The 72,089-nt window shown below is 33.9% G+C and overlaps 2 protein-coding genes and 3 pseudogenes across 2 annotated transcripts; 3 read left to right on the forward strand and 2 right to left on the reverse strand.

Moving 5' to 3' along the window:
- Window positions 1–1,370: 1,370 nt before the first annotated feature.
- LOC116422120 (olfactory receptor 51L1-like) lies at window positions 1,371–2,327 on the reverse strand. The gene has a single exon (XM_031957275.1). The coding sequence runs from the start codon at window positions 2,325–2,327 to the stop codon at window positions 1,371–1,373; it is 957 nt and encodes a 318-aa protein (XP_031813135.1).
- Window positions 2,328–18,004: 15,677 nt separating this feature from the next.
- On the forward strand, window positions 18,005–18,947 carry LOC116422121 (annotated as a pseudogene).
- A 17,907-nt stretch (window positions 18,948–36,854) lies between these two features.
- On the forward strand, window positions 36,855–37,843 carry LOC100918990 (annotated as a pseudogene).
- A 15,732-nt stretch (window positions 37,844–53,575) lies between these two features.
- Window positions 53,576–54,538, forward strand: LOC116422614 (putative olfactory receptor 52P1). Its single transcript, XM_031961480.1, has one exon. The coding sequence runs from the start codon at window positions 53,576–53,578 to the stop codon at window positions 54,536–54,538; it is 963 nt and encodes a 320-aa protein (XP_031817340.1).
- Window positions 54,539–69,697: 15,159 nt separating this feature from the next.
- On the reverse strand, window positions 69,698–69,798 carry LOC111720279 (annotated as a pseudogene).
- Between the last annotated feature and the right edge of the window lie 2,291 nt (window positions 69,799–72,089).

Below are 72,089 nucleotides of genomic sequence, written 5' to 3' on the forward strand. Positions count from 1 at the left end.
AGCTCACATTTTTCCTGTGATTCAACAACCTCTTCAAGTCAAGAAAGTAGAAAATACACTCCTTTTGATACAGAAATCCTCAAAGACTTTAATAAAAGGCTTGCACTCTTTATGGGGCTACATCAGCTTATGGTAAGATGTTATTACAGAATTTGACTTTTGAAATCTTAACCCCTAATGACTGGAAATCTATAGCAAGGACATGCCTAGAACCTGGACAAAACTACTTGTGGCTTTTTGAGAATAGTGAGCTCTGTAGGATACAAGCCCCACAAAATAGTCAAAGTGAAGTTCATGCTGCAATCACCTGTGACTTACTAACAGGTGTAGGTTCCTATGCAGATGTCACAGTACAGATTAATTATTCCATAGCAGCATATGAGCAAACTGCTGCTAATACTATCAAAGCATGGACTTCTCTCCACAATAAAGACAACAAGAGTGAGGCCTTCACAAAAATAACACAAGGGCCAAATGAACCCTTTGCTGACTTTGGGGGACATTTGCAGACAGCTGTCACAAGAACTAATAGTGAAAATGCAGTAACAGACATTTTGATAAGGCAACTTGCTAAAGAAAATACTATTGAGGTTTGCAGAAGAATTATACTAGGGTTGCACAAGGATATTCCTTTAGAGGAGTTCATAAGACACTGTGCCACAGTGGGCACAAATGCCTTTTATAGCCAGGTTATGATGCAGACTTCCCAAGATCCCAACGTGGGAAGACAGGGTCCCTTCTGGCAAGGGACTTCCAGAGAGACTCGTCAATGCTTTCAGTTTATAAGTAGTTTACCATCTCAGAGAAGGGAGAGGAGAGAAAAGAATTTGAAACTCAAAAATGTTTTTAAGTGTTAATTATTTTAACAAGTAATTGGGGAAAATAAAATATATATATATATATATATATATATATATATATATATATTTAAAAAGTCAGTCTCAAAAGAGGAAAACTTAAATTTGTTTGAATAATTAGAAGAATCTTGGGATAAAAGACTATATATTAATTGTCAAATTCACGGACTGTGAGCCAGTGTCTGAACTAGATTTAACTGTGATTAGGAAATCATAACCTTTTAAATATTAAAAAAAAATATATATATATATATAAATGAAATGAAATTGATAATAATAACTTGTAATTCTCTAATTCAACATGAGGACAAATGGGTTCTTTTCTATTTAAATTGGACACCACAGTTCTCTCATAAATAATAGAGAATTTCTCCTAGAGTTGCTATTCTCTCTTCTCAACTGAAGTTCACTTGGCTGGAAGAAGGGTTATTATGTTCCTATAATCTTTCAGCACTAATTCTCAGGCTACCACAGGGAAAATATATTTTGCAGATTACTTTTTAATAATACCTATCATAGATTAGAGCAGATTCTCTTAGGGGCAAATAGACGTATGACCCCTCTACGGATTTGCTTAGTCTTTACACTGTAGATGATGGGATTGAGCACAGGAGGCACCAGAAGGTAGATATGAGCCATAAGGATATGGACAAGGGGGGAAGCATGCTTTGCAAAACGGTGGACTATGGACAGGCCAATCATTGGTACATAGAGAATGAGGACAGCACAGATATGAGAGGCACATGTGTTGAGGGCTTTGAGCCTTTCCTCTCGGGATGCAATGCTCAGTACAGAACGGAGAATAAAGACATAGGACACCAAGATACCCAGGGAATCAAATCCCCATAGCACAGTAATTAAAACCAACCCATAGATAACATTAAATTTTGTATCAGCACAAGCCAAGCGAATCATGTCCTGATGTAGGCAGTAGGAGTGAGAGAGGACATGGGAGCGGCAAAAGGGGAAGTATGGAAGTCGGGCTAAAAGTGGAATCATGCAGAATGCACTCCTAAGGAAAGCTGCTATTCCAATCTTGGCAATGCGCTGTGGAGTGAGGATGGTGGAATATCTCAGGGGGTGACAGATTGCTACATAGCGGTCAAATGCCATTGCCAGAAGCACTGCTGATTCTGTGAAGGAGAAAGTATGGATGAAGAACATCTGTATCACACAAGTGTTGAATTCAATCTCCCTGGATATGGACCACAGCACTCGAAAGAGAGATACAAGAGTGGGAAGGGACATGCCCATATCAGTTAGAGACAACATTGCCAAGAAATAGTACATGGGTTCATGGAGGCTTGGGTCAGTTCTGACTATATGAAGGATGGTACAGTTGCCCACTATACCAACCAAATAGAGGATGCAGAAAGGGATGGAGATCCAGTGATGTACCACCTCATAGCCAGGAATTCCAGTGAGGTAGAAGGTGGTAAATGGGTAATTACTAGCATTGAAGCTCACCATGATGCTTTTGCACAAAGCCACAATCCCATCTCACAGCAAATTAATCCTGCAAGAAAATGAAAGACCAGGTATGTCAAGTGCTTCATTAGATATTTATAGATGACAATATTGACACTCAGCTCCCATTTTCTTGCTTTGTCTTTCTCCATCATCCCTTATTGGTCTGGAGATGTCTGCTTCATTCACTAAAATGATCCATATTGTATAGACCCAATCATCAATCATCTGCTGTATGATCTCATAAATATCATCAGAAGTTAAGCAAATAGTAGATCTGAGTACAATAATCTGTTTTGAAAGTATGTTTAATATCTCTTTGATCTTAAGAATCCACTTAATCATTCCATGCCTTTTTTATCCAGTTCATATAAAAACTATAAATGAGGGGTTATTCCTATGTTATTTAAAAAAACTGAGGGAGGTGCTAGCATATATTTTGGAAATTATGTATTCTGGACTTGGAGGATCTCTGAACCTCTTTTCATAAAAGGATGTTCTTAATTTAGTTTATGAATAATATTCTTACAGCCTACTCTTTCATTTTGTCTATGATCTTATACATGGTGTCTTATGATGAGATTAAGACTCTGTGCTGAACTATAGTTCAATGTTTTCTATGTTGTCCTGGGGATTAAATGAAAATCATTTGTTCTGAATCTCCAGTGATTTTCCTCAAGTTAGAAATCCTTTTCCTTATAGGTGTCAATCTACCAGGTCCACTTCAGGAAACAAGTCCATTCTAACATATTCAGCACCATTATCATTTTTATAAGCTCCTACTTCCCCATTTTTCCTGGCTTGCACTAGTTGGCCCCTTCTTTTTTATTATAGCTTTTTATTTACAAAATATATGAATGGGTAATTTTTCAGCATTGACAATAACAAAACCTCTTGTTCCAATGTTTCCCTCCTTCCCTCCCCCAACCCCTCCTCTGGCCCCTTCTTCTTGCTATGAATTATCTACTTACAATATGAAGTGATACCCAGAAGGAAGGCGTTACAGAGATAGGACCTACACTGTACATGAGTTTCAGTTTTCATATTCTTCCCTAAGTCCCCATTCTATTTTTAAAGTTTGAACTGTACTCAGCCTTTGACACTTCTCAAATTCCTAGAGACAAAGAAAGAAGCCCCTTCTGACAAATTCTTTTCACCTAAGTTTAGATAATTCAAAATTAAATTTTTGGGGAGTAATATTTTTAATTTTTTTCTTTTATTTCATTAAATACAAAATAAGGGAGAAAACAGAATAAAAAAGCAAGACAGAAAAGGAAAACAAAACAAGAGAAAAGAAAAGAAAACTGTCATGTGCCCAGCAAAATATCAGGGAGGATCCAAAATATATTATAATAAATTTTCATTTTAAGAAATTAAATGTAATAAAAATAAATTATATTCATGAATGTTCATCTTTTCTTAGCTTCCTTTTAGTTTGTTTTTTTTTTATTCTCTGCTGTTCACTTTTTTACTTTAATTTTTTTCCTCTTTTCATCCCCACCATTTCCCCCAAGCAGGCTACAATTAAGCATATTTACATTTATATGTACATATGTAGGTACACACACATTTATATATACATATACATTAAAAGTCACACATACATATATCTATATACACATATACATGTAGCTACATCTATACATATCTATACATACTCACACATACATGTAGATATGCATTTACCTATATGCAACTAAAACAGTATTAATATGCCTGATATATAATGTAGATTTCTCTATCGATTGAATCTTTAAATTTGACTTTAAAATCAATGATTACTAACCCTGCTTTTTTTTTCTAATAAATTATTTTTCTAATCCTTGTTGTAGTGTTTGGGCATATATTTTTTCTTATTCCTTATAAATTTTCTACTTTAATTCAGCTCCTTAACTTGCTTGCTATTACTTACCCTCCTCCTACCTATGGATCCCTCCCTTGTCTTCACCCAACCTTTGCTTTCCCCATTTTTACTTTATAGGTTTTAGAAGATGCTATACCCTTCATGGTATATATACTGTGTTATTTTTTTAACCCATTCCCTGCAGAAAGGGATGGAGATTCAGTGATGTACCACCCCATAGCCAGGAATTCCAGTGAGGTAGAATGTGGTAAATGGGTCATTGCTATCACTGAAGCCCACCACGATGCTTCTGCACAAAGCCTAGATTTTCAGAACTACAATTCTTGCTTCAGTCCTTTATGCCTCTGTGTCTATTCTTCTTTTGCATCTCATTTATATAGCATAATTACTATTTTTAGCTTTTCCTAGAAAGTTTGACTTTTTAGAGTCTTTTTAGAGATGGGATTGTGGCTTTGTGCAAAAACATCATGGTGAACTTCAATGCTAGTTGGAAAGTTGGAAAGAATTCTATAAATCATAGAGATAATTTTTAGAGTCAAAGTCTGTTCCAATCTTTCAGTGTCCTCTAAAGAAAAACCCTGGTCTTCCCTATTTCCATAAAAACTTACGGTGGGTTTTCTTATTGGTTGGTTCACTTTTTTTTTTTTTTAATGAGAAGTATTAGTATGGGCACCTCTAATCATGGGGTAATATTGCCTCTAGCTTCACTTAAACTCTCTCATCTGACTTGGAATCCCAAAACAACAACTCTATCCTCCTGCAGAGCCAGCAGCATCCCTGCCTCTCTGCTTTTGAACTAATGGTTCTCTCTGTAGTACATCTGGGACTGATGTTCCTGATCAGCAAAGGTTCCCTTAGTCTTCCAGCTCTCAGACCTGAAAACAGTTCAGGAGGTGAAAGTTTCTGTGGTTCTAACTGAAGCTCTAGTCAAAACCAGCCACCCCCTAGTGTTCCCATTTGCTGCCTTCGTGGAACTATACTGGAGATGTTTGCATTTCACATGGGGTTAATCCTCAAGTCTTCTTGTCTTGTACTAGCAGAACCTCTGCTCTGCCCCAAGTCTTCTTAGTTTTTCCCCAGTCTATGTTCACCCTGAGGTACAAATTTATCCTGTTTTGTAAGAAGTCTAGATAATTAGAAATGTATTGACCTACTTTGCCATATTCCCAGAATCCTCCTCTGATTAGAAATTTCAAAAATAATTTTTCCAAAGAAACTATTACCTTCATCACCTAATTTTCCAGATCCACTCTATTCCTCATATGTTTTGTATCAATTCCAATTCCCTTTAAACTCTGAATTTCCTTATTCCTTTGATTGAATCATAGAACTTAAAGTTGGAAAGAATTCTAGAAATCATTGAATCCAACATATACCAAACAGAATTCTCTCTACAACTTTCCCAGTAAGTATCATAGTATCCTAGTCATTGATGGAACACTTCCAGTGATTCAGAAAATAGAACATTGGAGCAGGAGTTAAGAACTCATGAGTTCAAATCTAGTGTCAAATGCATACCAGTAGTATGATCCTGAACAAGTCAATAAACCAATCTGCCTCAATTTCCTTATTTGTAAAATGGAGATAATAATAAAACTCATCTCCCCATGGGTATTATACTCTCTTGAGATATCTACTTCTCACAAGATAGCAGAAAATGCTTATGAAGTACTTTGTAAATCATAAACAGATATAAGAGCTATTATCATATTCATTGTAATAATAGTTACAATAATAATAATAAATAATATATCCTGAGGCATCATATTCCATTTATGATAACTTGAATTGTTAGGCACATTTTCCTTCTAATGAGTCTAATTCTGCTTCATTGCAATTTCCATTCATGATTCCTGTTTCTTCTTAATGCTAATCTTTATTACACATGGCAAAGCTTTCAGTAACTGAAGAGTTATCATGTCTCTCCCTAAATATTTTCTGCCCTATGTTAACCTCCCTAGTTCGTTTAATTAATCCTCCTATATAGTAAGTTTACAATCCACTAAGCATCCTATTTGACCTTTTCTAATATACTCTAATATGTATTTCATTCTTAAGCAAGGATGTGAAGATAATACTCAGATGTGCACTGGGCAAGGTAAAATACACAAATTTCCAGAATTACCTTATTCATTTTCTGCTCCACAGTTTTCTTTATATCTTCTAAGTGTATATGATACTCTTGACTCCTGTAAGACCTCGGTTTCAATTAAATTTAGACATTATTGCCTACTATATTTTATTACTAAAGTAATGATCATGATAAAGTATGATCATGATTTTTCTTTGTAAATGAATTACTATCTCCTACTTTTCCTATTCTCTGCTTATAATAGTTGATTTTTAACCTAATTATAAGCCCATATATCTCAACTAAATGTAATTTTATTAATTCTACCCTCTTGTTCTAACTTTTCAAGTTCAGTTTGAATTTCAACTCACTTGAACTATATATGCTATTTTCTCTTGGTTTTATGTCACCTGAAATTTCATATGCATGCAATTTATATCTTTATCCAAATCATTAATAAAAATGTTGAACAACAGATAATTTCTTGCCTTTTTTTCCCATTCTCCTCACTCTACTCTCACATAATTCTTTCCCCTACCTCCTGAGGTATCCTTTCCACTCATATACTCACTTGATCGCAGTAAGATGATTGTTTTGAGCCAAGTTAAGTATATCCTGAACTGTGGATTTGGTATATATATATATATATATATATATATATATTTTTTTTTTTCCTGGGAATCTCAAGAGAGTATAAAGTCATGATAGAATCCCAAAGTTGTAAGTAACCATAAATCAAGCATAACTTACCTTTCTTATCCCAGAGGGGAGAACTTTCTATAGCAATATTGAGAGAATAATGGGGAGCTCTTACTGAGAAAAACTCTTATTGAGTGTTTATAACAACACTCATCTCTATTTCTCTTTTCAGGTTCTTATTCTCAGTTAACCATACTTTGCAAGGGGGGCAATTATTATTAATCATGTACTGAGATTATAACATAAAAATGAAAGTCTCTTGTCTCTTATACATTATATTGGGGAAAACAAATTCATAAATATGTATATGCAATATAGATATAATATTCATAAAAGGTGATTTAGAAGAATGGCATGAACAGTGAGGGAATAAGGAAAGGAATTATATTGAAGACAGAACTTCAATAAAGTCTTGGGAATTCTAAGATTTGAAAGTAAAGAAGGAATGCACTTTATGTAAGATTTTTTCCATATAAAAGCAGGCACATGGGAATTAGAGTATCATTTATGAAAAGAAAGAAGGTTAATTGGAGATGACCACAAGTAATATGAAATGTGCAATGTTTAATAGGAATAAGAATATTAATAGGTGTCAGATTTTGATAATCTTTACATACTAAACAGAACAGTTTATATATTGTCTTAGAAGTAACTGAAAGTCATTGAAGTTTCTTTTTGGGTTTTTTTTTTGTTTGTTTGTTTTTTTGGAAAAAGGTTAGAACTACAATTTAAAGAAAATTATTCTGGCAGCTCTAAGGGAGATAAACTAGAGTGTGAAGAGATTTGAAGCATAGCATTCTGGAGGTAGGCACTCAAAGTCTAAGGGAAAGATGATAAGAACATAAACTAGGGTGGTGATTATGTGAATGGAGAAAAGAGATATCTTGTAAGAGATATCATAAATGCAGGAGAAAAAAGATCTAGCAACTGACATGTACCCTAGAACATTATAATAGAATATCACATTGAGCTAGGTGATACCTTAGAGATTATCAAGCACAATAAGTGACTTATGGAAGGTGACTGATGCATCCACAAATAACAGCTGAGTTTAACCAAGTTTTCTGATTCTAAATTCAGTTTCCTTTTCACTGTATAAAGGTTTCTGAAATCAATTTTAAATAAGCATGTACTATGTGCCCAAACCTGAGTACTGTGATGGGAGCAGAAAAAGCATCACATAGAGTGTGTGAAAGAGACAGGTATTAAAAATAGATTTTTCTTGACTGACTATATGGCTAGCTTTTTTTTTTCTCTCACTCAATTCTGCCTTTTAAATACATGATCCTATTAGATAACTGACAAAAAAATAAAATGGAATAATATTTATAAAGGACTTTGCAATTGCAATGGCCAATTTGAATGTTTCTTATTAAGGAGAATTTAGAAATCATAATTTGCATAAGTTACAGTGTAATTGTCACAGAATCCCATTTATGATAAGGAATTTGATCCAGATGTTGGCAGAGGTTAATGGAAACAAATTGGAAACAAAGAAATTCCATTTCAAATAACTGTTGATAGTATAAAATATTTGGGAATCTATCTGCCAAGGGAAAGTCAGAACTATGAGAAAACAACAAAACACTTTCCACACAAATTTTATAGACCAATCTCCTAATGAGTATTGATGCAAAAATCTTAAATAAAACCTTAACAAAAAGATTACAGAACATCATCTCCAGGATAATACACCATGCCCAAGTAGGATTTATACCAGGAATGCAGGGCTGGTTCAATATTAGGAAAATTATTAGCATAATTGACTATATCAATAACCAAATTAATAAAAACCATATGATCATCTCAATAGATGCAAAAAGCATTTGATAAAATCCAGCATCCATTCCTATTTAAAAAACACTAAGAGTGTAAGAATAAATGGACTTTTCTTTAAAATAGTCAGTAGCATCTATTTAAAACCATCAGTAAGCATTATATGTAATGGTGATAAACTGGTACCATTCCCAATAAAATTAGGAGTGAAACAAGATTACCCACTTTCACCATTACTATTCAATATTGTATTAGAAATGCTAGCTTTGTCAATAAGAGTTGAGAAAGAGATTACAGGAATTAGAGTAGGTAATGAGGAAACCAACTTATCACTCTTTGCTGATGATATGATAGTATACTTAGAGAACCCCAGAGATTCTATTAAAAAGCTATTAGAAATAATCCACACCTTTAGAAAAGTTGAAGGATACAAAATAAACCCACATAAATCATTAGCATTCTTATATATTACTAACAAAATCCAACAGTTAGAGTTAAAAGAGAAATTCCATTTAAAAGTAACTACAGATAGTATAAAATATTTAGGAATCTATCTGCCAAGGGAAAGTCAGGAACTATATGAGCAAAACTACAAAACACTTTCCACATGAATAAAGTCAGATCTAAACAATTGGAAAAATATCAAGTGCTCTTGGATAGGTTCAGCAAACATAATAAAGATGACAATAGCATCTAAAATAATCTATTTATTTAGGGCCATACCATTCAGATTCCCAAAAAACTATTTCAATGACCTAGAAAAAATAACAACAAAATTCAACTGGAAAAACAAAAGGTCAAGAATTTCAAGGGAACTAATGGAAAAAAAAAAAAAAAAACATCTAATGAAGGTGGCCCAGCTGTGCCAGATCTAAAACTATATTACAAAGCAGTGGTAATCAATTGGCTAAGAAATAGACTAGTTGATCAGTGGAATAGGGTAGGTTCCCAGGATAAAATAGTGAATAACTATAGCAATCTAGTGTTTGATAAACCCAAAGACCCCAGCTTTTGGGATAAGGAATCACTATTTGACAAAAACTGCTAGGAAAATTAGAAACTAGTATGGCAGAAACTAGGCATTGATTGACCCCCACAAAACATTATACCAAGATAAGGTTGAAATGGATTCATGATCTAGACATAAAGAATGACATTATAAACAAATTATAAAAATATAGGATAGTTTACCTCTCAGAACTGTGGAGGAGGAAGGAATTTGGGACCAAAGAAGAACTAGAGATCATTATTGATCACAAAATAGATAACTTTGATTATATTAAGTTAAAAAGCTTTTGTAAAACAAAACTAATGCAGACAACATTAGAAGGGAAGCAATAAACTGAGGAAACATTTTACATTCAAAGGTTCTGATAAAGGCCTCATTTCTAATACATACAGAGAATTGATTAAAACTTATAAGAATTCAAGCAGTTCTCCAATTGATAAATGGTCAAAGCACATGAACAATTTTCAATGGAGAAATTGAAACCATTTCTAGTTATATTAAAAGTTGCTCTAAATCAATATTGATCAGAGAAATGCAAAATAAAACAACTCTGAGGTACCACTACATATTTCTTAGATTGGCTAAGATGATAGGAAAAGATAATGACAAATATTGGAAGGGATATGGAAAAACTGGGACACTGATACATTGTTGGTGAAACTGAGAATGGATCCAACCATTCTGAGAGCAGTTTGAAACTATGGGCTCAAAATGTTATCAAGCTATGCATATCTCTTTGATCCAGCAGTGTTTCTGCTAGGCTTATATCCTAAAGACATCTTAAAGGAGGGAAAGAAACTCCCTGTGTGCAAAAATGTTTGTGGCAGCCTTTTTCATATTGGCTAGAAAGTGGAAATTGAATGGATACCCATCAATTGGAGAATGTCTGAATAAATTGTGGTATGTGAATGTTATAGAATATTATTGTTCTATAAGAAATGACCAGCAGGATGAATTCAGAGAGGCTTGGAGAGATTTACATGAACTGATGCTAAGTGAAATGAGCAGAACCAGGAGATCATTATATACTTCAACAACAATTCTATGTGAGGATCAATTCTGGTGGATGTAGCTCTCTTCAACAAGGAGAGAATCCAAATCAGTTCCAATTGATCAGTAATGAATAGCCAGAAACATTTTTGAACATGTGTGTCCCTTTCCTTCCTTTAAATCTCTTTGGATATAAACACAGTAGAAACACTGCTGGATCAAAGAGTATGCAGATTTTGATAGCCCTTTGCATAGTACCAAATTGCTCTCCAGAACAGTTGAATCCTTTCACACACCACCAATAATGTATTAGTATCCCAGTTTTCCTACATCCCTCCAACAAACATCATTATCTTTTCCTATCATCTTAATCAATCTCAGAGGTGTATAGGGATACCTCGAGTTGTGTTAATTTGTAATGCTCTGAACAATAGTGATTTAAAACATCTTTTCAAATAACTAGAAATTGTTTTAATTTCTTCATCTGAAAATTGTCATATCCTTTGACCATTTATCAATTGGAAAATTCATCTTGAATTCTTATAGATTTGAGTTCATTTTATATATTTTAGAAATGAGGCCTTTATCAAAACTTTTAAAGGTAAAAATATTTTGGCAGTTTATTGTTTCCTTTCTAATCTTGTCTGCATTAATTTTGTTTGAACAAAACTTTTAACTTAATATAATCAAAATTATCTATTTTGTGTTCAATCATGAACTATAGTTCTTCTTTGCTACAAATTCCTTCCATCCTCACAAATCTGAAAGGTAAGCAATCCTTTGTTATTCTAATTTCCATATAATATCACTTTTAATATCTAAATCATGAACCCATTTTGACCTTACCTTGGTTTATGATGTTAGGTATGGGTCAACGTCTAGTTTCTGCCATACTAGTTTCCAATTTTCCCAGCAGTTCCCAGAGCTCCCAGTGAGTTCTTATCCCAAAAACTGGGGTCTTTGTGATTTTGAAACACTAGATTGCTATAGTTATTGACTATTTTGTCCTGTAAACATAATCTATTCAACTGATTGACTACTCTGTTTCTTCACCAATGCCAAATATTTTGATTACCACTGCTTTATAATATAGTTTTGGGTCTGGCACAGCTAGGCTACCTTCACTGACATTTTGTTTTATTAATTCCTTGAAATTCTTGACCTTATGTTCTTCCAGATGAATTTTGTTATTTTTTCTGTATCTGTAAAACAATTTCTTGGGCGGTTGATTGGTGTGTCACTGAATAAGTAGATTATTTTAAGTAGTATTGTCATTTTTATTATATTTGCTTGGCCTATCCACAAGCACTTGATATTTTTCCAATTGCCATGTAAGCAGAGCTAGGAAAACAATTTGCACAATAATAGCAACTCTAAAGAAAAACAACTTTAAATTCTGAATCCAGGCCAACAATAATAAAAATATGAATCATAGGGACTGATCATGAAACACATAGCCTACCTCTTGCCCAAGAGGTGATAACTTAAAATGAAGATGTTCATTTTTCACAATGCTAACGTAAGTTTATTTTAATGATAATGGATATTTGGTATGGTGATATATTTTTTTCTTTTTTCTTAGTTTAATTTGAAGTGGGGTATGGAAGGCAGAAGTAATTAATATTTGCAAAAATAAATATACATATATTTTATAACCTTTTATTTTGTTTAAAGACTTGTTAAACTGAGCTAGATTAAGTAGAGTTGGATTTGAATGAGATCAGCAAAAGTGTTAACCTTTTACTGAAATTAAGAGGCCAGCAAATAGATTCACTTAAATACTCAGTCCCATATTTCTCACTCTGAACATGCAATTCTCATCTCTCAAGAGGATAGAGGCAATTAGTATGACAGGATATGGAAAAATTTTCAAGAATTTTCCCTTAAGGGTCTGAGATTCTCGATTGCTATAATCATCTGAAGGTCCACCTCACACAGTCCAGAGTCAAATTAACATCTGCAGTCAAATGTGCTCCCTATGCCTGAATTCTCCAGATCTTGGATGTCTTTCAGGGCCTCTAAACCTCTTGGCATTAAGTCCTGAATGAAGGTGAGTCCCTACTGATATTTGGCAGCCTAAGAGTAGATATTATTTGCCAATAGGGCAAGAGGAATGGTATGTCACCAAAGTGGTTTATTCTTTGTTTTCGACCTATATAAGGAAAACAAATGTGGCTTTGTAATGTTATATTAGGTCTAACCATCAAGTTTTTTCTTCCCTAGATATCTCCTTCATTGGCCTAGAAAACATGATTGAAATTCCACCATTAGAGATCAACTTAAGTTTTTTTTTTCCATTTGGTTGTTTTGTTTTGTTTTTGTTTTGTTTATTAATTCTTTCCATTTTCTCTTGGTTTTATATAGAATGATACCACATTCAGTTCTCCCTTTCAGTCAATTTTCAAGAGATTTTCCTTGCTAACAACAGAAAAAAGAAGGACCACAGGAGAAAATCATCTGAAAGGTAAGACTGAGAAGGTCCTGTGTGTTAGTATTTATGGAGAAAGGGCTAGAACACTAAAGGAAAATATGCATTCTTTCCAGAAATGATCTCATTTTGAACAAGAGATATCAGCTTTTTATGTTTTTAAATTTTTGAGATAATTTCTCATGTACTTCCTTGCACCAGTCTAATGTCAGAAGCTGTGCCTCAGAAGAAACCTCCTGTCACATAATACAAAGAATGTATATTAAACATATTTTCTTTGGTCACAGAAAATAGGAGCAACATATGAAAGTTAGGAAAAGAAAGTTTAAGTTTGATACAAAGGAGAAAATAGAATGGACTCAAAAGCTAGCAGGTTTTTGCCATTGGAGATAATCATCACCAAAACTTGAATGGCCCCACCTTAGCTATGTTATTAAAGGGATTATCTTTCAGGTATGGGTTGTTCTTAATGTCTCTGTTGTTCCTTGCAACACTGAAATTTTATTTCCGTGAAAATGAAAAAAAACCCTATAGTTTGTGAAGGATCATTTGTAAACCATTTATTAAACATTTTTATTCTGTGTTCTTTATCTCCACCTTTTTACATTTACTTTATAAATCCACTTTATACATTCTAAAAGGTTGGTATAATATTTTCTAGAAGAAAGCTAAAATAGGGTGAAGGAATATCTTCATTCTCCTTTCAGAGAATGTGTACCCTAGTACATTTAGTTTAATCCTAGTTAGGTTCTGAAGTGTGAAAGCAATTTGAATTTTAAATTTTGTACCCTGTGACCTATACCAAGGGCCATTTGGTCTATACCTAGCTTTCATTCTTTTTTTTTTTTTTAATTTTCAACATTCACTCTTGCAAAACTTTGTGTTCCAAAATTTGTTCTCCCTCCTTTCCTCCATCTTCTCCCAGGTGGCAAGTAACAGAATATATGTTAAGCATGTGAAATACATATTTCACAATTATCATAGTGCACAGGAAAAATTAGATCAGTAAGGAAAAAATGAGAAAACAAAATGCAAGCAAACAATAACAAAAAGGTGAAAATACTATGTTGTGATCCACAGCCCTCTCTCTGGGTGCAGATGGCTCTGTCCATCATAAGACCATTGGAACTGGTCTGAATTACCAGTTATTTAAAGGAGCCACATTCATCAGAATTGATCATCACATAGCCTTGTTGTTGCTGTACTCTTGCATAGCTTTCTAAGAGAAGAGACTAAATGAGTCTGGATACATGCCATGGGAAAATAAGCTGTTGCAAGATACTCACCACAACTATTAATTCAGTGAAATTTAATAGTCTCCCTCTTCTATATCCCTCTATTATTATGTTCTCTCCATCCAGTATCATGCCCATTTCCAGAACTGAAGGTCTTTTATTTATTGTCCTGCACAACATTCACATCAATTCTGAGGGTAATCATTGATTCCTGAATCCCATTCAGTGGATTTTCCCTCCAGAGGCATCAACAAAATCAAAACATTCATCTTAAGGAATGGAATTTGGGATATCAGTTCATGTATAGAGATGGCTAGATTCTGCGTGGGTATGTGTGTGTGCATGTTGAACATTATGACCTTACTAATAGTAAACATCATGTCAGTCAACAGTGTAGATTAGCTAAGGCTTGGGGTGTCTTGCTCTAAAGGTATACTTATATGCATAAATTAAACCCTTTCTGTTGCCTCCCTTTTTAAATGGTTGTTGCCACAGTGTTGGGTTGCAAGAAATAGCTAGATCAAGTGGAAGCCAATTGTTCTTAATTTTCTTATATAGTAGTCATGTATTGATTCAGACTTATGTGTCAGATGCCTTCTCTACAAGTGAGATAAAATATTCAAGTGGGCAGTACTAGTCTGGACCTCACTTGATTCCAATGCACTGTGTGGAGAAACCTAACCAAAATTGTGAACTGAAACTGATCTTCATAAGTGCCTCTGTGAATCATAATGAAAACTTAAGGGATAGAGAATTAAGCCAACAGAATATACCCACCATATAACAATTTCTTCCAGCTCAATTTGCATTCACTCAACTTCTCTCACCAAGCAATGGTGGGTTTGATACAAGATATTGGGTTCCTTTAAATATTCTAAAATTAATAGCAGAAAAATCAACTGCCACTAAGTTCAACTGGTTTCTAGAGGTCTAAGACTTATAAGGGATTGTTCTAAGAGAATCTCCCATGAAAGGAGAAAGCAAGGGATTCTATATTCTATTCTATTTTTTATTACTGATATTTTCAGGGATGCTTCTCCAGAATGTTTTTTTTTCAGGGAAAAGTATAGCAAATCATCTTAAATCTGAATTTTCACTCCTCATTTATCCCATTCTCAACCATTTCACTCTCTGGATGCTTAAGGCCTCCTTAAGACATCTCATATTCTGACAGGATGAAAGAACAGAGTTTTTGAAGTAAGAAGACTTCCTAGGAGTCTTCCTTTAGACTGTGATCAGCCTCCAAGAACTACTCTCAAGACCTAAGACTATCAAACAGCTGACATGGCTAATTTTCCAAGTATTTGTTCAGTGGCTGAATGATAATTTCTCAGGTATATAAAACAAGTAATTCTGCTTTCATTAGGAATTGTACTAAAATACTCCCTTCATACCTCCCTCATTTCTTCATCCCTTATCTGTAATTTTTCAGTTTAAGGAATATCTAATGTGGAAATTCCTTCTCCCAATATAGATCAATAGCATATCCATAATGTATGCAGTCATGGAATGTTTCCTGGAACACTGAGAGGTTAATAGATTTTTCCATACTTATAATGTTAGTAAACATCAGGGAAGGAAGTGAACTCTGTTTTTCTTATGCTAAGTTCAATTGCATATCCACTATACTATAATGCCCACACTAGCTCCTGGAGGGCCTCAGGATCAACCAGAATCAGGATAAATCAAAGTTCTTGATCTTTAGGGGAGAAGTGAAAGAAGCAAGCAAGCTGCCATGCAGCTTGCCAAAGATATATCCTGGATTCTGAGTCTGGAGTCTCTAGCCTCTCTCCTCCTCATCCTGCCACCAAGTGACTCTGACTTCTCTCCCCAGCCCTCCAATCCTTGCCTATGATCTCAACACAAACATTTAGCAAGCACCAATGGTGAGGAGAGCCATCACATCACCATCTCATCTAAATATGTATAGAGCCATTATCTCACATCTAATAGTTTATTAGTCTTAAGTGCTGGGTTGTCTGATTCAAGCATACCTTTTGGAGTTTCACCCTCTACACTATACCATATTACATCTTTTAACATGTCTTGTCAATTTAAAATAGCATTTATTCCTGGAAGGAAAGTCAGCAGTGGGAAGAGAAACTCACTTGCCAATTGTGCTTATTTCCTAAGGAAGAATTAACAGCAAATTACTTAAAGGGACTGCACGCACACATACCCCTTCTCCCTCTCCCTCCCTCCCCATCCTTCTCTCTCTCTCTCTCTCTCTTTCTGTCTCTCTCTCTCTCCTCTCTCTCTGTCTCTCACCTCTCTTCTCCTATTTCCATGTATTGCCAGAGTCAAGTAAAACAAAGCAGAAACAAGAAAGAAGATTGGATTTGATCCCTAGATTGGTTCTTGCTTTAGTCTTTTCAATAATTGTGAATTATGTGAAAGTCTGTGTTTAGAGAACTTACTTTCCAAATGGACTGGAAGATCCAGTAAACAATGCATAAGGAGAAAGATATGCAGTCAGTTGTCCAAATGTGAAAAGGATAAATGAGGAATAAGAGAAAGTGAGCTGGGAAGCAGAATATGTCATAGAAAACATAGACATATGTCTATGTCTATAGAATCTATATGCCATAGATTCTAGCAATCTAGAAGGGCTTGGTAGGCAATAATTGATCTGGGTAAGTTAAGTATGGAGAGGAGACAATTGTGAGAGGGGAACCAAAAGAACTTCTAATATAGTCATGTTCCTGATTGGGGTAGAGTTAACTTGAAATATATAGAAAGAGAGTTGTTAAGAATAAAAAAAACCGGCTTATTTTGATTATTATAATCTCAGGGATCAGCATGGTTATAAAGAAAACTAGGAAAAACTATAAACCCAAGAAATTTCAAGAGAAATTAATATGGAGGGTAGGACCTGGATTTAGGGGTACTTACTATAGGGTCTTTGACTTATTCATGTCCTGAATGAGAAAAACAGATCTTTTGTTTACAATGCTTTGTACTCTAGTAGTTGCTAAACCAATTAGATCAAAAGTATGTCACTTCTTATGAGTACAGAGAAATCCATATAAATGAGAGGCCTGAGCATAATTATGCTATTTAAGCATTACTATAGAAACAGATAAAAGCAATAGAAAAGGGTAAAGGGATAGAGGTAATTAGACTAATTTGATGAGGGAAATGAAGATGAACTATAAAATAAAGGAATTTGAGGATGAAGGTCTAGGACAATAGAATAAAGGACATGGTAGCATTGATAATATGGCAGATGAAATGATGGATAAAGATGAAAACTGGAGAATATAATAGTAGACCAAAGATATAAGGGATATTCTAGAAGTCATAGAACTAAGGCAGCCCACTAATTTCCATAATAATGGCAGCAGAATAATATTGGAGAATTTTGGAACTAAAACTTCAGTTATACAGGGAATGATAGGCACTAAAGAAAAGTTAGACAGGACCAACTAGATCAAAATGTCACTTCTTATGAGTACAGAGAAATTTATGTACATCTAATAAGACCTGCAATTCATATGTAAAATGAGAACCTCTTATTTTTAAGTCAACAGATCAGACAAAGAAAGAGAAAATTATAAAGCAATCCCTCTTAGAAGTTGTGGTTCTTCAGTTCAAGCTTGACATTAACCATGGTAATGACCAATGGCACAGTCTTTATGCCATCCATACTGATACTGATTGGATTCCTGGCTTGAGTCTGTGCAGTGCTGGATTGGGATTCCATTCTGTGGTATATATGTAATTGCCCTTATTGGGAATTATGTCCTTCTGGTGATCATTAAATCTGAGCATTCTCTCCACAAGCCCATGTACCTCTTTCTGGCTATGTTGGGAATCACTGACATAGCTCTTAGCACTTGCATCCTTCCCAAGATGTTGGGTGTCTTTTGGTTTCATATGCAGGAGATCCAATTTGATGTATGTCTACTACAGATGTGGTTAATTCACACATTCCAGTGCATAGAGTCTGGCATCCTCTTGGCCATGGCTATGGACCGCTATGTAGCCATCTGTGACCCCTGAGACATGCCACCATATTCACTTCTCAACTCCTCACTCAGATAGGAATTGGGGTCACTCTAAGAGCAGGTATCCTAATGGCCCCATGCCTTTTGCTCATCAAATGTCAGCTAAAATATTACCAAACCACTGTCATCTCTCATTCATACTGGAACATATGGCCATTGTGAAGCTAGCTGCTGGAGACATTCAAGTTAACAAGGCTTATGGTCTTTTGTGGCTTTTTCCATCCTGGGATTTGATGTCATTTTAATTCTTTGTCCTATATCCGGATCTTTATTGCAGTCTTCCATCTGCCCCAGAAGGAGGCTCGACTCAAGGCCTTCAATACTTGCATTGCCCACATTTTTGTCTTTTGGAGTTCTACATTCTTGCGTTCTTCTCCTTTTTACTCATAGGTTTGGGTTCCATATTCCTCCCTATGTCCACATCCTTCTCTCTAACCTCTATCTCCTAGTTCCACCTCTTCTTAACCCTATTGTTTATGGAGTAAAGACCAAGGAAATTAGGGATCAGGTAATGAAACTCATCACTTTCAAGAACCCAGCATAATTCTTTGCCTTTCAAATAGTGTAAAAAAATAATAAAAGGTAGCTAGATAAAAAGATAGATAATGTTCTAAGTCTATTCTTTCCTTAGTTATGTGGATCCTGAGATATATTACTTTTGCCAGAGTTTTCTTGCTAAGAGTAATGAGCACAGTGACTATCATGTTTAATTACTCCAAGGAAACTTGATGGTTAAATGAATATAGAGCTATAACTTCATGCATGGGTAGGTCAGGGCTCATACCAAATTATCATCATGGTTGTTGTTTGCCTTTATATTCCAGATCAAAAGGTTCCTGTTCTCTCTTGTAACTGATGATAACATGGATACTTAGGGGTTGTCTCAACTAAAAATATTGGCCTCCAAGAACCAATATCATCTCTCATGGTACCTTGCAGAATTCATTTAGTCCAGGGTTTTGACTCATAAATCTACTCATTATCTTAAAACAGAGATTTAGAGCTGACACATCATCCTGACACTGAAAGCCCTTCTCATTTAAGCCCCCGCTACTTTTTTCTCTTTATGAAATCTCCATTTTACTTTTCCTTAAAATAATCAGCAGTATCTATTTAAAACCATCAGTAAGCATCATATGTAATGGAGACAAACTGCAACCATTCCCAATAAGATCTAGAGTGAAACAAGGTTGCCCACTATCACCGTTACTATTTAGTATTGTATTAGAAACGCTAGCTTTAGCAATAAGAGCTGAGAAAGAGATTAAAGGAATAAGAATAGGCAATGAGGAAACCAAATTATCACTCTTTGACGATGACATGATGGTATACTTAGAGAACCCCAGAGATTCTACTAAAAGTTATTAGAAATAATCCACAACTTTAGCAAAGTAGCTGGTTATAAAATAAACCCACATAAGTCATCAGCATTCTTATATATCACTAACAAAATCCAACAGTCAGAGTTACAAAGAGAAATTCCATTTAAAGTAACTACTGATAATATAAAATATTTAGGAATCTATCTGCCAAGGGAAAATCAGAAACTTTATGAGCAAAATTACAGACCACTTTTCACACAAATTAAGTCTGATCTAACCAATTGGAAAAATATTAAATGCTCTTGGATAGGGCGAGCAAATATAATAAAAGATGACAATATTACCTAAACTAATCTATTTATTTAGCGCTATACCAATCAGACTCCCAAAAACTATTTTAATGACCTAGAAAAATAACAACAAAGTTCATATGGAAAAACAAAGGTCAAGAATTTCAAGGAATTAATGAAAAAAACCAAATGAAGGTGGCTTAGCTGTACCAGATCTAAAATTATATTATAGAGCAGCAGTTACCAAAACTATTTGGTATTGGGTAAGGAACAGATTAGTTGATCAGTGGAATAGATTAGGTTCAAGGGATAAAACAGTCAACAAATATAGCAACCTAGTCTTTGACAAACCCAAAGATCCCAGCTTTTGGGATAAGAACTTACTGTTTGATAAAAATTGCTGGGAAAATTGGAAACTAATATGGCAGAAAATAGGCATTGATCCATACTTAACACCGTACACCAAGATAAGGTCAAAATGGGTTCATGACCTAGGCATAAAGAATGAAATTATTAATAAATTAGAGGAACACAGGATAGTTTACCTCTCAGACCTGTGGAAGGGGAAGGTCTTTATGACCAAAGCAGAACTAGAGATCATTACTGATCACAAAATAGAAAATTTCGATTATACAAACTGAAAAGTTTTGTACAAACAAAACTAATGCAGACAAGATTAGAAGGAAGCAATAAACTGGGAAAATATTTTTACAGTCAAAGGTTCTGATAAAGGCCTCATTTCCAAAATATATAGAGAATTAACTGTAATTTATAAAAATCAAGCCATTCTCCAATTGAAAAATGGTCAAAGGATATGAACAGACAATTCTCAGATAAAGAAATGGAAACTATTTCTAGTCATATGAAAAGATGCTCCAAATCATTATTAATTACAGAAATGCAAATTAAGACAACTCTAAGATACCACTACACACCTGTCAGATTGGCTAAGATGACAGGAAAATAATGATGATTGTTGGAGGGATGCGGGAAAACTGGGACATTGATGCATTGTTGGTGGAGTTGTGAACGAATCCAACCATTTTGGAGAGTAGTTTGGAACTATGCTCAAAAAGTTATCAAACTGTGCATACCCTTTGATCCAGCAGTGTTACTACTGGGCTTATATCCCAAAGAGATTATAAAGAAGGAAAGGGACCTGTATGTGCACGAATGTTTGTGGCAGCCCTTTTGTAGTGGCTAAAAACTGAAACTGAATGGATGTCCATCAGTTGGAGAATGGCTGAATAAATTGTGGTATATGAATATTATGGAATATTACTGTTCTGTAAGAAATGACCAACAGGATGATTTCAGAAAGGCCTGAGAGACTTACACGAACTGATGCTGAGTGAAATGAGCAGTACCAGGAGATCATTATACTTCAACAACAATACTATATGATGACCAGTTCTGAGGGACCAGGCCATCCTCAGCAACAAGATCAACCAAATCATTTACAATGGAGCAGTAATGAACTGAACCAGCTATGCCCAGAAAAAGAACTCTGGGAGATGACTAAAAACCATTACATTGAATTCCCAATCCCTATATTTATGCACACCTGCATTTTGATTTCCTTCACAAGCTAATTGTATAATATTTCAGAGTCTGATTCTTTTGTACAGCAAAATAACGTTTTGGTCATGTATACTTATTGTGTATCTAATTTATATTTTAATGTGTTTAACATCTACTGGTCATCCTGCCATCTAGGGAGGGTGGGGGGTAAGAGGTGAAAAATTGGAACAAGAGGTTTGGCAATTGTTAATGCTGTAAAGTTACCCATGTATATATCCTGTAAATAAATAAAAGTCTATTAAAAAAAAAAAAAGAAAAGAAATGACCAACAGGATGATTTCAGAAAGGCCTGGAGAGACTTACACGAACTGATGCTGAGTGAAATGAGCAGGACCAGGAGATCATTATATACTTCAACAACAATACTATATGATGACCAGTTCTGATGGACCAGGCCATCCTCAGCAACGAGATCAACCAAATCATTTCTAATGGAGCAGTAATGAACTGAACCAGCTATGCCCAGAAAAGAACTCTGGAGATGACTAAAACCATTACATTGAATTCCTAATCCCTATATTTATGCACACCTGCATTTTTGATTTCCTTCACAAGCTAATTGTACAATATTTCAGAGTCTGATTCTTTTTGTACAGCAAAATAACGTTTTGGTCATGTATACTTATTGTGTATCTAATTTATATTTTAACATCTACTGGTCATCCTGCCATCTAGGGGAGGGGTTGGGGGTAAGAGGTGAAAAATTGGAACAAGAGGTTTGGCAATTGTTAATGCTGTAAAGTTACCATGCATATATCCTGTAAATAAAAGGCTATTAAATTAAAAAAAAGGAAAAAAAATGAAATCTCCATTTTAGTCAAGTAGGTCTGATGGTTATTTCCATAAATGAGATTCCTTATTCTGCCTCCTTGATTTTTTGAATAGATACTTTAAAATGTACTTGTTCCTCCCCTGTGATGACTGCATATTTTAAAATCAGCTGGAGTCAGGAATTCAGGTTAAGGGAAAATCTTCAATCTTTATTCTCAGTAGAGATGAAGGAGGATCAGAGGTGAAGGGGGATCACAATTGCAATGTGTGCAGCTGAGTCAAGAAGCCAGCCAGACCAGAAGCCAGACAGCCTTCTCTTTCCGCTCCTCTCTTCACCCTCTGCCTCCACCCACCAAAATCGTCAATTCCTATACAACACATCAGGACTTGCACAGAGAGTGGTGGGACCATTCTTTCTCCAAGCATATATATTAATAGAATATGGTCCAATTACTATTTAGCTTCATGTGCTTGGGACCTCAGTGCATCAACTCAAGCTTCAGCCCATTACACTCCCTCCTAATCCCCTTTAAAGTATCATTCTGGTGTTATTTCTTCCATAAGGCCTTCCCTCTTAAAATTACTTTGTTTAAACTTCTTTTTGTGTTATTTGTTTACTTTTCTAGCTTCAAGATGTACCCTCTCCATTAGAATATAAATTCCTCAAAGAGAAAAACTCTTTCTTTTGGCCTTATTTCTCCCATAATGCATCATTCCTTGTCAAAACAGACCCTTGAAAATTCAGATCATAGATTTGCATATAGAATCATAGATCTGAAGAGGTAAGGACTTCAGAAACCATTGCTCTCTCATTTGCACAAATAAGAAAACTGAGACCCAGGGAAGAAAAGTGACTTGAATAAAGTATTAATTATTAATTAATTAATTAATACCTTAGAAGCAGACTTTTAAAGCAAGCAGAAGGACTAAGAAAATGAGCACTGATTTTGAAAGATCAGCTCTAAATCACTTTCAAAAGACCAGAATTAAAATTCTACCTCTCGTTGTCTACTATAGAAAATTATTTGTGAAAGTCTGTTTCTCTTTCTTTTTTTTAATAACTTTTTATTGACAGAGCCCATGCCAGGGTAATTTTTAGACATTATCCCTTGCACTCACTTCTGTTCCGATTTTTCCCTCCTCTCCTTTACTCCCTCCCCAGATGGCAAACAGTCCTAAACATGCTAAATAGGTTACAGTAGAAGTTGGATACAATATATGTGTGCAGAACCGAATAGTTCTCTTGTTGCTCAGGGAGAATTGGATTTAGAAGGTATAAATAACCCAGGAGGAAGAAAAAAATGCAAGCAGTTTACATTCATTTCCTAGTGTTCTTTCTTTGGGTGTAGCTGCTTCTGTACATCCTTGATCAATTGAAACTGAGCTAGATCTTCTCTTTGTCAAAGAAATCCACTTCTATCAGAATACATCCTCATACAGTATCGTTGTTGAGGTATATAATGATCTGCTTCTGCTCATTTCACTCAGCATCAGTTCATGTAAGTCTCGCCAATCCTCTCTGTATTCATCTTGCTGGTCGTTTCTTACAGAACAATAATATTCCATAACATTCATATACCACAATTTATTCAGCCATTCTCCAATTGATGGGCATCCATTCATTTTCCAGCTTCTAGCCACTACAAACAGGACTGCCACAAACATTTTGCCACATACTGTTTCTCTTTCTTGTATTTTCATTAAGGATAGGATTACAGGTTATTTCATAAAGGTTCTGTGAAGATGAAAAAGTAGGCATAGGAATAATTAATTATGGATTAACTGGCATATCTCTTGTCTACCTCATATAGTAGTAATATAGTCTATATTTTCCCCATTTCTTTTTTTTTTTCATTTTTTTGTAAGGCAATTGGGATTAAGTGACTTGCCCAGGGTCACACAGCTAGGAAGTGTTAAGTGTTTTATACTAGATTTGAACTCAGGACCTCCTGACTTCAGGGCTGGTACTTTATGCACTGCACCACCTAGTTGTTCCTCTCCATATCTTTTGTACATTTGTGTTTCTGACACCTCTGTAAAATTACCTCATTATGTTGCCAAGACTATGTGACATTAGCATGAATTTACTTCATGTATGTTTAACCAGTCTAACTGGGGAGAACAGAAAAAGATCTCCTTTCTAGAAATTTCTTCTATGAATGGAGTTGGAAAGATATAGTTATATTGCATGTGTCATAGATTTCTTTTCCATTGTTTTTCACTATTATGTGAAATATTGTGACTCATTATCTTCTGTCAAATTCATTCAATGTAATTGATGAATGAGTCTATTTTCACTTGTACATTGGGTTTTGACTAATGCTTACTTGATTCTTTTGTCCTTCTTATGAAAGTGACTGTTTTTTAATGGTTAAGTTTCAGAAAGAAATAGTGACAAACAGCATAAATGTCTTAGTTACTTTTCAGGGTTTTTGCATCAATAGTTTGTTTAAATAATTCTGTTTGAAACAATTTTGTACAGTTTCCTCTGTAAGCCTTTTTCTATTTTTGTGGCAATTTCCCTTTGCTTCAATAAATTTTTAAGTCATGCAAAAATATTTTCATATTAGTCACATTGCTAAAATAAACATATATGTGCCCTAAGAAAAATAAAGTTTAAAAATAAATAGCAAGTTATATTTTTTAAAGTATGGTACCAGTAACTGCATTGATTTCATTTTTAACAAGTTTGTTTTCTCTACAGATAGGAAGCTGTTCTGTTCTGTGGGAGGATCATAAAATAGGCTGGGTGAACATTATTTTTGCAAAATAAAAAGAAGCAATCAAGATTAAAGCAAAAGTCAAATGTGCATAGCAAAACCTCAAAGGTTATAATTTACTAATGTGTGTTACAGTTATGTACTATTAAGCTTGGCAAAAATCTTGTTCTGATCACAAAGAAAAGCTTCAAAGGAGTGGCAACACTTAAATTATGCCTAAAAAGTTCATAATATTTTGATAAGCTGAAATGGTAATGGAATTCTGAGGAAAAGAATGACTTGAGCATTCTTGAGCATTGAGACTTGAGCACTGAGAATGGGGGAAAATAATGTTCAGGGAATTACTGAAGTATGGCACACTTAGAATATTGGGCATACACAACACCAGATTATGTAAGGAAGGTTAGCTCTAATTCTGACATTGTAGATCTTAATCAAATAGCAACCTTTTGGGGTTTTGGAATCCTCTTATATAAAAAGGAGAGAAAAGGGGGCAGGGGACAGAGAAAATAACAGGAAAGAGAAGGAGGGAAGTGGAGAAGCAGGGAAGGGAATCAATTAATTGGTCAATCAATTAATGATCTAGCACAGGCAATGGAGTCTGATGCTTCCATGCCCATAAAACAGTTATTTTTTTTTCCTCTGTGAAAATCAATTCCCTCTCTTCATGCTATTGCTCTGTACTAAGTAGTACCAAGGATACCAAAAATGGTCCAAAATGTCCTTATCTCAAAGAGCCTATAGTTTATTGGAACATACAACATCCAAAATATATGCAAACAAGATTTTTTAAAAGAATGAATTGGGGATAGTCTTGGAAGAAAGGTGCTAAAAGATAAGGAAGGCTGAAAAAGTTACTGCAGAAAGCAGGACTTGAGCCAAAATTTGAAAGAAAAACAGGCAAGTTTGAAGTAGGATTGAGGAAGAGTAGCACTTTACAGATGGGAAGTAGCTAAAAAAATTTTTCGAGTTGGGAGATGGAATATTATGTTTATGAAACATCAATAGCAGTGACATCACAGAATACATGAAAAATTGTAAGGCCTAAGAATATTTAAAAGGAAGGGTCTATGAAGGCATTTAAAAGAACAAAAATATTTGATCTTGGACAAGTAAGTGATAAGAAGTCATTGTGGTTTATGATTCCATAAGAAGGTGATATAATCAGACTTGCATTTTAAGGAGATCAATATGATAATTGAGTAAATGATGGATTGGACTGGGAAGAGACATGTGGCAGGGTAAAATGTTGCAACAGTTCAGGCTTGAACTGCTAGGAATCTACAAAACAGTGATGGAAATGTCAGAGGCATGAAGGAAGCTTATATGAAAGATAATATCAATACAGAAGCAACCAAACATGACAATTTATTGGCTATGAGGAGTAAGAGTAAGGAGTTGAGCATTTTACTCCATTTAGCCCTCTCTCCTCCCCTTTTTTTTTTTTTTTTTAACAATGAAATCAATGATATCAGTGATATCAGTGATAATCAATGATAATAAATATAAGCACAAATACACACATTTTAAATGATAATCAACTCCCCACACCCACCACTCTGAAGGCTTCTGCTTCAAAGTAGAATGATATGCAAAATTCAGGGCTTAATTCAAATTTTCCAACTCCTTCTGGTTTGGGAAGAGGAGATACTGACTAATCACAATGGCCAAAGACTAAAACCTAAATTGGATTCAATTTTGAATATTCTCTTTACTGCTCTTTCTTGCTCAAAGACAAGTCCAGGTATCCAGAAGATAAAATCTGTGAGTAGTCCAGACCCACAAGAGCAGGCAGGGCCAGACTAGCATACAGGCAATATAATGATCAGACATAATCATAAATCCATTGCTGGAAACATGGCCAAATTAGTAACTACATAGCCAATATTCTACCCAGCAATCAAAATAAGGGCCTGAGTAATCTATACCCAAAATTCCGTAGGAGTCAAAACAATATCCAGGGACCCAAGTACCCATGTAGACATGCCCAGACCCCAGAAGGAGCTACAGAAGGAGAAAGAACTGCAGAAGTGAATAATGTATGGTAATGTAAGGTGTTGCAATCAATAATATCTAGTTGGCACCTATTAGCATAGTAGCTATTCTAGGTAGGTTCAAGACTGATCAAGGAAAGGGGAAAGGGACAGGATGAATGTCAAAACCTAAGTTTGTTGACTAGGAGACTGAGGAAAAATATACAAAGTTCTGCAGAGTATGGGTCCTTAGGTGCTGAAATTAGTATAAAGCAGGATTTGTACACACACACTCACACACACACACACACACACACACACACACACGTTGGAAGGAGAATTGTAGAAAGCCCCAATTCAGAAACTGAGACAGTAGAAAATGTCTACCACATTGAAGAAATATAATAGACTGAGGACAACTAACTAGAAAAAAAAAAAAAAAAGCAAAAAGAGAAAAATAACAGAAAAGAAGCTCAAACAAAGGCTCAGCAGGAAAGTGGCCAAAAGAATGCCTGGAAAAAGTGAAATAAGAGATCTAAAATGAAAAGTTAAATGAAATGAGACCTAGAGAAAAAAGAAGAAAAAGAGAATAAATGGTTTAAAGAAGGTTATAAAATTTACTTAAACTGGACTCTTTTTTTTCAGAGGTCTATCATTTTATTTTTGAACTGGACTTTTAAAATTAGAATTTTGCCATCTTGTTTGAGAGTCATGATACTACCAGCTGTGGACAGAGTCCCAGGTCTACTAGCCCCAAGAGCCAAGACCTCTCAGGCTTGTTTTCTTCTTTCTTTCTTTTTCATACACAGATGCCTTATTGTAAAAATTAAGATAAGTCTTTGAGCTTCAGTTAAAAATAAACTAGGTAGTGAAATGGGATAAAAATCTGAAATCAACAGAAGCTTATACTATATTCCATAATGGTAGTGACAATTTTCATAGATCCTAACAGAAAATAGAGAATAACTGAATATTTTTATTCAACTTTGATGACAGGGAAGCTGGAAAAATTCAGGAGAGCAAGACTAAAACTACAATTTTATTGAAATCTTTAGGAGACATAATCCCTTATAAAAGGCCAAATATTATTGAATCATTTCATTCAGAAAATCTATAGCATGAAATTTTTAAGTAGTATCCATGGACGTTAGCAGGATATCTAGACATAACTATACTTATGTTTCTGGAAATAGTAAATAAATCAGAATGGAAAGAAATCACAAGGTAACAAGCATTCATAGAATCCATTTTAAAAGTCCTGAGGAAAATAAATGAGATGAAAGAAAACATCACACAGAAAAAGTCACTGGTATTTTGGAAAACAAAAAGAACCCTTTTTCTAATAAACTGAATATAGACAATGAGTTATTTCAGTTTTACAAAACAATCCAGGAGCTTGAGAGTGAAAAGATAATTTGGAAAATAATTGTCAGGATTTTAAATTTCCTCAGGAACAATTTATTTTATATTATAAAGACCATTGCAATAACAATTTAAAGTCTGATGAAGAAAAGAAAGATACTTGGTTTAGTACTATACCTTCACCTCCTGATGTTTTAGTAATGAGCCAGTTGGTTGGAACACTGACTACTCAGTTAATGGACAAGTGGAACCTATATTTTATTAACAACCTAGTTCCTTTCTTTAGGTCTGAATAGCAACTAATAGAATACTTTTTAGTTTCTCATGGACTTTTTCTTTCTGTGTTCAATTATCATTAAAATGTTCAAAGATTTAATATTCTATCTCCACCACCAAATGTTTTCCTCTCAAGATGTTAAATTATGAGACATGTACAATGATATAATGTTAACAGTGGCAACACAAATTGGAATGTTCTAATATTTGGTCAGACTAACTAGATATTTTGATTTTAGTGGGAGAAACAGTAGCATACAGGCCTCTAGAACTGGCCACAATGAATAAGTTGGATTAGAAAGTAATAATTTATGTGAAACAAAGAAGAATCTTGGGAAGACCATCTCTGTTCCAGATGGAGAAAACAGACAGGCTTATAAACGAGCAATTCCAAAAGAGAAGCTAAGGAGGCTATTTATTCTTTTAAAGAGAACTACCTGACTAAGGGAAAGAACACTGGTTTTCTGCTTGGTCAGAATCACAATGACATTGTCTGCAATACTGATGATTATTTTGGCATCAAATTGGATACACATGTAATGTTAGACAACTTGAGTGATGCCTTTGACTGGAACTAGAGCAGAGCAAAGAAAGCTATTGGTCAGCGAAGATCTCCAATTATAGTAGATAACTATTAAAGAAAATGAAACCTATGTGGAAAAAGGATATCGAATGAAATTCAAGAACCTAAACATAGCAGAAATTTCGTCCTAAGGAATTAGAAAAGAGGAATAAACATGGGGTATCACATGAAAAGATTATTCAGATGTTGGATCATTACAAATATAAAATGCCTATCTCTATTGTAATGAATTGAGTAGAACCTCCAATACAAGGTCTGAGAGACTCCAAAGACAGTGCTAGGGAGGTTCTTTACACTCATGGAATTACTTTGGTATTGCAAAATAACTAATATTCAGTCTACTTTCAACTAAAATGAGCTTGTGGCTAACCCTAAAAATAAGCATTGAGATATTCTGAAAGTTTTTAAATAGATTCTAGTCTAATAAAAAAAATCACTATCACAGTAATTTTTTATAGAAAACTGTTTAAATATTAAAATGTAAATAAAAATTAGTATATGAAATTGTACATTATTTTAAAATAGTTTTATTGTACTAATTTTGGTTTTAATAAAGCATCTGAATAGTGAAAAAATAAAGATTTGAATCAGAGAAACAGAAAATTATGACTGTGAAACAAATAGTTTAACCAAGAAAGAATGAACAGCTAGAAGAAAACACGTTATAGATTTTTTTAATTGCCTAGATGAAGCTTATAGAAAATAATATAAGAATCAATGTGCTCTGAAATTTATAACCAAAAACATTTTTTAAGCTTTTAACTGTCTTTATGTTAAGATCAATTTGTAGAAATTTCTTTGCAGAGAACAGGATTTCTGCAAGTGACCTGAATCAGAGAAGAACTGCTCTGAGATCATGAAAAACTAAATTGCTGCATTAGATATATCCACAGAACCAAAGGAAAGAGACTTTTATTTTACCATTGTATTTTCCCTATGTGCTTATCTGTAACATCCACTTATTAAAGGATTGCCCCATTGAATTTGTCAAAATGTTACCAAAGGGGATTGCTCCTCTCTATTTTGTCAAAGAACCTGTACATCTTTCTGATTTTCCCCTTTCATTGTTTTCTCTTCATAAGTCCTATATTGAGGAGCCCTTGATGGGATGTTTGTCATATCAATTAGTGATTTGTTGAGAATGCTACACCTCCCAAAGAATGAAATGGGGAATTAGAGAAAGTATTATATAACCAATGATTTGGGGATATACAGATTTCTTCTTGGCCCTAATACCTTTTTCAAAAGTCCTGATTTTAAAAACAGCTTCTTGAAGGGCTAAATATCCTACCCAGTGAAGATATCAATTGTGTTTTTCTCAGAGTTGGCTGGAGCATTTTTTTTTTTTTTTTGGTCTTAATTGCCTAATGCTGAGGGGAGTCCAAGTATAGATATAATCTCTCTGTTCAAGAATGAAATAATGTCATTTTCAGCCCCTCTTTGTAATATCCAACCTTTATTAATTATTATCCAATCACACTTTTCCAATCACTGCCATTCTTTTGAACATTTTCTTTCAAAAGAACATATGACTTTGAGCTCAGCTAGTCCTGTTGTTCTGGTCTAAAAAGAAGACTAGGGCCAAATGATCAGCCTTTTATTAAAATGCTGACATGGATAATAAAGTGATTACATTGCCAATACACACACAAAAAATTGATGTAAGATCACTACAAAATCAGAATGCTATGACTTATTATAACCTACCAAAGTTATAAGCTACAAAACTGAGAACATAAAAGAAATTAAGGAATACTTCAAAAACATATATGCTTAAAATTAAAGAAGGTAAAATAGAGATCATAAGAAAGCTAACATCAAAATAAGAATTAGAATTGGCTGAAATTCAACAGTCCAAAGGGATAAAGGAAATTCCTGGTCCAAATTGATTTGTAGGAGAATTTTTCTGAATTTCATTCAGATAAGACCTTTAGTATGTCACAGATATGTAATGTTTCTTTTCACCTCTATTTAAGAGATAAAATTCATTGTCTCATCTTGTGGTCCCTTTTATATGTGCCTCTTGATATGATTTTCATTGTTTAATTTTTATGAAGAGTGATACTACTCATCTTCTTATATAATCACCTTTTAGGAATTAATGAAAATAAACCACTTGATTATATAGTTAGATGTGTTTTTCATCCATCAAACTTCTTACTTTTCTATGTGATTTTGCATTCTAACTTCTCTACTTGAATATTTTATTTAACTTTAGTAAAATTTTACTTGACATAACACAGTGACTAGTACATAGTAAGCAGTTCATATTTATTGATTGTTTGAGGTAATTCTTTGGGACTAAACTGAAAGGGGATGTAGGCTGTGGTGTTAAGTAAGTGGAACAATACAAATAAAGGAGAATTATTATGTGGAAGAACAGAGAATTATTCTTTAGACCTAGATTATAATATAGACTCAGGTCACTAAGAAAAGTCTACATGGTTAGGTGAAGTGAGTTGGCATAGTTGTATTAAGCAGAATAATGGAGAGAACATCAGAATTCAAATCCTGGCTTGTTCCAGTGTTTAATACCTTTTGAAAAATCATTTACCAGAACTAATAAAATTATATATACAATGACTAGAATAGTTAAATGGAAAGACAGCACAATAAAATTTTATTTAAAAAAACTATGAAGGTTGTTTAAGTGTGATTAGAGCAAAACAATTTTCTTGTGTATTTCTTCTGACAGTGTTTCACCTATACTGATCTTGGCCACATTAGCAAATAGATTGACATCCCTGGAGGTAATTTATTGGGCTTCTGGTCTCCATTTAAGGTTTTCTTGAGAGCTTGAATTTATCCCCCTCTAAGCATCAATTGTACCTATTTCCCCCTCAAAAATATTATTTTATCTATTCCCACATTACCAGACCCCATATGAAGCTTTGCTGACAACTTTTCATTTCCCCATAGATTTCTATTATTCTTGTAAGGATCTTTATGCATTTTGGCCTATTGGGCTACCATCATATTCCCCAAAGGAGTTTAAACTCCTATGCCAACCTGGACTTGTCCCTGAGGCAGTCAGTCCAGAATGACAGAAACAGCAAATTAAGTAGACACCAGGGAAAAGAGCTGTTGGATAAACCTTGGACTCAAAGAATTTACAGTTGCAGGAAAGCAGTCTGGGGCTATCATACCTATTAGTCTGTCTTTGATTTCCAGCCTTATTTCTTCTTCCACCTATAAGTTGTTCCATGGATGTGAGAAATAGAAGAAACAGCACAGGATCATCCTGTAGTCAGCAAAATGGCTTTCAGGGACAATTCCCATTACAAAGTATACTCTTCCCACTTGGGCTGTCCATATAGAGTTCTCTGCTTAGTGATTGGCTGCTCCCTTAAGTCTGCAAATGACACTTGGGTAAGTAAATAGATCTGAGACTGGATGAGGATGGAGCATGTTAGGAAGAGCCAGAATATTCAGAGATATGTCATTCCTATAAGCCAAATGAAGACACTGTATTTAAAATATGCTTTTTAAAACATAGAATAGTAAATGCTCATGTTTATTTGACATTAAAGGTCATAGTTCATGATGAGTAAAGAATCTGTCTCTGATTCAGGAAGATATAAATTGAAATTCTGCCTCTCAGGCATCCTCTGTCATCCTGGAACATTGACTTAATTTCTTTGTGCCACAGGCAAATCTCTAGTATTTTAAGGTATATCCAGGAAGGGCTTATCTGCATTGATAAAGGGAGTTAATTTAGATGTAACTCCATACACACATATATACATATTCTGTATGCATATTCATATATAAATACTCATATTCATATTGATATTCTATATATGTATACCATACATTTGTGTCATATGCATATATGTATATGTAAATACATACAGACATATATATATACACATATATATGTCTATATACACATATGTGTATATATATATATATATATATATACACGTCTTTACAATACAAATATATTTGACTCTTCAAGACTTAAAAGTGCTTTTTTGTTCTGCTCAGCCCAGAGTACAAGAAGAAAAGTGAATGGAAGCACAAAGCCAGGTGTCATGAAGAATTCTAGACAATATGAGCAGACAGAAAATAATTGAGGGAGGTACTAGGTAGGGTGGTAAGGATGTGTTCAAGCAAAAGCTAGATTAATTCTTCTTAGCATCTTGGTGAATTTTATGGAAGACAGCACCTCTATTAGATGTAGGAGTTCCTCAGTGTAGTTGTGATTGGGTTCTCAATGAATTGACCAATAATTGTTTATTGTTCATGATCTCTGAAACTAACCGGTGCTTAGCTGTGCTGCAAAGAGATGATGCTCCTCCAAGTATTCAAATATTTTTTGGGGAGGTGGATAAAACAATATATGAGGTGACAGAGAAAACAGAATGTGCCCAAAACCATAAACAAAATGGTTCACACTGAGGAACAGCCCATAAATGATATATAGGAACTATTTTTGTCCCTTTTGCTTAGATGAATTTGTGTGATTTGCTCAAAGATCATAGTGCAATGTTCTTTCCTTTCGTGGTATCTGCCAATAGCACTCAATCCAGCACTCTAGATAATGGAGGTTAAGTGTAAGTAATATAGCATGCCAAGATGATGGTCTGTTGAGCAATCATCTTTGACAAAACAACGTACAAAGAAGAAACAGAGTGTGTCAGGCAGTCTCATTTCTCACACTGAACAGATAATCATCCTAAAATGGAGAATTCAAAATAGGGAGATTTCTTTTGTTCAGTGGCAGAATGAATAGGATGCTTTCTATCCAATATTATAAGGATCCAATTCCTTGAGTACAGGTGAAAATCGATCCATTGAAAGAATAAAGTAAGTTGGATTAACAGGATAGCAAGCTCTGAGGTCTAAGGTATGATCTAAATGACAGTCCAGGAATTAGAATAAAAGATCTTAAATGATTACCAATTAAATGCTTTGTAAACTCTAAGATGTTTTTTTATAAATATCTCTTAATGATAATAATAATAACATAACCATCAAGCAAGCAAATATTCATTAAGCAACTATTATTTTCCAAGCATTATCCAAGTATTAGGGATACAAATATAAAGAAGGAAAAAAGATAAACCATTTTATCTCTCAAGAAACTTACAATTTAATGGAGGAGCTAAAAAGTACATATACAAATATAAGCATATATAATAGATATAAATATGGATACATTTAAAAAGTGTAATTTACAAAGTACTTAGGGAATGAAAGCATGAATATTTGGCAGGAGAAGTCAGAAAAATGTCTTTAATGTCATCAACACCTTGCGGATCATTAATTTAAAGAAAAATGGGACCTTGGATGTCATTAAATTCAATCTCATTTTATAAATGAGGACACCAAATCAGAAAATTTGAATGACCTGTTCTGTTACATGTGTGACATGACATATCAATGTTTTCTGTTAAAATCAGCACTCTTTCCTGTGATCACATATGTGAATTTTTCATAAAAATAAGCTTATCCTCTTCTCGTAATTGCATTTAAGTTTTAACTAATTTGGAATCAAATCTTTGAAAATTTCTCTGCCTTAGGAAATAATGAATAATTAGCATATTTATATTCTTTATAGAGACTCTTTTCCTCATTATAAGCTACATTTTCAGACTCTGTGATCTATTTTATGATGGTGGGGCTAATAAGGATAGAAAATGCACCTTGAGGGAGCCAATGAAGTATTCATCCTCTGCATAAGGATCAAAAGTTATTTCAAAAGTGCAGAAAACAACTATTTGACAAAAGATCCCCAGGTTACCATTACTGAGGCATACTTTTGGATGCGAAGACTTGAATTTCAAGGGATAATTTATGACATCCTATCATAATGAGGCCATAGTGGAATGGATCTCTATAGTTCCTTTTTCACTGTCTTTCCAGCTCAGCCTTCAAAATGGACAGCTATCAGGCTGTTCTTAGGGCTACTACAACCTCTTACCCCAATGCACCAAAATTCAGCCTTTCCTTGGGAGTACTATTTTCCAACCCTCCTCACCTACATAAGTGAATTTGCCCAAGACACTAGTTATAAGCTCTGATGGCTACGAATACTTTTTATTCATTAATTCTAAACAGTTGGGCATATTAGGTTCTTTTGTCTGCTTTTATGCTGCTATTTATTGTATTAAGCTACCATTTTCATCTTTCTATAAGAGTTTCCTTGACATCAATTACAGTTCCCTATGGTTTTCTAACACTCTCTCTGCAATGCATTCTCTGCCATAACATGATTTCATTGTGTATATGCATTAGTTCTCCATTCCTCTATATAGGTTAAAAACATTAAAGATTGTTGAAATATGATTGATCTTTCCTCTGGCCAAATATTTCCCCATGTTCTTAAAGTCCAGTCCAACTCAATGAACATTTGTTAAGCACCTATGTGAAAAGCAGAGCATAGTATAATGCTTAGGAGTTGGCCACAAAGCTAGCAAGACCTGGCTCAGTTCTCTTTGTGCCACATAGCTAACAGTTAGAGTCTGGGCAACTCACCTAATGTATTGGTGTTCCAGACATACCTCTGAGACTAGAAGCTGCAGAGAAAGTACCACCTGAATTGATGGGAGGAGTTTCTTATTTGGAACTTTTCTGTCTCAATAGAATCCAAGTCTATTTTAATCTTGTTTTTACATGGAATATTTGATAATAGGTGCTGGGATACAAAGAAAAATAGTTATTATTCTGAAGTAGCTTACAATTCACTGAGAGAGGAAGGGGAACAACATCACATGTAAACTATATGTTTTCATGAAGTCAGATGTGCACCTATATATGTATAAATGTATGCATAAACATATGGTACATATGTGTACATATGCATAGATATAAATATATGCAATTATTGGAAAAGAGAAAAAACTAATAAATGCATTAAGGAAAACAACAGCTTAATAAGAAAAGAAGACAATGATACAATGTCTTGGAAAAAAAACATTGGAAATAATTCATCCTGTCAATTCTTTGTGCATTACAACAATGTAAAAATTTAACTAAGAAATCAGAGATCCTGGTTTCAAATATTAGTTATAATCTTTATTTCCTTTGTGAGTAGAACATCCAATCTCAAAGAGCCTCAGTGTTATTATTTGTAAAATAAAAAATTGGACTACTACCTCTGAGAACCTTTCCATCCCTCTAGCTATGATCCCATAGCTATAGAGGAAGATACAGTCAATTTGCATTGTGTCATAATGTTCTATGTACCCAGAATGTTTCTTTCTACAATACTATGTTTCATTAAAATTAAAGTAGCAACTGAAACAATCATCCCCTGAAAAAGAGTATTTTGAAAAACTACACATAAGGAGGAATTTGTGAAATACATGTTTTTTGTTGCCTTTATTTCAAGGTTGATTAATCTTTACAGATTCATCTTCACTTTCATATTTAGGAAGAAAAGTCCTGAGGGTCTCTTACATCATGGGGCTCTGAAAAGTGTAATAACTAGTCATTATTTTCACAGGCTTCAAGGACATTGATTCTAACCCAATAGACTCTAATATTTTGTTCACCTATGTGTCAGTTTGTGTTTTTCTCCATCCTTATGTATAGTATTGAAATCGTACCAGATACATAGAACCTGAGCATGCTGTCCCTGAAGTCTCATCATGATAAAAAAAACACCACAGAACGCAGCTTCTCAGCTTTTTTCCTGGTGGGGATTTCTGGCCTAGAGGCCTTTCACTACTGGCTGAGTATTCCCGTGTTCCTCCTGTATATTATGACTCTACTGGGGAATGCCCTTATCATACTCACTGTCAAGCTGCAACCTACTTACTCTTCATCAGCCCATGTTTTACTTTCTCTGTATGCTGGGTCTCAATGATGTGGCTGTTGCTTCAGTCACAGCCCCTAAAATGCTCAGCATCTTTTGGCTGGATGGCCACCTTATTGCATTTGGTGAGTGCCTGGGACAGATGTACTTTATCCATACTTTCTGCATCATCTCATCTGCCTTATTGGTCTCCATGGCCTTTGACCTGATATGTGGCAATCTGCCACCCACTACACTATACCACTATTCTAACCAACCCTTTGGTCATTAGGATGGGATTGGCTGGGGCTGCCAGAGCCATTGTCATGGTCCTTCCTTGTCCACTTCTCATATTAAGACTACCCTTCTGCACCAAGTACATCATTAAACATGCCTATTGTGAGCACATGGCCATAGTTAAATTGGCATGTGCCAACACCCTCATCAACCGAGCATATGGCATTTGTGTTGCACTTTCTGTTATGATACTAGACCTAACACTTATAACCATATCCTACATCAAAATCCTCCAGGCGTCTTCAGGTTGTCCTCTAAGGATGCCCGCTCCAAAGCCCTGGGCACATGTGCTGCACATGTTTCTACAATTTTGGTCTCCTACATACCTAGCCCTTTTAGCTTCCTCAGTCATCGTATTGGCAAGAAAGTGCCCTATCTGTTCACATCATTTTGCTTGCATATATCTTCTGGTACCTCCTGCAGTAAATCCCTTAATCTATGGTGTGAAAACAAAACAGATCCGTGATCAAGTAATAGAACTCTTATGGCCAAACCAAATGACTGAGAAACATTCATGGATATAAGTAGGAATAGATGATAATAGAGATAGTGAAAGGATAAACATCCCATTTAGTAAATATTTATTAAAGCTCAACTAAGTTCAAGTTATAGTGTAAGGTGTAATCTCAGATTGATTTGAGATCTCTTTGCATTAGAAATTCTTTCTAGAAGTCCAGGATGGAACTCAACTCTATTAACCTATTCAATGTGACTCTTCTACATGTCCTCTCATATATTTGACCCATTGTTTAAGGGGTTTTGCTTATATATTTTCATACCACAAGCTTACTAGTGGAACCCTCTGAGACGTTGCATTGGTCATCCATCACCCTTCCATCTAAACAATTCAACTTCTTTTCTATCATGCAGCTAAATTATGATGATTTTTACTCCTGTTCTTCAGAAATCACTGAATCTAGATTGCAGCCTGTTCACACTCAATCATGTGACTTTCCATTGTACTCTGAATGATATACATTTTTTATTCTTTTTTTTATTTTTATTCTTCACAAATTATTGGATTCCATGTCTTCCTACTATATGGAAAAATGTTGGTATTAAAAAGATGGGTCTTTATTTTCATGAAAAGTTTGGAGTCATTGAAGGAATTTATCAATTGTCTAAAGGCAATCTAGCCTATGCTCCTCTTGTATCTCCAATATAGGCCCGATTCATTTTCTGTCTATAAGGTCCATTACAGATATAGTTTCTGATAGATACATTTCATGTTTTTATTCAAATGTTGTTCTATTGTGGGAAAAAGACATTCTTTATCCCTTGGTATTTATTCTGTGGATGAATAGGTCAAGTTTTTCAGTGAATATTCATCTCTTCTCAGACCCTCTGAAATGTTCTAGAGATTCATGGAATCAACATTGTACCATTCCTAAAAGGAGCATCTGGAAGATTGGATCATTTACAAAAAATCTTCCCCAACTTGTATCTGGACCCTTCCTATATTTCCAGTCTTCTTGCCAATAAATCCCCACAATGATTAAGTCCAGTGTATACCTCCTTGCTCTTCATTACATAAATCATTCAATCTTCTTCCTCTATGATTTTTAACTGATTATTGACAATGTTTCAAATTCCTTATTACTCTTTTCTACTTTCTTGCTTCCTTTAAATCCTCATTAAACTCCTACTGCCCACAAAAGCAATTCCTTATCCCACTTAATTTTAAAGTGTTCCTTCTATTGATTATCTTCAACATCCTATTTGTAATTAATAAATTCTAAGTTTCCTTCCCCATTTGGTTAGTAAGCTCCTTGAGATCATAGACTGCTTATTAAACCTTTTGTTTTATTTTGAATTCATTTATTTTCCCAGTGATTAACACAGTGTCTCCAACACAGTAGTGCTTCTTGACTTGACTTTATTTGACATGTCTCTTCCTTTTATGGTGTCACTGATATCTATGAGCAGAGTCATTGAAGAGAATGTTTTTATACCTTTCAATGAATGATTTTGATTTATAAATGGTATGTATAATATTGTAAAACAACTTGCATTTTTAATGTAGATACTACTAAATTTTTCATAACAAATAAACAATAATCACAGTGAGATCTTTATATTATCACCTACATCTATTCATTTAACTTGAAGAAGTGCTTAATATATTCTACTGCTGAATATTATTTACAAAAGTCTTTCAATCTATTATTTCACTTAATCCAAGGACTTTCTAAATTATATAGGTTAGAAAGGTTAGACTGATAATTATTGACAATTCTCTTACTCTACATTCCTATGTATAGGAATAGAAATAAAAGAATAATCTATTATTTAGATGTTCTCTTTCTGAGCACTCCATGTTTTCTCAGACTTATTTAAATAAAATGACTTCAATCATAGACAAATGATCAATTCATTACCTCCTGTATATCTAGATTCAATTGTGATTTCTCAATTCACATAACTTTGACTCTTAATCTAACACTAGACATAGAAATCTTGATAGCATTATACTTTTGAAGACTTTATGATGCACTTGCAGTATTTGAATTAGAGTCCAAATTTTTATCAAAATATCATAAAGTAATTTATGAAAGTCTCTAATCTTATCAAAAGAGAGATGCATCTAGTACATGATTTAAAGCAATTTTTTGTAGTTAATGCAAGGAATTCCTAAATACTATGTAAGTTGAAGAATTCTGATAGGAACATAAACTATGTATTCATGAAATGTATCTAATTTTTGTGCTGTTGAAAGTTGTATTTAGAAAGAGTATAATTCAAAAAGAAATCACATGATTTACCTATCCAGCAAGACTAGTCACATTGATTCAATCCACAAGTGTTTACATAGAAAATGCAAATGGATAGAAATTGCACTTATGATTTTTGCCATTGTCAAGTCCATTTGACTCATGGTCTCATATTCAAACTAGTGTCATCAGTCAGAGATGTTGCTCATAATTTGCAATATTTATGATATACTTCTTAGTAAGAATGACAAACAGCATGATTGAATTACAGAATTGTGCATGAGACAAATAGAGACAGAGATCATTATTCTCAAAAGTAATGAACTTTATGATCACAGTTCGTATTTATCAAATTAGATCAACCGAACATTTTCCTTGCAGCCATTTATATACTGTTAACTACTATCTCCAGAAATGCTTGATGTCTATATTAATTGAACTCTATTTATGAACATGTCAGTTCTTGTTGATTCACACATATTTATCAAAATTTCAGTAGTACATGATTCTGATATTTCTCAATAAGTTTTAATCAAAGAATACTTAGACAATGAATTTTCTGTGTTAATAAGATTTAACCAATTATCTCATCTAAGGAGAATTTGATTAGATAGATAAAATTTGAACATGCCAGTATCTATTGTTACATTTTATATTCCTAAATATTGCAGTGATTCAAAGTATTCATTTAAAAAAGAGAGTAGATAAGAATCTAGAGTATCTATAAATGACTCTGAAAGTCACATTTAAACAATCATGTGTAATATATGATAAATTAATAAGCATCACATATGCTTAAATATACATATATATATATATATATAATATTATTGAGGTAATAAATATAGATGTATTATACATATATACATATACATTTTAAAATCTTATTACTTCTGAAAAGATCAAGTGACAAACTATGAATCACACAGTTATGATATTCAGTACAATTTAAAATGACTAAACCAAATTATATTTATTAATATATCATATCAATTTAGGAGAAATCTTCGAAAACCATCAAGAGATAATACTAGATAAATCAAAGTAAGATATCATAGATAGATGATAGATAGCTAGAAGTGTATGTATATATATGTGTATGGGGAATGTAGTGCAATGTTATATGTGCATGCAATGTATATAGTTATAGTATAGTACAGTGTTAATGTATTATGATATATCTATATTATACATCATTATGTTTTTTGATCATGTGTTCTTCAGCATTTTTATCAATGATTTGAATGAAAACTTATTACATCCATATTAAACCATGTGGTTTAAATGGTTTAATGTGGTTTAAATCATGTGAAGGGAAGTTTGAAGGCATAGTAATTAGTCTTTGACAAAGTTAATATCCAAAGAGATCTTAAAAGACTAGCATGTGTGTGCATTTATATCAAAATAACATTTATTAGAGATAATTTTAAAATACTGCACTTGACTTCTAAGAATCAGGATGGGTGAAGCATGAAAAAGAAGCAGTCTTTATGTAAAAGATTGGTGGACAACAAGTTTCAAGCTTCATGAAATTTAAATGTGACATGACAACAACAACAACAAAAATTTCCATCTTAAGCTCTTTTAAGAGAAAGCAAGGCCTAGAATTGGAAAGGAAAGAGCTTCTTCATATTTATCCTAATCTTGAATATTTATTATTGAATATTTATCCATATCTTGAATAATATATTCTATTCCAAGAGCCATTAATATGTATAGCTATTGACAAATTATACACATTTAGATGGGGATGACTAAGACAATATTATTGACTAAAAAGATGACTAGCTCTGTTCTTTATTACATGCATGATCTTGAGGAAATGATAACTTCTCAGTTTCCTTTCCTATAAAGTAGTTGGTCTCTGAGAATGCTTTAAACTCTTTGTCTCTGTAACATTAAATACTATGTTGAAAGGATCTGTGCTTCTTTTATTAAAGTCACCAATTTATAAGCCTGTTTGGACACATATGTGAGAAGCAGAATTGTGGGACATTTAGGCAGGCACTTAGGTGCCTCCATTGCTTTAGTCTAGAATGTAGTCCTGTACCACAGATGTTGAAAATCTCCATAGAATTGTGTGTTTTAGAAACATTTTCCTCTTCTTCATGTGGATATTGTACAATCAAAAATACATTTATTACACACATATTTATCTTTGTCTACTTGAGCTGTGCTAGAGCCAGCTCAGACTAGCTGGAGGAAGAACAAATTATTAAATTCTCTATGTGAATATCTGAAAGTTTAAAATGTTACACATTAGAGCTTGATTTATTGCTTTTTAGACACTCAACAAACAATAAATAACTAAATCTATCATATTGGAAGATGCTCCTGAGCAGAAAAGAAATAAATAAATAATTTGGAGTTTAAATTAAAAGTATGTTTATGTCTTTCAAGAATATGAGTTACAATTAATATATATAAGTTACATGGCCTGGATTTCTGATTCTCAGATGTATAGAATCCACTGATGTTTGACGAATAGAAATTAAAATCTCTCTTTCTGACTCTGATTCTGGTCCTGTCCTATAAATATTTCATTTTCTTTTCCTCAAAGCTTACATCTGTGTGTAGTGCATTATAGATTAAATTTATGTCTGATATGGCCTCTCAGATGAAATTAAAGTCTTCCAATCGAATGTTCAATATGATGGAAAAATGAACCCATTTATAGATAATCTAGTTAGCAACTGAGGCTAGAATCTACTCTTTCACCTAGTCAAAAGGAAGTGGAAAGATGGAAAAGTCCAAAATGACTCATCTTCCTGAATTCAATTTGACCTCTACCACAGTCCTGATCAGATGTGTAACCCAGGAGCAAATGATTTAACATTGTATAGCGAAGTTCTTCATCTGCAAAATAATTGGAGAAGGCAAATCCCTGCAGAGACACTATTAGTCGAGAGACCAGTTTTTCTGGATCTTCTATCTTGACTCTTCACTAATACAAATCCAGCTCTCTGAATTAGGTCTGACCAAGATGAGATCCATAAACCATTGGAATCAGAACAAATTACACAGAAGATAATTTTAAAGATCACCACAGAAAAGGTGTTTCAATCCAGTGACAGGGAGAGCAGTCCAAGGCCAAGCAGGCTCACAGCAATGATACCAGTACCTAGAGTGAGACCTGGCATGTTAAATTGTGCAGTTTTAGTCTGCTAAGAAATCTGGATCATTGGAGAGAATCTCCACATGTTGGCTCCTCTGCACATGACTCAGCTAATTACCATCCAGCTTGTAAAGGAATCTTGGAAACCTCCCTGCCCTAAAAAGCAGATCAACTTTTGAAAATGAGTAAAAGCAAAGAAGAACTCTGACCATAGTTTGAAGAGAAAGAACAGATTCAGACCTTTGAGGAGCTAGAGAAGCAGATAGAATCTTCAGATGAGGCCCTCAAGGTGATATAATGGTTCCTACTCACAAGGATGATTCTAAAGAGATTACTAAAAAAGACACTTAAAAAGAGACTCGACAAAATTGGAGGAAAGGAAATGAGAACTTATAAGAGGGTTTGAGAAAAGAAAAATCACAGAAATTATCTAGAAGAAAAATTCACTACAAAATAGTAATGAAATGGAAAGAATAAATCTTTAAAATAGAGTTCAAAAATGGAAAAAGAAATACTCTGAAAAATACTAGAATTTATGAAATGAAAGGAAATTAACTCCTTTAAAAAAGAATTTGACAAATAGAAAAGAAAGCAACTCATTTAAAAATTCAATTGACAAATAAACAATAATATAAAAATAAATGAAAGAACAATAATTCATCTAAAAATCAGAACAATACAAATTGGAAAATAGAATAGACTCCTAAATGAGATATCAAATGAAATCAAGCTCAAGATACATCAAAACAAAGATGAAAAAATAGAAAAATGATAAAATGCCTTCTTGGGAAAATTACTGACCTGAAAAAAAAAAAAGATCTAGGAGAGACAATCTTAGGATTATTGGATTTCCTGAAAATCATGATTAAAAAAAGAGCCCAGACATTATATTTAAGGAAAACATTAATGAAACTGCCTTGATGTCCTATAACCAGAAGGTAAAAGAGCCATTGGAGGAATTCACCGAACTTCTCCTGAAAGAGACCCCAAAATTAAAACTGCAAGGAATATTGTGGCTAAATTTCAGAACTATGAGACCAAGGGAAAAAAAATACAAGCAGCAAGAAAAAAAAGCAATTCAAATACCAAGGAGACACAATAAGAATTCCTCAGGATCTAACAGCTTCCACCTTAAAGGATTGAAGGGCCTGGAATCTGACATTCTGAAAGGCAAAGGAACTTGGAATGCAGTCAAGAATAAACTACCTCACTAAAATGAGCACTTTCTCAGGAAAGAAGAGGGACATTCAATGAAACAGGTGGATTTCATTCACTTCTAATGAAAAGACAATAGCTAAAGAAAAAAATTTGACCTCCAAATATAGAACTCAAGAGAAGCATAAAAAGGTAAAAATTAAAGAACTCTTGAGAACTATATTTATGTTATGGGTATATATTGAGAGTGAATGTATAATTTGATTTTACTGTTAAAATATAAAAAAGAAACTATAGATAGAAAAGTGATTGTACCAGAAAAAGGAAAAAGTGGAGGAAAAGTGAGGGAAATTACATCTCATGAAGAGGAAAAGAAAACCTATTATATTTGAGGGAAAAAAAGGAGGGGAATGAACATTGTGTGAATGGTGCTAAGTGGAACAATACAAGTAAAGAAGAATTATTATTTGGAAGAACAGAGAATTATTCTACATGCCTAGATTGGAATACAGAATTTCAGGACCCTAAGTAAAAGGCTGCATGATTAAATGAAGTGAGTTGGCATAGCTGTAGCAGGTTGAATGCTGTAGAGACCATCATAATTCAAATTCTGGATTGTTCCAATATTTAATATCATTGTGACTTTTGAAAAGTCATTTAGCAAAACTAGTAAAATGCTATATACAATGATTAGAATAGACCACATGAAAAAGATAGTAGCAATAAAAAATTACTTAAAAAAAAAGAAACTTGAAGGCTGTGTAAGTGTGATTGGAACAAAAGAATATGTCCTTGCCTATCGTTTCCTGACAATATTTAGCCTATATGAATCTAGGCCACATCAGTAAATACGATGACATCCCTGAGGGAGTTTGCAATGGCTTCAGGTCCCCCTTTAAGGTTTTTCCTGAGATCTTGAAGCTTTTCCCCTTCTAAACATCCTTTGTACCTATTCCCCCAAAATATCACATCACACAGGTACCATGTAAAGCTTTTCTGATAGCTTTTTTCTTTTCTCCACAGTTTCCTATTATTCTGTAGGGATCTTTCTGCAGTCTGGCCTCTTGGGGCTGCCATCATAATCTGCAAAGAACTTTAACCCCCTGTACAGTCCCTGTACAGTCAATTCCAGAGTGATTGAAATAGCAAATTAGGTGCACACCAGCGAAAATCGGTCCTGGATGAATCATGGACCCCAAGGAATTTATACTGATAGGAAAGCAATCTGGGGCTATCATAGCTATTAGTCAGTCCTTTATCTCCAGCCTTACTATTTGCTCCATGGGTATGAGAAACAGCAGAGATGGCCCAGGATCTTTATGTAGCCAGGAAAATAGCTTTAAGGGACATTTCCCATTAGAAAGTATACTCTTCCTATGTGGGTTGTCCAGATAGAGTTCTTAGATGCTTAGTGGTTGGATGCTCTTTTAATCCTGAAAATGACTCTTAGGTAAGTAAATAGATCTGAGACTGGAAGAAGATGGAGCATGTTAGGAAGAGCCAGGATATTCAGAGATATGTCTGGAGGTCATTCATTCCTATGAGCCAAATGTAAGATATAATATTTAAAATTAGTTTAACATAGACTAGTAAATGTTCATGTTTATATCACATGAGAGATCATGTTGCATGATGAATAGAGAATGAGTCTCTGATTCAGGAAGATATAAATTCAAATTCTGCCTCTCACATATCCTGTGTGACCTTGGATCATTGACTTAATCTCTCTGTGCCACAGACTAATCTCTAATATTTTAAACTGTACCCAGTAAAGTCTGATTTGCATTTATACAGGGTCTTAATTCAGATAGAACTCCATATACACATACATACATAGATATGTATGTGTGTATATATATATATATATATATATATTGTGTGAATGTATATCATATATTTGTATCATGTGCATATATGCATATGTGAATACATACAGACATAGAATTCTTTTACATATATATGTATATATCTTTACAAGAACAAATATATTTGACCCTTCAAGGCTTACAAAGTAGTTTTTTTAATTCTGCTTGGCTCCAGAGTACAAGAAGAAAAAGTGAATGGAAGGCACAGTCAGAGGTCATGAAGAACTACAGAATAATATAAGCAGGAAGAAGGATAATCTCTAGGCAGGTACCAGGCAAGGTAGTGATAGTGTGTCCAAACAAAAGCTAGATTAATTCTTCTCAACATTTGGGTGAATGCTATGGGTGACAGCACATCATCAGATGTAGGAGTTAGGCTAGAAATTACTTATTTTAATAAGATTTCATGATTTTATATGAATACTGAGTTTCTAGAATTTTGTGCTTCAAGATGAGCCTGAAATAATAGTCAGGTATAAGGAAATTCTTGGAATATTGTAAAAAGTATATTTTATACAAAAAATTTGCTCTATATAGACTTTGATCGATAAACAATTTTAAGCACCTACTATGTGCCAGGTACTATGCTAAGTGCTGCGTTAGAGAAAAAGATCATGTTACATTTTGTGGTCTTTTAATTTTCCTGCTTACTCTTCCTGATGTCTTCCTATGCTCTTTCTTCTTTTTACCTATGCAATAACAAACTTCAGTATAGTTGTGTTTGGATTTTCAATGAATTGACCAAAAATCATTTGCAGCGCATGATTTCTGAACCTAGCCTGGTTCTTAGTTGTGCTGCACAAGACATAAGATATCAGGGCAAAAACAGAATATGCCCAAAACCATAAACAAAATGACATACACTGAGGAACAGCCTATAAATGATATATAGAAACTATTTTTATCCTTTGTGCTTAGATGAATTTGTGTGTGAATTGGTCAAAAACCACAGTAGCACATATTCTCTTTTCTTGGTATCTGCCAACAGGACTCTGTCTAGCACTCTGGACAATGTAGGTTAAGTGTAGGGAATATAGGGTACCTAGATGATGTTCTGTTAAGCAATCACCTTTTGCCCAAAACAATATAGAAAGCAGGGGCAGAGTGTGCTGGCAACTCAGTCCTCACGCTGAACAGACGCTGATCTGAAAATTAAAAATTCAGAATTGGAACAGTTTTTATTCAGCAACAGAATGAAAAATATACCTGGAGCAGCTACTCAATTTAAAATAAATAGGATAGAAGATGGAAAAAAATGTCCAAGCATCTTTATTATGAAGATCCAGTTCCTTGGGTTGAAGCTAAGCTGATATGTATAAGGAACAATAAAGTATGATATACATGATAGTAAACTCTGAGGTCTAAGGTATGATCTAGATGACAGTTCAGGAGTTAGAATAAAAGATCTTAAATGAGTTTACCATTTAAACACTTTATAAACTCTTAGATGTTTTTACAAATATCATTTAATGATAACAATAACAACAATAACAATAACCATCAAGCAAGGAAACATTTACTATTCCAGATATTATTAGGTAGTAGGCATACAAATATAAAAAGTGAAAAAAAGAATGAAACATTCTAACTTTCAAGAAACGTACATTTTAATGGAGGAGCCAAAAAGTACTTATACAAATTTAGGTAGAATACACATAAATATGGATACATTAAAAAGTAGTGTAATTTACAATGGATTTACAGAAGTAGAGCATGACTATTTGGCAGGAGGAAATCAGGAAAATGTTTTCAATGACATCAACACCTTGCATTTTGAGGATCAAAAAGCTTTCAAAAATTGTAGGAGAAAAGGATCATTAATTTACATGAAAATAGGACATCAGATGTCATCAAATTCAATCTCCTCATTTTATAAATAAGGACACCATCTCAGAGTATTTGAATGATCTATTCTAAGTTACAAAAGTGTGAAATGACATAACAAGGTTTTCTGTTTAAAATCAGCACTCGTTCTGGAAATATGTGATCACATACATGAATTTTTAATATAAATAAGCTTATCCCCTTCTAGTGCTAGCATTTTAAGATTTTTTTATATAGACTTTTATTTACTAGTTATATTCATGGTTAATTTTACAGCATTGATAATTGCCAAACCTTTTGTTCCAATTTTTCCCCTCCTTGCCCCCACCCGCTCCCCCAGATGGCAAGTTGACCAATACATGTCAAATATGTCAAATTATAAATTAAATACAATATAAGTATACATGTCCAAGCAATTATTTTGATGTAAAAAAAGAATCGGACTTTGAAGTAGCATATAATTAGCCTGTGAAGGAAATCAAAAATGCAGGTGGACAAAAATTAAGGGATTGGTAATTCTATGTAGTGGTTCATAGTCATCTCCCAGAGTTCTTTTGCTGGTTGTAGCTGGTCCAATTTATTACTGCTCTATTGGAACTGATTTGGTTCATCTCATTGCTGAAAGTGGCCACGTCCATCAGAATTGATCATCATATAGTATTGTTGTTGAAGTATATAATTATCTCCTAGTCCACTCATTTCATTCAGCATCAATTCATGTAAGTCTCCCCAGGCCTTTCTGAAATCATCCTGCTGGTCATTTCTTACAAAACAATAATATTTTGTAATATTCATATACCACAATTTATCCAGCCATTCTCCAATTGATGGGCATCCACTTAATTTCCAGTTTTTGACCAATACAAAGAGGGCTGCCACAAACATTCTTGCACATACAGGTCCCTTTCCTTTCTTTAAAATCTCTTTGGGATATAAGACCAGTACTAATACTACTGGATGAAAGGGTATGCACAATTTGATAACTTTTTGAGCATAGTTCCAAATTGCTCTACAGAATGGCTGGCTGTATTCACAATTCCACCAACAATGTATCAGTGTCCCTGTTTTCCCACATCCCCTCCAACATTCATCATTATTTTTTCCTGTCATTCTAGCCAATCTGACAGGTATGTAGTGGTATCTCAGAGTTGTCTTAATTTGCATTTCTGTGAATAATAATGACTTGAAGCATCTATTCATATGGCTAGCAGTAGTTTCAATTTCTTCATCTGAGAATCGTTTGTTCATATCCTTTGATCATTTATCAATTGGAGAATGACTTGATTTCTTATAAATTAGAGTCAATTCTCTATATATTTTGGAAATGAGGCCTTTATCAGAACCTTTAACTGTGAATATGTTTTCCCAATTTGTTGCTTACCTTCTAATCTTGTCCGCATTAGTTTTGTTTGTACAAAAACTTTTCAATTTGATATAATCAAAATTTTCTATTTTGTGATCAGTAATGATCTCTAGATCTTCTTTGATAATAAATTCCTTCCTCCTCCACAGGTCTGAGTGGTAAACTATCCTATGTTCCTCTAATTTATTTATAATCTCGGTCAATGCTTAGTTTCTGCCATACTAGTTTCCAATTTTCCCAGCAATTTTTGTCAAACACTGAGTTCTTATCCCAAAAGCTGAAGTCTTTGGTTTTGTCAAACACTATATTATTAAAGTTATTGACTGTTTTGTCCTTTGAACCTAACCTGTTCCGCTGATCAACTAGTCTATTTCTTAAGCCAATATCAAATGGTTTTGGTAACTGCTGCTTTATGATATAATTTCAGATCCTGGTACAGCTAGGCCTCCTTCATTTGATTTTTTTTTTTCATTAATTCCCTTGAAATTCTTGACCTTTTGCTTTTCCATATGAACTTTGTTGTTATTTTTTCTAGGTCATTAAAATAGTTTTTTGGGAGTCTGGTATAGCACTAAATAAATAGATTAGTTTAGGTAGTATTGTCATCTTTATTATATTTGCTTACCCTATCCAAGAACATTTAATATTTTTCCAGTTGGTTAGATCAGACTTAATTTGTGTGGAAAGTGTTTTGTAGTTTTGCTCATAAAGTTTCTGATTTTCCCTTTGCAGAGAGATTCCTAAATATTTTATACTATCAGTAGTTACTTTAAATTGAATTTCTCTTTGTAACTCTAACTGTCGGATTTTGTTAGTAATATATAAGAATGCTAATGACTTATGTGGGTTTATTTTGTATCCTGCAACTTTTTTAAAGATGTGGATTATTTCTAATAGCTTTTTAGTAGAATCTCTGGGGTTCTCTAAGTATACCATCATATTATCAGCAAAGAGTGATAAGTTGGTTTCCTCATTACCTACTCTAATTCCTGTAATCTCTTTCTCAACTCTTATTGCCAAAGCTAGCATTTCTAATACAATACTGAATAGGAATGGTGATAGTGGCCAACCTTGTTTCACTCCTGATCTTATTGGGAATGGTTGCAGTTTATCCCCATTACATATGATGCTTACTGATGATTTTAAATAGATGCTACTGATTATTTTAAGGAAAAGTCCATTTATTCCTATCCTCTCAAGTGTTTTTTAATAGGAATAATTGTTGGATCTTATTAAATGATTTTTTTTGCATCTATTAAGATGATTATATGGTTTTTTTAATTTGGTTATTAATATGGCCAATTATACTGATAGTTTTCCTAATATTGAACCAACCCTGCATTCCTGGTATAAATTTTAGTTGATCATGGTGTATTATCCTGGAATGATTTTCTGTAGTCTTTTTGCTAATATCTTATTTAAGATTTTAGCATCAATATTCACTTGGGAGATTGGTCTATAATTTTCTTTCTCTGTTTTCAACCTACCTGGTTTAGGTATCAGTACTATGTGTCATAAAAGGAATTTGGTTGGACTCTTTCATTCCCTATTTTTTCAAATAGTTTATATACAACTGGGACTAATTGTTCTTTAAATGTTTGGTATAATTCTCATATAAATTCTTCTAGTCCTGGGGATTTTTTCTTAGGGAGTTGATTAGTAGTTTGTTCTATTTCTTTTTCTGAAATGAGACTATTTAAGCAATTTATTTCCTCCTCTGTTAATCTGGGAAGGCTATACTTTTGGAGGTAGTCATCTATTTCACTTAGATTATCAAATTTATTGTCATAAAGTTGGGCAAAGTAACTTCTTATTTCTCTAATTTTCTCTTCATTTGGTGAAAAGTTCTCCCTTTTCATTTTTAATACTAATAATTTGATTTTCCTCTCTCCTTTTCCTAATCAGATTTACTAGAAGTTTATCTATTTTATTGGTTTTTTCATAAAACCAACTCTTAGTTTTATTTATTAGTTCAATTGTTTTTTACTTTCAATATTATTAATTTCTCCTTTTAATTTTTGAATTTCAAGTTTAGTATTTGATTGGGGTTTTTTAATTTGGTCTTTTTTCTAGCTATTTAAGTTAGCATTTTAAGTTTTAACTAATTTGGGCTGAAATATTTTGAAAATTTCTCTGTCCTGGGCTAATTAACATATTTACCTTCTTTGTAGAGACTCACTTTCCTCATTATAAACCTCAGTTCTGAACTCTGGGATCTATTTATAATCTTGGGGCTGGAAAGGTAAGATATACACCTAAGCTAATTAGCATAGGATCAAAGGGAATTTGAAACAGACAATTGTAGAGCCAGTAAAGGATATATCCTCTGCATAGAGATCAACAAGTTATTTCATAATTGTAGAGAACAACTATTTGACCATGATCCCAAGGTACCATTACTGAAGCATGTTTTTAGTGTAAAGACTTGACTTTCAAGGGATAATTTATACTATCCTATCATAATTGAGGCCATGGTGGAATGAACTTCTATGCTTCCTTTTTCCACTTTCTTTCCCAACCCATCCTCAAAAGGAACAGCTATTAGACTATTCTTAGGGCTGCTACAATCTCTTACCTTAATGCACCTGAAGTAAGCCTCCCTCTCCTCTGGGCTATGGTTTTGCAATCCTGCTCAGCTACATAAGTAAATTTGCTCATTACACTGGTTACAATGCTTTTGCATTCATTAATTCTAAAAAGTTGGGCATTTAAGATTCTTGTGTCTGCTTTTCATGCTATTTCTTGCAGTGAGCCACCATTTTTCATCTTTGTATAACAGTTGCTCTACCATCAATTATATTTTCCCTCTGCTTTTCTAATTCCCTCTCTCTGCAAAGAATTCTCTGTCCTAACATGGTATCATTGGGTATGTGTGTATGATCTCCATCCCTGTGCATAGTTGTGAACATTAAAGATTGTTGAAATATGATTGATCTTTCTTCTGACCAAATGTTGACACATGCTCTAAAAGTCCCTAGATATTCCAGTCCAATTCAAGAAGCATTTATTAAGCACCTGTTATGTGAAAGGCAGCATAATATAATGATTAGGGAGTAGGTCACAAAGCAGCACGACCTGGGCTCAATTCACTCTTGTGCTACATGCTAACAGTGGTAACTCTGGGCAAGTCAGTCTCTAAGATTAGAAATTGCAAAGAATTGATGGAAGGAGTTTCCTTATTTGGAAGCTTTCTATACCAATAGAATCACAAGTCTGTTTGTTAACACTGTATTTACATAGAATATTTGGTGATAGGTGCTGGGATGAAAAGAAAAACAGTCAATATCCAGAAGCAGCTTACAGTTCACTGAGAGGCAAGGGGAACCATATCACATATAAATGAACTATATGTTTCATGAAATCAGACATGCACCTATATATATGTGTGTGTGTGTGCATATATATACACATGTCATATATATATGTGCATATGCATAGGTATAACTATGTGCATATGGAAAAGGAAAGAATAAGGGGATTAAGGAAAACAACAGCTTGATACGTAAAGAAGATAATGACATAATATCTTGGAAAAACCATTGGAAATAATTCACCTTGATAATTCTTTGTGCAGTACATCAATATAAAAATTTGAATAAAGCTAAAATCAAAGATTCTGGGCTCAGATATTAGTTATAATCTTTATTTTCTGTGTAACTAGAACATCCAATCTCAGTGTTGTCATTTGTAAAGTGAAGGAGTTGGACTACTACTTCTGAGCATCTTGCCATCCCTTTAGCTGGGATCCTTTAGCTGTAGAGGAAGAAGCAGTCAATTTGCATTGTATCCTATTGTTCTGTGGGGCCAATGTTTCTTTCTCTAATACTGTTTCATTTGCCACTGAACATGAAGTGGAAATTAAAGCAGCAAATGAAATAATCATACACTGAAAAAGATATGTTGAAAAACTACACATAAGGAGGAATTTGTGAAATACAGCTTTTCTGTTGCCTTTATTTCAAGGATGATTAATCTTTATCAGTTTCATCTTCACCTTCATTCTTAGGATTAGAAGTACTGAGGGTTTCTCTCATCATGGGGCTCTGAAAAGTATAGTAACTAGTAACTATTTTCTCAGGTTTCAAGGACATTGATTCTAGTACAACAGGCTCTAATATTTTGTTCACCTATGTGTCTGTTTGTGTTATTCTCCATCCTTTTGTGTAGTTTTGAACCCGGACCAGACACTTAGAACCTGAGCATGCTGTCCCTGAAGTCTCATCATGATAAAAAACACCACAGAACGCAGCTTCTCAGCTTTTTTCCTGGTGGGGATTCCTGGCCTAGAGGCCTTTCACTACTGGCTGAGTATTCCCGTGTTCCTCCTGTATATTATGACTCTCCTGGGGAATGCCCTCATCATCCTCACTGTCAAGCTGGAGCCTACTCTTCATCAGCCCATGTTTTACTTTCTCTGTATGCTGGGTCTCAATGATGTGGCCATTGCTTCTGCCACAGCCCCCAAGATGCTCAGCATCTTTTGGCTGGATACTCACCTTATTGCATTTGATGAGTGCCTGGCACAGATGTACTTTATCCATACTTTCTGCATCATCGAGTCTGCCTTATTGGTCTCCATGGCCTTTGACCGATATGTGGCAATCTGCCACCCACTACACTATACCACTATTCTGACCAACCCTTTGGTCATTAGGATGGGATTGGCTGGGGCTGCCAGGGCCATTATCATGGTCCTTCCTTGTCCACTTCTCATATTAAGACTACCCTACTGCACTAAGTACATCATTAAACATGCCTATTGTGAGCACATGGCCATAGTTAAATTGGCATGTGCCAACACCCTCATCAACCGAGCATATGGCATCTGTGTTGCACTTTCTGTTATGATACTAGACCTAACACTTATAACCATATCCTACATCAAAATCCTCCAGGCAGTCTTCAGGTTGTCCTCTAAGGATGCCCGCACGAAAGCCCTGGGCACATGTGCTGCACATGTTTCCACAATTTTGGTCTCCTACATACCTGCCCTTTTTAGCTTCCTCACTCATCGTATTGGCAAGAAAGTGCCTCCATCCATTCACATCATCTTTGCTAGCGTGTACCTTTTGGTACCTCCTACAGTAAACCCTTTAATCTATGGTGTGAAAACAAAACAGATCCGTGATAGAGTAATGGAACTCTTCTGCCCAAACCAAAAGTATGGGAAACACTATGATTCATAAAAAATAAGTAGGAATAGATCATATAGAGATGAACAAAGGATAAACATCTCATTTTGTAAATATTTATTAAAGTTCTACTAAGTTAAAAGATATAGTGTGAGGTAGGTATACTCAATAATCTCAGATTGATCTGAAATTTCAACGAATTAGAAATTATCTCTAGAAAGACAGGACACAACTCTATTTGCGTATTCTGTGTGACTCTTATACAAGTCTTCTCATATACATGCACCCATTTTTCAGGGGTTCTTGCTTATATTTTTTTTTTGATACTACAAGGTTACTATTGAAACTTTCTGGATATTTTATTGGTCATCCATTGCCCTTCCATGTGAACAACTTCTTTATCTATCAAGCATTACATTATGGCAACTTTTACTCCTCTTCCTCAGAAATCTTCACTTGATATAGATTGCACCCTGCTCACGTTCAACATGTGATTTTCCATTGTGTTCTGAATGATATACATTTTTTATTCTTCACAAACTGTTGGATTCCATGTCTTCCTGCCATATGGCAGAATGTTGGTATTAAAAAGATGGGTCTTTATTTTCATGAAAAGTTTGAAGTCATTGAAGGAGTTTGTTGTCTAAAGGCAATCCAATCTATGCTCCTTTTGTTCCTGCAATCTGGGCCCAACTCATTTTCCATCTGTAATGTCCATAACAGATGTAGTTACTGATAGATAAGTTCTATAAGGTTTTTTTTAATTCAAATATTGTCATATTGTGGGAAAGAACATTCTTTAACCACTTGGCATTTATTGTGTGAATGAATAGATCAAGTTTCTTTGAGTTACTATTTATTTCTTCTCACAGCCTCTGCAATGTTCTAGCGATTGATGCAATCAACATTGTACCATTCCCCAAAACAGCATCTGGAAGATTGGATCACTTACAAAAAGTTCTTCTCCAACTTGTATGTGGATCCTTTCTACTTTTGCTTTCTTCTTGCCACTTATTCCCCACAATGACTGAGTCCAATGGTATGTCTCCTTGCTGTTCATTACATAATCCATTTTATCTTCTTACTCCATAAATTTCCCTGACTATTCACAATTTTTCAAATTACTTACCTCCTCATTTCCACCTTCTTGCGTCCTCACTAAACTCCCACTGCCCACAAAAACCTATTCCTTATCTCACTTAACTTTACTGTTCCATCTATTGTTTTTATCTCCAGCTTACCTAATTGTACTTAGTTAATTCCATGAACTTCTTTAAAATTCATTTAAATTAAATTAAATAAAAAAATGATTTAAATTCATTAATTTTTTTTGCCTTTGTTTACATTCTCCACCATAGCAGTATTTTATGTTGATAACATAATTTGACATGTCTCTTCCTTTTATGTTGTCATTGATATCTGTGGGCAGAGATTCATTGATCAGGATGTTGTTACACCTTTTAAGAACTATTGAAAGATTTTTATTTATAAATGGTTTATATAATATTGTAAAAGAACTTGTAAAATGGCATTTTGTTATGTAGACATATATTTTCACAACAAAAAAATTAGCACAGTGAGATCTTATATTCTCTAATTCTTTCATTTAATTATGAAATGATGAATATATATGTTCCACTGCTGAATATTATTTACAAAGGTCTGTTTATTCTTGACTAATATACTTATTAATGACTCCCTTGATTTGTATTTATATTACATAGGTTGAAAAGAATATGGGTTGATAGTTATTGATAATTTCTTAGTTCACAATCCTTAGGTATCTGGGATATAGAAATAAACGAATAATCTAGTATTTCAGAGATGTTTTGTTTGTGAGCCTCTCTGTTTTCTCTGGCTTTTAAGTATAACAAGTAAATATAACTCTCACACCAATAGACATAGAATAAATCCTATGGCACTGTACTTAATAGATTTTTCTGCATGGATAGGAAAAGACAAAGTCAAAACTTCCCTGAGTAACTTACATGAAAAGTCTCTACTTGGGCAAGAAGAGAGAATACATCTGTATAAAAAATATTTATAGTAATTGTTTTTTGTACTGGCAAAAAACTACAAAGTAAGTAAATTGAGGACTGGTGGCACAAAGCATGATATATTATTTTGTTAATATTAGAATTGTTAGAAATGATCAAAGAGATTGTTTCTTAAAAAATTCTTGTAAAAAATATACATAGTCCGGGAAAAGTTCCATATTGGATACATCCAAGTGATTAATATAGCAAATGCATAGATAGAGAATTGCCTTTGTTTTCCCTGACCATGTCTAAAGTCACATTTAAGTTCAGGTCTTCTTAACTCCAATTTAGCTGCCTCAAATCTGAACAATCTAGCTATCTCTAATAAGTACCTAAAACACATACTGAACTCCAAATTTCATAAGAACAAATAAACAGATCTATAAAACATAATATATTCACAGTACTACTCTCAGAAGGAAATAAGCTCAATATCACCATTGGGACTGGTATTTCTCAATCACCTGTAACTTTGCCTTCACCATTGTACACTGAGTTCTATATCCAGAAATGCTTGTCATTCACATTCTGTCAATTTTTAGCTATATTGTTGAATATTTGACACTCCTCATGATTCCCCATATTTTATTAAAGAAGTAGTTAAGCACAATGAATTTTTCTATGCTAACTAAGGCATTTAAAATGTGTATATAAGAAAATAATTTGATTAGGACACATAATTAATTTTCACAGTCAGTCTCATATCCTCGTTTCCCATTTCCCTTTAGGCAGTTTAGGCAGAAAATCAACGTTTCATTTTGAGAGAGGTGGGCAAGAATCCAGAGAAAGCTATCAATATCTATGTCCTTAAAAGTCCATATTGGATATATCCAAGTGATTAATATAGCAAATGCATAGATAGAGAATTGCCTTTGTTTTCCCTGCCCATGTCTTAAGTCACATTTAAGTTCAGGTCTTCCTCTCAAGACGCAATTCTCAGCATAGAATGGAGGATAAAGAGGCAGGACATGATGATTCTTAGGAGTCCACATCTCAGATTAATATGATCAAAGCCAGACCATACATGACATTGAAGGTGGTATCAGCAGAAGCCAACCTAATCATATCCTGCTGAAGTCAGAATGAGTAGCAAAGATCATTAGTCACAGAAGGGATACCACAAAAAAACGAATGAGTGAGGATGGTATGAGCAAAGTGCTTCTAGGGAGTAAAATTCCAGCCTGTGTGAATAATGCGCCATGGGATGAGGATGGTAGCATACCTCAGAAGATTGCAGATTGCTACATAGAGGTCATAGCCCATTGTCAGGAGCACAGATGAGTCTAGATAGACAGTGAATGAAAAACATTTAGATCACACAGACATCAAAGGTGATCTCATTGGCATTGAACCAGAAGATCCTGAACATAGTGGGAAAAGACATATCCATGTCAGTAAGAGACAGCATGGTGAGAAAGTAGTATATGGGCTCATGGAGGCCTGGGTCAATCCTAATGATGTAAAGGATAGTGCTATTACCAATTATCCCAATCAATAAAAGAGAAATAAGGGAGTGAAAATTCAGCAGTGAGTCTCCTCATAGCCAGGAATGCCTGTGAGTTAGAAGTGGAGGACAGTACATTACTGCCACTGGAGCTGGCCATGGAGCTGGCCACATGAACCATGGAGATCAATGGCTTCATAATCCTATCTCCCATTCTCAATTCCCTGGAAAAGAAAGAAAATATAACTATATCACAAGTCCCAGTCACATGGAAGTCTAGATTTATCCTTAAAAATTTAACTCCTTACTTATATATGATTTTTATGTTTTCCAAAACATTCTCTCTTCCATTATGTCAGTTGATCTTGGTGAAGTGGGTTAGAGCAAATATCATTTGACATATGAGGAAACTGAGGGAAAGAGGGGTTAAGTGAGTTGCTCAAGATCATTCAATAGAAGCAGGATCTTGGAGTTCTCACTCCTTATTATCATTAAAGTTCTTTGTATAATTTTCTACTTGAAAATGTACCAATTATTCCCAAAACCGTGTAAAAAAGAGAGTCTAGAATTGTGTTTGATAAAGTTAGAAAGGAAAGTCAGAAAGAAAAAGAACAGAAATACCACTGAACAATTAAGCACTATGATGAATAAAAGAAGATTTGTCATTGTACAACAAAGAAGGATAAATGAGAATGCTAGAAAGAAGAGTTGTCAGAGCTAAGAAGTTATAGGAACTTATCAGTATTCTTCTCTTTCATAAGAGTTATACCCCAGAAGATGTTCCTTTCTTGATAGAGTCAATTAAACTGAACCTTAGAGATAATTGTATACTAATCTTGATAATTGTATAATTAAAATCACTGTCCTCCACTCATGTAATTCCCTCTCTTTATACCAGGTTCCTCCTCCCTCATCTCTTGCCTCTCAATAGCTTAGAGAGGTTCCAGGAACGCTTATAGATTATATTTGCATGGTCAGTTTTATTTAGTTCATTTCAAAGACAGGAACTAAATACAAGTTTTCTAAGGTTAATATTATATCTATCACACCATGCTATCTTGCTTTGTTTCATTTGGGGGACTGGAGGTAGGAAGAAAACTGCTAATATTTTTGCTTCGAAATTAAAATGACCTGGTTTTGCTCTAACAAAGCCTAGTTAGGAAAGTTTGCTCCAAACTCCAAAACTGACTTTTCATACTCCCAGCATCAATCACTTTATATGGCATCCCAAAAGCATGAGAAATAGCAAAACAACAGACCTGGTGTCAGAGAACTTATTCTTCATTGTCCCTGTATCTAATTCAACATTTATTCCCTTGCAGGTGTCCCAGGGAGTAAAGTAAGAAAGAAAGACCAACCCCATTATGTTTAGTTTGTAAGGGCAAAGATTTTTTCATTTTGCAAGTAATTAGAATAGCTCTTACTATCTTTCTATTATCAGCTTCATTGTCTAATAAAATCTATCATACAAAATTGTTATGGATTAGTCATTTGAATCCTCTTTGAAAAGGAATTTTAAAAGATTCCTGGGAAGACAATATTTATTTGATCACCCCAGAGCAAAACCTTGTTTAATGGAAGGATCACTGAGTTAGACAAAATTCAAATACCAATTCTGAAATATACTATCTCTGTGACCTTCACTTCATCAGACTCAGCCTTGTTTTCATCTGGGAGTGAGAAAATTGGAATAGTTCATTTTAAGATTTTCCCTCCACAAAATCTTAGATTTCAAGAAATGGTTATATGTGTTCCTATTAGAAATGGGCCAGAGGAATTCATAATTTCATTCAAATTGCACTAGATTCCTTCTGATTCTATTCTATTCTAGATTCTATGATTCTGCAAAGTCAAATGAATATGAGTGTTAAAGATGATGGAGCAGCTTATAGCAACAAGGGATATTGTGACTATCCTGATTCCAGGATATCAGGAAATGGTATCAGGATAATATGAGTTCAAGTCTGCCTTTGGATACTATTAGATTCACATCCCTGGGCAGATCAGATCACTTAACTTTTTTTTTTTTGCATCATTCTTCTATTTGTAAAATAGCTGAAGATTCGCAACTTTATTATCTTTGCTTAGAAAAGCTCTAAATGGGGTATAACGAGTTGCATACAATTGAAACAATCATTAAAAATTATGGATGACATCTCAACCAACATGGCAGTTAGAGGGAATCTATTTTTTGTACTTCAGAGATAAGGGAGGCATCTGCAATGAGCCCACTGCACAATCGAGCTATGAGTTCACAACTAAATATAGTTATGCCTTTTAAATTGTGGAGGATTAGAGGTATGGTATCCACATGATCAGGGAAATCCATGTAAAATTTTTGGTCCTCCCTGTGAAACAGAGAAGAAATATTTTTCCTTTATGGGTTGTTTATAATAACTCACTAAAAAATTTGCATTGATATTATATAATATTTTACATTTATTTTATGCATTTCTGAGTTTCAAATTTTTTCTAGTCATCTGATGACCTTTGTTTCTCATCTACAGCTTTCAGAAAACTCTCAAAAATTCACATTTAATTTCATATAGCCAGCTGGGAATATCTGGAAACCACAATGGGCAACAGTAGCAAGGGGAAGGGATGATAATATTCTAATAGGGATAATACCAAGTTTGATGACAACTGGGTTTAGAACAGTAGCATCACTCTAAATTAGTCTTAAGGAGAATAGACTATGGTTGTTAGGACCATAAAAGGGAAACCATGGCCCTTTCTTCCTTTACCTGATGTTCCTGAATCTCACATTTGAGCCACTTGTAGAAGAAGAGGCACTTGGCACTAGAGAAAGATCACTGAGTATCCGGAACTTGGATTAATACCCTACTAAGACACTTATTAGTCTTGTGACTACCAGGTTTTTCATGGACCTCAAAAATGATTGAATTCAGTCCACCTTTTACATATTAGCAAAGTCAGATTCAAGAAAAGCAATGTAATTTGCCCAAAATATTAGATGAAAAAAAACAGGATTCAGATACAAAACTTCTGACTCCAAATACTCTTTCTCTTTTAACTCCTCCAACCACTTCACTTCATTTTTATCCTTCATAAAAGTATGTTCTCCTTCTACTGTACCATCATCACAGTTATTAATATCCCCTTAAAATCCTAGAGAGTCATCAGCATCCAGAAAGAGGACTGGATGTGAATCACAACCTTTTTTTCACCCTTTTAAAAATTGCTGTTTGCTTTTTTCCCCCTCATTTTTTCCCTTTTAGTTTGATTTTTCTTCAGCAGCTTAATAATTGTGGAAGTATGTATCAAAGAATTGTACATGTTAAAAATACTTTGGACTACTTGCTGTCTAGGGGAGAAGGTGGAGGAAGGGAGAAAAAAATTGGAACAACATTTTACAAGAGTGAATGTTGAAAATTATCTTTTCATGTATTATGAAAATAAAATTTTATTATTAAAAATTCCTATAAAAATGGAACCCCCAAATTCTGCCTTCAGGCCCTTCTCTACTTGATCACAAACCCAGAATTCCCTAGTATTTTCAACTTCCAATTGAAGTAACTCTATGTGCTTTTCTCCCTTCCATCATTTCCCTATTCTGTCTCCCTCTACCATCCATTCATATTTATTAGATACTAGCCACTTGACAGTAGTTGCTAAAGCTCCAACCAGACCTGCAGAATGGATGCCTTAGTTTCTATTCCTCTGTAGTAACTTCTAAGAGAAAAAGGTCACTTCCATGAAATTTCTCTAAGTCTTGTTATTTATAGTTGTAGAATGAATGATAGAACTAAAAATTTCATTGAGAAATCTTCCCTTTTGAAAGATGAAACTTTGGTAAATCTCTAAATTACCTATTTCAATTAAGGTGTTATAGAACCCCAGAACTTGTCTGGAAAAATCTGTCCCTAATGACTGCCTTATGTTTCTTTGCCAGTCTTGTGATCATTTGTATTTCCTAAATCCTCACTTCTTTTCTCTGTCATTTATAGTATTACCTTTATCTATCCTTCTCTTTGTCCCTCTCCTTCAAAAACTTAAATGAACCTCTTCTCCTGGCAACTATTAGTGGAAGCAAACTGAAACATTGCACTCATAGGCAACTTTTATACCTTAATTAAACTGGAAGTTGAGGTATCTCTGATATTAAAGAAATCTATGAAAAGTTTTATTTCCTAATGGGGAGGGCTTACAGAAGAGAAACAAATTGCCATACGATAGATGAATACACAAGTGTAGCAAACAAATTTTCATTTATTCCTAAAAGCAGTGTGATTATTTAGAAAAAGAATTTTCATTCTACAATGGAATAAAAGATGAATTTGAATAAAGGGACACATAAAAGATGACTGACAATTTGGGGCAATGAATTCAGTCCATTATATGTTGTTTCATAGAATAGTATTAACTCAAGGAAAGACTAAATATATGATATGCATTGAAGGAAATTGCAAGACTTTTTGAAGTTAAGATAGTAATTGGATAATACATTTATTTCTACATGGGATCTCTGACGAATATGAAACTTTGCCTTATGATTGAATCCTTTCCCACAATATCACATAAATAAATATAGCTTCTCTCCATGTGGAGTCTAAGATGATCATTAAGAACTTATTTTTAATACAATCCCTTTCCACATTCATCACATATAAGTCTCTGTCCTGTGTGACCTCTCCTATTAATGCAAAAAGAATCCTTTGAACAAAATCGTTTCCCTCAGCCTTCACATGTATGCAGATTCTGTCCTATGTTATGAACTTTCTCATAAACATCAAATGCTGATATATTTGGAAGTATTCTTTCCACATTAATGCCCTGCAGATGGTTTCTCTTCTTTGGGGACCATCTGATGAACATAACAATTTGTATGGTATTGGAAACTCTTCCTATACACATCACATATGTAGGAGTTCTATACTGCATGGAATCTGTGATGACTAACTAGATTTGCATTAGAAGTGAAAATCTTCCACATTTATCACATAAGGTATGGTTTCTCTCCTGTGTGCACTCTGTGATAAATATATAAACTTCTCTTATTCTTGAGGCTTTTGCTACACCCATCACACATATATGGTTTCTCTCCTGTATGGACTTTCTGATGAGTATGTAGATTTACCTTTTGACTGAAACTCCTCTCACACTTATTACATATGTATGGTTTCTCTCCTGTGTGGACTCTGAAATGAAGAAGTAGACTTTCCCTATAATGGAAACATTTCCTGTACTCATCATATATGTAGGAGTTATTTGCAGTGGGTAATTTTTGATGAATATTCAGTTCTGATTTACAATTTAACCTTTTCACACCATTGTTATATTTTCTCTTTACTTTCTAGTTTCTTATCTTCATGGATTTGGGACAAGTCAAGAAAATACTTTCTAAAGATTGAATATTTTTATTTTTGACACAAGGGAATTTTTGAATACAAAGCCACTGAATTTTCAAATGGAAATTGTTTATCCTTTCCATACCCATAGCTTTCTGTTTCACAGAATTTCTCTGTTGCTTATTGATACAGATTTCCTTTTCTTTGCTTCTTGGGATGCTTGTTATACCAAGTGAGATAAGGGCAGTATATTTATCTGCTCAGAATAATTTTCCATGGACAGAATGTTTTCTCCATTTCAATTTTTACTAATAGATTTCTCACTGATTTTCATGAAGAACAGTGCTTCCATTGTTGTGCAAAAGTTCATCTTGATGTGCCACATGCCTTGGAATTTCTCTTTGTAGATTCAGCAACTTTTTCTCAATCCTAGACATATTAGTGGCCATCTTCCCAAAAATTTCAAGTAATGATCCTTTTCTTTTCCTATAGGTCTTGAAAATTTTCCCTTAGAAAATCAGAAACTTTATGAGCAAAACTACAAAACACTTTCCACACAAATTAAGTCTGATCTAACCAATTGGAAAAATATTAAATGCTCTTGTATTGGGCAAGCAAATATAATAAATATGACAATACTACCTAATCTATTTATTTAGCTCTAAACAAATCAGAGTCCCAAAACTATTTTAATGACCTAGAAAAAATAACATATGAACAAAAAGTTCAAATGAAAAACAAAAAGTCAAAATTTCAAAGGAATTAATGAAAAAAAATCAAATGAAGGTGAGCCTAGCTGTACCATATCTAAAATTATATTATAAAGCAGTGGTTACCAAAACCATGTGGTATTGGCTAAGAAAGAGACTACTTGACCAAAGGTTATGTTCAAAGGACAAAATAGTCAATAATCTAGTGTTTGACAAACCCAAAAACCCCAGTTTTTGGGGATAAGAATGCATTATTTGACAAAAATTGCTGGAAAATTGGAAATTAGTATGGCAGAAACTAGGCTTTGACTCCACACTTAACACCATACACCAAGATAAGGTCAGAAATGGGTTCATGACCTAGGCATGAAGAATGAGATTATAAATAAATTGGAAGAGCATAGAATAGTTTTACCTCTCAGACCTGTGGAAGAGGAAGGAATTTCTGACTCAAAGAAGAACTAGAGATCATTAGTTGATTACAAAATAGAAAATTTTGATTATATCAAATTGAAAAGTTTTTGTACAAACAAAACTAATGCAGACAAGGTTAGAAGGAAGCAATAAACTGGGGAAACATTTTTACAGTTAAAAGTTCTTATAAAGGCCTAATTTTCCAAAATATATAGAGAAATTAACTCTAATTTATAAGAAATCAAGCCATTCTCAATTGGTAAATGGTCAAAGGACATAAACAGACAATTCTCAGATGAAGAAATTGATACTATTTCTAGCCATATGAAAAGATGCTCTAAATTATTATTAATCAGAGAAATGCAAATTAAGGCAACTCTGAGATACCACTATACACCTGTCAGATTGGCCTAGAATGACAGGGAAAGATAATGCAGAATGTTGGAAGGGATGTGGGAAAACAGGGGCACTGATACATTGTTGGTGGAATTGCGAACACATCCAACCATTCTGGAGAGCAATTTGGAACTAAGCTCAAAAAGCTATCAAATTGTACATATCCTTTGATCCAGCATTGTTTCTACTGGACTTATATCCCAAAGAGATACTAAAGAAGGAAAAGGACCTGTATGTGCCAAAATGTTTGTGGCAGCCCTGTTTGTAGTGGCTAGAAGCTGGAAAATGAATGGATGCCCATCAATTGGAGAAAGGCTGAATAACTTGTGGTATATAGATGTTATGGAATACTATTGTTCTGTAAGAAATGACCAGCAGGATGAATACAGAGAGGATTGGCGAGACTCCAGTGAACTGATGCTAAGTGAAATGAGCAGAACCAGGAGATCATTATATACCTCAACAATATACTGTATAAAATGTATTCTGATGGAAGTAGATTTCTTCGACAAAGAGAAGATATAACTCAGTTTCAATTGATAAAGGATTGACAGAAGCAGCTAAACCCAAAGAAAGAACACTGGGAAATGAATGTAAACTGTTTGCATTTTGTCTTTCTTCAGGTTATTTTACCTTCTGAATCCAATTCTTCCTGTGCAATAAGAGAACTGTTTGGTTCTGCACACATATATTCTATCTAGGATACACTGTGACATATTTAACATGTATAGGACTGCTTGCCATCTGGGAGAGGGTGAAGGGAGGGAGGAGCAGTCAGAACAAAAGTGAGTGCAAGGGATAATGTTGTAAAAATTACCCTGGCATGGGCTATATTGATAAAAAGTTATAATAAAAATAAATAAAATAAAATTTAACAAAAAAGAAAAGACAAATTTCCCTTAGTATTCAGTACATCATTCTCAAGCCTAAGATTATTCATGGTTACAGTGTCATAACTTGAGGCTTCCAAGTTTGAGAAGCTGCTCCTTAGAGAATGACAGTTTGTTGTGATTTCCGATATTTTCATGTTTTCTTCTTGTTGCCTACATTTTGTATTTTAAAATATATTCCTTGATTAATCTTTTTGTACATTTCATCTACTTTTCCTAAAAATTAAAGCATAAAAGATGTTAATTAGAAATGATAATTTTCAGTTATTCCAAGTAACCCATTCACTCCTCCATGGTATGTTGGTAATCAATAGTAACTGAATTAATTCAGTTGAATAATTTTAAAGTACTTACTAAAGGAAGGGAATAAATAACTCTAAGGGTAATCAAAGAATAACTATGTGCCTCATAAACCTAAATATAATACAATACCAAAGGAAATAAACATATAAATGAAATGAAATATAATGAAATATAAATGAAAATGTATATTTCATTTATAAAGTAAATAAAATAAATATTTCCTGACTGGAGTAGAACCACAGAAAATTTTACCTCCTGGACTGTCTGTGCAGTTGGTGTATAAGCTCAGAAAGATTGAGTGAGCTTCAGTTGAGTTAGGGAACACCAGGTCTGCTTGTCCTACCTCTGCTAGGACAGAGGATACAACCCTAGGTGAGAAGGAATCAGGACAACTGTAAATGCAGAGACAGGTGGGGCAGGGACTTTCATTGGCTGCAAGCACTTGCTGGAGAAAGGAGCTCTTGATATAGGGTTCCTGATCAGAGGAGAGAGTTGAGTGAGGGAAGCCAGAGTAACCTTCCCCATCCTAGAATTAGAAGAGTTTACACTAATACCTCTTATTTTAAAAATGAACCAGCAAAGAAGCAACCCTACCATAGAAACATGTTATAGGAACAGGGAAGAGCCAGGGTTCATCTTCAGAAAATACTGAAGTAAAAAAAAAAAAAAAAACTTTTCCCCAAAGGGTAACATGAAATGACTCTAGAGAAAATTCCTAGCAGAACTTTAAAAATAAATTAAAATCAAATGAGAAACATTGAAGAAAACTAAAAAAAAAAAAAAAAAAAAAACAAGAAGATTATAGGGGAAAAATTGTCATTGAACTAAAAAGGAGGTATAGAGAATCAAACACAAAAATAACTCTTTGAAAATTAGAATTGGGCAAGGGTAAGCCAGTGAAGCTTGAGAGACCAAGGAATAACAAAAGAGATTATAAAGAATGAAAAAATTGAACAGAATATGAAACATCTTATAGAAATAGGACAGTTCCTGAGAACAGATCAAGAAGAAAAAATATAAGAATAATTGGATGGCCTGAAGGTTGTAACTAAGAAAAGGACCTTGACTAATAATGTGAGAAATAATCCAAGAAAATGTAGTAATAGAACATGAGGAGAAAGTAGAAAGGAAAAAAATCCACTGATCATTACTTCAATGAGATTTTATTGGAAAACACATAAAACATTATTTCCAAATTTGAAACTCCCAGATCAAATTTTAAAAATAGCAAGAAACAAGAGAAAAACAACTGAAATATGCTGAAGATATGATTAGAAATGTACAGAATTAATCAGCAGCAATAATAAAAGACAGCAGGTCCTGGAATCATATCTATCAATAATGAAAAGAACTAGGTCTGTGGTCAAAAATGTCATGTCCAGCAAAATTATCCATAATATTGAATGATAAAAATGGACATTCAACTAACTTGCAGATTTTCAGGATTTTCTGTCAATCTAGAAAATTTAACATAAGAGACAATACCAAAGATCAGTTTCAAGGAATTCAACATGAACAAATTGTTTATTTTTTATATGGGAAATTTATCCTATATGTTTAAGATGGACATCAACAATAGGACAGCTAAAAAGAAAAAACTGGGGCAGAGTTAAGCTAAAATAGTAATCATGTTATACAAATGAAATTCAGAGGAAGAATAGATACAGAGACAATAAAGGGGGTGGGGGGCTTGAAAACCTACTCATTTCAGAAATGGGTTAAATAGGCAACACTACATATATACCATAAAGGATATAGCACCCTCCAAAATTTATAAAGAAATAAGGTGGGGGGAAGGATGTGGAGACCAGGATGCAAAGGGTATGGGAAGAAAACAAAGAAGGGATGCAAGAGTGGGGAGATGTTAAGTTGTAGCAAGGCAAGTTAGTTAGGAGCAGAATTAAAACAAATAATCAACAGGGATAGAAAAGTATGTGTATGTTATATATATAAAATATATATATATATATATATATATATATATATAAACATATCTTTTTTAAATTATAGCCTCCTTAGAAGTGAGAGAGAGGATGAAATGAGGAAAATAAGAATAAAGTAAAAAAGATGAGCAGCAGAGAATAAAAACAATTTACAAGGAAGTAAAGAAAAAAAGACATTCATGATTATAATTTCTTCTATTAATATATATGTGTTTTTTATATATTTTTTTTTCTTGATCTTATAATTTTTTGTAACATATTTTGAATCCTCCCTGGTGTTCTACTGGACACATGACAATATTCTCTTTAGTTTTGTTTCATTTGTTTTGTATTCCTTTTTCTGTTTTTCTTTTTCTTATTCTATTTTTAATAATATAAAAGAAAAAAATTCATAAAACCATTATAATTTGTAAATAGAAAATAATTTTTGATAAAGGTAACATTCAACAAAGTCACTTTAAAGGGATATTTGTCAGGTCACTTTTTCTCAATGTACTTTCAGGCATAAAGAAAGTTGTGTGCAAGGTAATCATTTAGTAGGTACAAGGACATTCTGTGTTGATTGGTAGTAGAAGAATATTGTAGAATATAAGTTTCAAGATAGGGATGATATTGCATCTCTGTATTCAAGCACCTAATTCAACAGTTTGCCATCAGGAAATGATTAATAAGTGTTTGTTGAATTAAATTGAAAAAAGTGTTCACATGGGAAGTAATGTAATGATAAATGTTTTAATAACTATGTGAAAGTATTAGGAAAGAGAAGCCAATGAGAGACTAAATTGTTTAAGGAAGATGTAAATAAGTTCAAGTCCAATGTATCCTAGGCAGTAAAAACAGGAGAGACTGAATTTTAAAAGAATGTGACTAACAGGGTGAAGGCTGCTAGAGGAAGGCCCACACATTGCATCCATTCAACAAGGCATAGAAAATCACATAAACATATAATCAGGGAGTTCCAGGGAAAGATGTTTCTAAGCAAGGAATAAAGTAAAAAGTGTATAAGTTGAAGAGGTTTAGGTGCAAGAAGAGTTTGTTAACTATGGAGCATGAGAAATCAAAATGGAAACAGTGGAATAGGAAAGTAGAGATTTATCAATAGTGAAGCCAAGAAGTCTAGACAGGAGAGGATATAAGCTACTGAATCTTAGCTCATCTAGGCATAGAGCAACTGGAATATTGAATTCCTTCCTTTAAAAATCTTTAAAGAGGGGGTGGAGCCAAGATGTCAAAGAGCAGACAGGACTTTCTGTGACCTCCTCTGATCTTCTCTCAAACCAACAGCAGATTAAGCCTCTAAACTGGTGTTGGAATCAAAGAATTCACAAATATTTGGAATACAACCCATTCCTAGAGGAAGATACCTTGGAAGAACCTCAGAACAGGTTTGTATCAAATGGGCAGGGGGACAGTCTGCTAATCTCCATCCCTTCACAGCACGGCCTTCATGGAGGAATTCAGATTAAGGGAAAATCTTCAATCTTTATTCTTTGTGGAGGTGAAGGAGCATGGCGATAGGAATATGAGTGGCCATGACACAAACCCGGCCAGCAGTCTCTCTGCCTCTCTCTTCACCCCTCTCTCCCCACTCACCAAAATTGTCCCTACTTCATTTCCTATACGATACATCAGACCTTGTACAAAGAGTGGGCAGGGGCCATTCTTTCTCCAAGCATATATTAATAGAGTATGCTCCAGTTTCTATTAGGCTCACGTGCTTGGGACCTCAGTGCATCAACTCGAGCTTCAGCCCATTACATCTCCCTTAATGGAACGCTTCACAAATTTGCGTGTCATCCTTGCACAGGGGCCATGCTAATCTCTGTATCGTTCCAATTTTAGTATATGTGCTGCCGAAGCGAGCACATATTCTGGAACCTATACAAAAACTGACCATATATCAGGGCATGAAAACCTCAAAATCAAATGCAGAAAGGCAGAAATTATAAATGCATTTTTTCAGATCATAATGTAATGAAAATCACATAAGGACTTAAGGCCAGGAGAAAACAGATCAAAAGTTAATTGACAACTAAATAATCTAATCCTAAAGAATGAATGGGTAAAACAAGAAATCCTAAACACAATTAATAACTTCATCCAAGAGAATGACAATAATGAGACAACATACCAAAATTTGTGGGATGCAACCAAAGTAGTTATAAGGGGAAATTTTATATCTCTAGATATTTACTTGTATAAAATAGAGAAAGAAAAGATCAATGAATTGGGCTTACAACTAAAAAAGCTATAAAAAGAACAAATTAAAAACCCTCAATTAAATACCAAATTTGAAATTCTGAAAAAAGAGAGAGTAATAAAATGTAAAATAAGAAAACAATTGAATTAATAAATAAAACTAAGAGTTAGTTTTATGGGAAAATCAATAAAATAGATAAAATTTTAGTTAAATTGATTACAAAAAGGAAAGGAGAAAATCAAATTGTTAGTCTCAAAAATGAAAAGGGAGAACTTTCCACCAATGAAGAGGAAATTAGAGTAATAATTAGGAGTTATTTTGCCCAAATATGCCAAAGTGCTTAAAACAATAGGGAAAGAAGGAGTCCTACTAAATTCCTTTTATGACACAGATATGGTGCTGATAGCTACACCAGGCAGTTGAAAACAGAGAAAGACCAATTTCCCTAATGAATATTGATGCAAAAATCTTAAATAAAGAATTAGCAATGAGATTACACAAAGGCATCCCCAAGATAATACAATATGATCAAGTAGGATTTATACCAGCCTTGCATAGTTCAATATTAGGAATTACTATCAGCATATCAATAATATTAGGAATACTACCAGCATAATCAAATATATCAATAACCAAACTAACAAAAATCATATGATTATCTCAATAAATGCGGAAAAAGCATTTGATAAAATCCAGTGACCATTCCTATTTAAAACACCAGAGAATATAGAAATAAATGGATTGTTCCTTAAAATGATCACTTACATCTATTTAAAACCACTAGGAAAAACACTACTAAGGACAGGGTGGAAAGAAAACAAAAGTATTTACAGGGAAGAAAATAGGATGGAGGGAAATACAGAGCAGGCAATCATAACTGCTAATGTGAATGGAATGCACTCTCCCATAATTGGAAATTAGTATGGAAGAAATAAGAACTTGACCCACACCTAACATCACATACCAAGATAAGATCTAAATGGGTTCATGATTTAGACATAAAGAATGATATTATAAGCAATTAGAGGAACATAGGATAGTTATAACAATCAAACTGCCAAAAATCACTTTATGGAGCTAGAAAAAAATATTAACAAAATTTGTCTGGAAGAACAATGACACATATTGAATTATGGAGACTGAGTGTGGATCAAAGTATATTTTCACACACACACACCTCTTTTTGTTTGCTTTTTATTTCTTCTGTTTTTTTTTTCTTTTTTGTCTGATTTTTCTTTCACAACATGACAAATATCAAAATTTGTTTAAAATGATTGTGTATAAATATGACCTATATCAGATTGCTTGCTGTCTTGGAAGGGGAGATAAAGGAAGGAGAGACAAAAAAATTGAAATTCAAAATATTTGAACAAAAATGAATATTGAAAACTATATATTTTATGTAATTGGAAAAATAAAACACTATTGAGAAAAAAATTTGAAAAAAAAAAAAGACTTGCAAAAATATACTGAAGTAAAGAACTCCATAAAAGTAAAATTAGGCAAGTGGAAACTAATGACTTTTTGAGACAAATTGTGGGCTTCTGAATCAAATTTTTTGTTAAGTTTTGTCTTTAGATAGTAGCTGGTTTTCCTCAATTTCTTTAAGTATGCAAGATATTTGACAATACCAATCAATTTCATTTCTCTGAGTTTCAATTTCCTTGTATTTAAAATGATGATAACATTTCTTATACTACCTGCCTCACAAAGTTTTAATCATAAGGGACTTTGTGACCTTTAAGCGCTATATTTTTTTATTTATTTTTTATTTATAAAGTAGAAATTCTATTGTGTCTGCCCTATTATATGTAGATGTATGTGTATAATAGATATCATATATGTATATGTAAATCACAAAAATATACCATTGGATGAAGCAAACTAATTGTGTAGATTATGACATCCAGTGAGATGGACAACTGGGTAAACTTATCCAACAGTAATAAATAGGATG

Source organism: Sarcophilus harrisii, chromosome 3 (genome assembly GCF_902635505.1).
Source record: "Sarcophilus harrisii chromosome 3, mSarHar1.11, whole genome shotgun sequence".
Taxonomy (NCBI): domain Eukaryota; kingdom Metazoa; phylum Chordata; class Mammalia; order Dasyuromorphia; family Dasyuridae; genus Sarcophilus; species Sarcophilus harrisii.

Bases quoted from the DNA above. Each gene is read 5' to 3' on its own strand.
- LOC116422120 (XM_031957275.1), bottom strand. From the start codon at position 2,327: ATGGTGAGCTTCAATGCTAGTAATTACCCATTTACCACCTTCTACCTC.
- LOC116422614 (XM_031961480.1), top strand. From the start codon at position 53,576: ATGATAAAAAACACCACAGAACGCAGCTTCTCAGCTTTTTTCCTGGTG.